Raw genomic sequence first — 52,843 nt, forward strand, 5'->3', positions numbered from 1 at the left:
GGTCCTTTGGAGCTTCAATTCATTGATTCAAATATTGTACGCCTGTAATAAGTATTGATGGCATATATCTATATGGTAAATATAAAAGTATCTTAATTATTGCTACAGGCACTGATGGAAATGATCAGACATTTTCTCTTGCACTTGCTATTATAGAGAGCAATAATGCATCGAGTTGGGGTTGGTTTGTTTGTGTCATCTTGTTATAAATCAAAGACAAGAAATTTGTTTGATTTCAGATCGGTATGCTGGGATATTAGCAGCCGTGAATGACTCTAGCAATGGTTGGAAGGAGCTAATGGCTTATTACCGCAATTTTTTACATCATATAGATAGCAATTTTAATAAACATTTTTATAATACTACTTTAAAGAATTTTGCTAATCAAACTACTATGGAAAATTAAGTGCAAAAGTTTGACTTTTGAATATCACGGATTGAACGGTTGCATCCAAATGCAAGAAATGGGTTGATGACATCCTGATTGAAAAGTAGGCTCTAGGTCACGATGGTGGACGCATCACGGACTCATAACTGCTAATTTGTCTGAAGTTGTTAATAGTGTATTGCTTAATGCTTGATTGTTGCCAATAACAACTTTGGTATAAGTAACATTTTATCACTTAGTCTACTACTTCTATGAGAGGCACAAATAAAGATATGATTATTTAAAAACCAACCAACAATTCACGCCTAACATCACTTCTATTATGAGTGCAAAACTTGAGATAGCAAACTTACACACTATGCATGGATTTCATCACCGTTGAGGTATTATTGGTGTACATCTGATAGTCACATGTGAAGGACTAGAGCTCCCCTGATATGCTTTGATATTTGATGTGGTGGAGTGGCATTTTTCTAATCGTGTTATGTGACAGTTTAGTCATATACAGCAGATCCTAGTAACATATAATACAAAAGATGCACTTCATAAAGTCGATAAGCGTTGAAAGAGCAGTTATCACTGAAGAACGCATCATGCAGCACACATTCGTATGTGGGAGCAACGGATAGATATAATAGTGAATGAGGCCCCACATGTTGGACTGATGGGATTTGCTAACCCCTATATGGAGTGATATAGAATGATCGCCCGGTGACATATTTCTCCTTTATGTTATTAACCCCCATGCGATTTCAGTCATTTGGTAGCATCATCGAGATTATGGTATGCATAGTTTTTTACAACTAAATTTATACTTTGATGGATATTCATATTAGAGGTATTAATGCACTACAAATGTGGAGTAGTGATAGGGGGCATCTTACGATGACAACGATATAAGAGAAATGTGTGATAGCATTAAATAAGATTGATAAGTCACGATGTTTTGCACATCTAGCTCATGAGGACTTTATAGCTCTAGCTCATGAGGATTCTGTAGCTCCAACTCATAAGAATGTTGCACCTCTTGAGAATGAGGTCCTCACATCTTAGCATCACATCATCTGCACGAGGGAGAGAACGTGGCAAACAAGGGCGGAGACAGAAACGTAGAGGAAAAGGATGACAGGAGTCTTCTAGTCCAGTACATGAGGGATTGTAGATCTCTCCCGAGATTGAGGTACCTTGGGAGATAAAGACTCCTGAGATAGAGGTCCCCACATCCGAGCTGACGCAAGAGCCATTTATACAAGGAGTTATTGTTTACAACAGAAAGAAATCATTACACCTTTGTTTTATGTACTAGGAGGATAGTCGATGATACTTATTTTAATTTTAATTTTATTCTATTATTATAAAAAAATTTCTAGTTATGATGTATTCTAATTTTATTTAACTTTTTCGCTAAATATTATTTTGGTTTTATAGCAAGTTCCATATATTGTTAAGTTCCCAATTTTTATTGGTAGGTCTGTTATTAGTTGACTCAGATTGTGAAGCTGTGTCAAGTTGACTCATTTTCTTTGAATCTAAATTTTATTTTACATGTTTCATTTCTAGTGTGACTCAATTTTTAGTACATTTGTTTCAGGTTAATGTTTCAGATTTTGTTGTAGGTTTCCGTGCACACATGTATCAAAAACACTTTCTGGGAAAACGATTATTAAGTCGCCTTCAGAGAAAGTGATTATTTAGTCGCTTTCCTCAAAAGCGATTTATGGCAGTATGACTGCATAATAAGATGATGGATAGTTTAAGTCTTCCCCAAAGTGATTTGTGAATCGCTTTCCCATAGAGCGATTTATGAATCGCTTTCATATAGAGCGATTTATTAATCGCTTTTGCTAATTACTTAGAAATGAGACTTAGATGATTAGAGGAACAATAGTCATTGTTTAGAAAAGCAATTTTTCTATAATACTAGTTTGAAAAATAGTTTAAACAGTGATTAGTCTAGTAAATATTTTATATTTTAGTAATATTTTGGTTAAAACTCTAAAATCTTTTAAGTATTTGACCACCTCGGCCTCGTCACAAATCTATTTACCTAAATGATCCACCTCTTAAAATTATTACCTAAAGGGGTAATATTGACTTATATTGTCAGATAAACTAGATAAAGATATTTGATTGAGATAGAGAATGAATATATATAAATTTTCTTGCCCTTCTTACGTATTCTTTATACTCTTTCGGCCTTTGGCCTGCATTAGATCAAGCCATGTCAAAAGCTTTACTGAAATAAAGTTTGATGATAAAGTCGGATAAAACTTAGACCTAGCCATCCGATTGATAAAGCTTGTGAATAGTGACGTAGTTGTCGACCTCGGATGAATGTCCAATTGAGAGTGAAGGATCAGATCGAGAAGAGGCAAAAGGCAGTTCACAAGAACTTTGGTGATGATCTCGAAGGAACAGTTAATGAGACTTCTCCAGTAAGTTGACTCCCCTCAAATTTGGGAACAAAAGTTGCCTTTGTCCCAGCCCGCATAGGATAATTTTGGATCACGGAAGCTATGGGACGCTCAGAATCGAGCACAGCCTTTATATATCTCAATTTCACTGAAAGGGGCTGGCTGTAAAGATGAAGCTCCATAGAACCTATCCTGTCCCAGTCAATGAGTAAATTGGGCAATCGAGACACAATTTCTTGAAATGGGCTTTGAAATGGCTAATAATAGACATTTGGCAAGTAATCTCCGCACCATTAACAAAGACCGACGAGATACAATTTCTCCTCCTGCTGCCATTAGCAAACCTGTGAAAAAACTTAGTGTTAATTTTTTTTATATTTTTTCCTTTTTTCAAGATCTTGTTTAAATTGTGACCCGAAGGGAAGTGTGTAGGGATAACTTAACTAATGAAAAATAGGGTATGAAGCGGAACTTTTCTTCTCATGGTATCCTAATTGAACTAATGTCACTAAAATTAAAATAACTCATATGAATGAGCCTTTTGAACTATCTAAGTCAACGTTGAGTCTTATTAGGCATTTGTCAAGTTGTCGCACTGTTAAAACATCTTTTTTCTTCACGAGGTTTGTTAAATCAAGAAAATGTTGGGAAATATAGCAGTTGATACAAATAATATATTGTGATTGTGAAAATTTAGCGATGTACACTTCTGTAATGAGACAATAACAAGATATCTTAACAAATGAGATCTCTTAAATAAGAAAAAGGTAGTATTAGATGAAAAGATAGAACAGAAACTCTGAATGATTTGCATTCTCCTATTAAAGATTTGTTTTGACCACATCTTTGTTTCCCTGTACATTCCCTAACGTAAATAAATATCTAAATCTTAATGAATCTGGATACCCTGCCGTCTATAACTTGTCCTCTTAATTTATCTGCAAGGTGTCTGATTTAACTTCTCTTCTAGAAGTACGAACGAATATATATGGGAGAATTTTAGTAGTTCCATTAGGTGCCACCTAAGGTATATAGAACACTCTTTCAAATGGCTGACAGCTCCTCAGCAGCTGCAATACCTAGTGGCAATGGGAAAGGAAATATTGGAAGAGAAGTCATAAACATGAATAAACTGTAACATTCGGAATATTACCAGCCTCAGTCGGTTACTGCCATAAACTTCCAGAAGGATGTAATTTCTACAATTGTCACATGTATCCCTTTGTGATTTCCTCTTGGAGTTCCTCAAAATTCCATGCATCATTAACCAGGAATTCACCTGTCAGAGGGCATGGCACATGAGGCAAATAAAGCTCGATAAAGTCTAACAAACATAGCATATATAAAGCTCAATACCAAGATTTAATTGAGCACATGCTAGAAGCAAGAATGTTATTGGTAAATTACATAGTTTTATCATAATGAAAATCAATAGCTAAGGAGATGATCCAGGACCATGTTTGGTTGTCTCAAAACTCGATGGGATGAATTGTGTGGATGAGACGAGGCAAGTAGGAGCTGATGCATGTAGAAATGATACACTGGTGTTGGGTTAGACTGAGTCATTGATGCTGAATGACGAACCCTAATATTTGATACGATGTGTTTGGAGAATTTAATCAGTAGGATCAGCTGTAATAGTGCATTAAATACTACAAAAAAATCTATATTGAACTATTAATGCATGATAATTAAACCATTGAGGGTATGTCTTCCCTCCATTTTCTTGCCTATTAACTTCCAAATCTCCACATCCTTTCCACAATCCATTTTCTACAAAATCATAGATTTAGATATACAAATTAACACTAGTACTACACTCTTAACCAAATGCCCCCTAAGAGAAATAGATACTTCCCAAGAACTGTTTGGACTCTTAAAAAGACATAAAAAAAGGAATACTTCTCTATATGAATCAGGTATATGGAACTACTACAATGGCAAGCATCAACATTTCTGCTATTGTAAGAATGAGATTTCCTGACCGCCTACGCCATGCAATGTCATCTCCAAGAGTATTAAAATGCTTCAAGAACACTGAGAAGTAGAATATTTGTGGTGCGGACACTACTTTCAGACATGTATAGTCACATAAACACAAGAGAGCAGCTCACCAAGTGATATTTTGGCTAAAAAGCAGGTCCTGAGGGAGACTTTGATATTGAGGGTATTTTAATCTTTTTCTGTTATGAGTATTTTAGTTTATTTGTCTTTTTAAAGGTAGGCCAATATAAAGCCTTGTTATCTTTTTATTTGAGATTAATGAATATTTTAAGACTTTGAGAATCATCTACTTCTTTTTCGTTGGTGGATTCCAACATCCTATTAGTAGATTTCACAAGTTTGTTCTTTTCTTCTACTTCACCTATGTCGTTCTGCATCAAATTTTAGTATCAACCAAAGATACTAGTATATGAACTATCCCCTCTTGAGTTCTGCCAGTCCACACTTATTCTTCGCACGATCACTTTTGTCACGAGTGCCAAATCATCACAATCTCCACCGCACGTCGAGTACAACAAGTTATGAATCACACGAGGAGATTGTTGTCGTCAAAGAATAAGAAGAACCCATCAACACTGTGAAACCACAAAAACTAGATGGTCGCCAAAAGTAAAATGTTTGTACATCATCCAATAGTCCAGCACTACAACAACAAAACAATCTTCTTATTTGCCATAAGTAGTTAAAAAAATTGAGAACAGAGGACATTTGTATTAAAATAAGAAAAAAAAGAAGATAACACAGGACATCTATTTGAAAGAAATTGAAATTTTGAATGTCGAACTTCTTATCTTTTCCCTCTATCTCAAAATTTTGAATTTCCAAATCTCCTAAATTCAAAGTGTGGAGTATTTTTTTTCTTAAATATCTCAACAATCTTTTTTTCTTCTTAATATTCTCATTAAATCCTACCTTACCAAAACTATCCAAGCTCATCCAAATTTTGAATTGCCCCCAAATCCACCAAAATTTACCTCCTATTCCAATAGCTTCCCCACATGTCTTGTCTAACCCAATCATTTCTCCACCCAACACACTCAACCTAACCCAAACCACCTAACTCATTAACCTACTAATCTTTAGTTTCCCTTTTCCCTCATGTTGTATAATAATAAAAAAAAAACTGACTCATGTGCACTGCACATGCAGCCTCTTCTCCTCTCGCCCATTGCGCAACGAGGACGTGCGAGAGTTTGGACGACACGTCGAAATCGCTGCTTCAATCCGAAACTCTTCCTATAATAATAAAAACCCTAACCTTAAATTACTTTTCTCCCCATGTGGAAACCACCTTTTTCCTCGTTCTCGTCTTCTTTCTTCCTTCCCTATCAGAGTTGTGTCATCAGAGCACCGCCGGAGCAATTGGAGATCACTACACGACTCACCGATTAGTCCTCTCACCCCACTAATTTTGCTATTCGCAACTTCACCGATGAAATATGCCATCCTACGACTTCGAGTCACCATTGGCCTCGTGCCAAGGGTGCCTTTAGTGGAAGCTCTCATGGCTCATAACACTGTGAAAGCAACCTCCATGGTCACCGGCCAAGGAGAGAGGAGATTCATCATCGGCGGCCACCCTCGGCGAACTTCCTCCACTCCATGAGGTCGCAAGGCCATGGCAGTGGCGACAAGCTTTCTGTTGCAGTCGTTGGATCTCTGACGACGGTGATCGCCGGTCCTCTCAAGGAAGAAGGCAAGGTCAGGTTCAGACTCAACCCAAGCCAACCCATTTTATTTTCAAGTTCGAGTTAAGGATTTCGGATCCAAAGGACTCGACCCGAATTAATAATTTATCCGCGGATATCAAATAAATAATTTGTGGGCTGGGTCCTAAAATTAATGCATGAGATTAGTGGGTTTGGGCCTTAAGCCCAAACCATTTTTCTTTTGGGTTTTGTGGCTGCGGGCTAATCATAGCCCAACCCGCAAGTTAATGGATTTTAAGCCTAAGACCACCCATTAGTTGGTTTGAGTGGATTGCAAGCCAGTTGCAGTCCAAGCCAAGTTCGTGGGCTAAATTTGGCCCTTTCAATAATTAAATTAGATTTTTATTTCAGAAATCATGTTAATTAGTTAAATTAAAATATGTTATTTATTTAATATTAAAGGTGATAAATATCCTTTGCATGAGGACTACGAATTTCAATTAATTCACCTAGACTCAGGTTTTTATTTGGTCACATATTTTTCTGCGTGCAAATTAAATATGATACTTTTACGTGCAAATTAAATATCATGTTTTGTGTGCATAATATGACTTAGTGAATTGTTATACTTCATGCAAATAGCAAATTTATTAGCCATGAATATTAGTGAAAAATATAATTGATATCTAGTATGACTTTTAAAAAAATCTCGACATAAATCGTCTGTGACTACATGGTGACTCAAGTCTACTTAAAAGACCAGAGGAGAAAGACTTTCTTATGTGACTAGCAAGGTTAGATTAAAAGACTTCCTATAAAACTCTAATCTCTCTCAACGGTTAGTGAAAAAGACAAAATAAATTTATCACATAGTAACACCTCTTAGTGACCCTTAAAGAAAGAAACATAATGCACTTATCACATAGTGACACTTCCTATTAACCCTATCTGAATCACCTATAAGGAAAAAGACCCAAACGTCATCTCAATGTGATTTTTAGTCAATATAAATCTATAGGGCATTAACCTAATTGAGACATGACATTATTAAAATTGAGAAAACTTAGTATATTGATACTAAGCATGTTAAGAGATATAACTTACATTATTGTTACTTGTGTTATTCTTATTACTATTGTTATAAGCATGCTTAGTGAAATTGTTATTTTATATCACTACACTTGAATCTATTTAAAGTTATGTCTATGGATTCAAGTATCGACCGATCTCGATCCGTATTACTAAAACGGATCGGCCGATACGACCAATTTAGTTCATCCCCGCTCTAAATTGTCCGAAACAGAAGACCGATACAACCGATACGTATTGTTCTTATAAGCACCCGATCCCAAGTAATAACAAAGTAACCCGCATACTGCTTGCAATTGATCCCTTGTGCCCTATCTGACACACCCAAAATAGTGGAACATCTTCTCAAGGGCAATCTAGTTCTAGTGTAGAGTAGGGTTAAAGCTCGTGACATCCTCTATCAACCTTGATTGTTGGATCTCCTCCAAATAGGGGTGAAAACAGGTCGGATTAACTTCGACCCGACCCGCTATCCAACCAGATTTGGATCGGATTCAGATAAAAAACTTATATTCGATTAGGATATGGATTCGGATATGGATAGAGTTTATGAAAAAAATTCAGATACGAGTCAAATATAATTTTAGGATTCGGATACGGATATCGGATATCTATTTACCCGTATTTTCTTTTGAATGAATTACCAGTTTTAGTTTGTTTATTTAAATAGTGAATATTGATATTATTACTAATGATGTGTTAATTTGTAGAGATTAATTTTTCTAATTTTATATGTATTTGACTTAAAAAATCTATTTTTTGTGAAACTCTTAATATTTTTGTGTTAATTATGTCTAAATAAAAAATTATAATTCGTTTAAAATTCAATCAATATCCGTTTAAGATTCGATCTTCTATCTGAAAATTATCCGTATTCGTTTAACTAGGAATATAGTTTTAAATTTTACTATCAGTCTAATATCCGTATTTGTAAGAATTGAAAAAAAAAAATTGAAAGAAGAGGGTGCACATGCGTTGCACGTGCAACCCCCTCCCCTCTCCCTCTTCGGCACGCGACGATGCGGCCTTAGAGATCTCGCCGAATCCAAATCTAATTTAGATTTGGATTTTTACCCTATAAATTAAACCCTAAGTCTTTCTCTCTCTCTCTTCTTTACCCGTCCTCCTTTACCTCTTCATCTTCTTCTTCTCCTTCGTTTTCTTCTTTCTTGCCATCGGAGTCACGACGTGGGTTCGGACCACCGGAGCATCGCCAAAGTAATAAGGGATCGTCACGCTCCTCCTCGGTAAGGCCTCTCCCATCCCTCGAGTTTAGTTTCAGTTTAATAAATTAAAATAGAAAAACCTAATTTGTGAGATTTTGGCTTCGTCGACGAATCACGTCGACTGACGGCTTTGGTCGCTACCGCTCCACCACTGGAAGCCTTCTGTCATTGGCCCTGTGCCGTGCACGTTCACCTTTAGAGCTCTCATGACTCCGGTTGCTGTCGGCCATTGAATCAATCATCTTCTGTGGTTTCTCCTCCACCTCGTGAGGACGGTGGCGTCGCGAGGGTGTCGGGGAGCTTAGAGCGCAGCCGACAAACCGTTGCCGATAGTGGCCACCAGCGTCTCTCTCTCCTCTTTTTCTTTCTCGCCTTCATTGATCCCCCTTCGAGTTGAAGAAGGCTAGATTCTTCCCTTAAGTGTGGACTCGGGTTGGGTTGGATCCAAATCCAAAGGACCTGACCCGGTTCCATTAACTTAATTGAATTGGGCCTTTGGCCCAATCCATTTAAGGGTATGGTTGGGTCGGCTACGAGCCAACTATAGCCCAACACAATCGATTGGACTTGTTTTGGCCCAAATTGATTTTTTTGAGTTAAATTATAGAAAATATTAATATTATTTAATTTAAAATTATTATTATTATTAATCATTAAATGTGGTGAATTTTAGCAAGTGAGCTAGAGATTAGAGATTTCAGTTATCTTACCTAGACTCAGGTGAGTAGGTTTACTTGTGATAACCAAAAAAAAAATGAGAGAAGAGTGCACCCCTCTCCTTCTCCGACACGTCGAATCCGAATCAAATTAGATTTGAATTTTTAATCTATAAATTAAACCCTAATTCTCTCTCTCTCCTTAACCCCCACTCCCAGCCTCATTGTTCCTTTTCTTCTTCTCCTTCATTTTCTCCTTTCTCACCGTTAGAGTCACGCCGTGGAATCAGCCTGTCGGAGTGCCGTCGGAGCCATCGGAGACCACGTGACTCCTTGGTAAACTCTCTCCCACCCCTCAGTTTTAATTTCAGTTTAATAGGGTAAAATAGAACTACCTAATTCGTGACATTTCGGCTTTGTCGGCGAGTCACGCCGACCGGTGGCTTTGGGTCGTTGCCGCTCCATCACTGGAAGCCTCTTGCTGTTGGCCTCGTGCCATGGGTGTTCACCTTTGGAGCCCTCGTGGCTGCGGCCACTGTCGGCCATAGAGTAGATTGCCATGTGCAGCTTCTCCACCTCGTGAGGACGGCGATGTCATGAGAATGTCGGGGAACTTGAGGTGGCCGCTAAACCATCGCCGGCGGTGACCACCGGCCTCTCTCTCTCTCTCTCTCGCCCTTTGGTTCCCCTTCGAATTGGAGAAGGTTAACTCGGGCCCTTTAAGTTTCGGATTCGAGTCGGGTTGGATCCAAATCCAAGGGACCCGACCCGGTTCCATTAACTTAATTGGATTGGGCCTTCCATTTAAGTATTTGGTTGAGTGGCCTGCGGGCCAACTATAGCCCAGCCCAACCGATTGGGCTTGTTTTAGCCCAAATTATTAATTTTTGAGTTAAATTATAAAAAAACTTAATATTATTTAATTTAAAAATATTATTGTTATTTATTATTAAAGATGATGATTTTTAGCACATGAGCTATAGATTTGAGATTCAGTTGTCTTGCCTAGACTCAGATGAGTGGGCTCACTCATATATTTATTTTTATTATAGTTCGTATCTTTGTCAGACCATGTAAATTGCTGTGCGCATTTAATCATTACACTCAATGTATTGTCATACCTTGAGCAAATTATAAATTTTGGTGAAAAGAAAAATAAAATAAAATAAAATTAGTATTTGTATGACTTGGAGAACAGTCCCGATATAGATCGCTTGCGGCTTTCCGTGGTAACTCAAGTCTATCTAGAAGTCTAAGAGAAAGTCTTATATCAGATCACTGCGGTGACTTTCTTAGGTTACTCTGGCGGGGTTAGGGAACAGTCTAAGAATGAATGAGAAATTTTTTAAGTGACTCTAACCTCTCAATGGTTAGTGAAAAAGACTAGGTGTGTTGATCACATAGTGACACCACCTGATGACCCTAACCGAATTAGCTATGAGGAAAAGTCCCGAGCGTTATCTCGAGGTGACTTTTAGTTGATGTGGATCCATAGGGTATAAACCCATTGAGACAAATAACAGTATAAACATTGGAAAAATGTTAATATGTTGAAACTATGCAAGGCTACAAGTTATGACTCTCTATTGTTATTATTGTCATTATTTAAGAGTATGCCTATTGCAAATTGTTATGTATATTATTGAACTTAAGTTTTATTTAACACTATAAAATTTTAGAATTTATTTGGTTTTCAAGTAGATTTGACTCATTGAGCTATAGGTGTTGGCTCACGAATGTCTTTTTTTTCTTTTTTTTTTATTATCTTAGGTAACTGTCAGCATAGCGACTGAGCGAGACACATCTGGACCCCGCCTCCACTTAGGACTTACCTATTTACTTTTCCGTTCTTTTGGATTTATGCTTTAGAATAATTGTTAATTTTATTTCGTTTAAAAACTCAAACAATAACATTATTTTATGTTCATTGCAATTAGTTTAAATTTAATGAAACAAATCTTCTTTGTTTATTTATTCTTGCCATTGTACACTTAAGAAGTGTTAGTAAGGCTTCGTATATTTCAAGCATATTGAGGTGGCCAGTCATGATTCCGATTTCGGGTCGTGACATTACTCACATATTTATTTTTATTATACTTTGTACCTTAATCAGACCATGTAAATTGTTGTGTAAATTTATTTCATTCTTACGTGCAAATTTAATTATTATATTTTTCTGTGTGCATTTAATCGTTATACTCAGTGCATTGCCATACCTTATGCAAATTATAAATTATAGCAAAAAATAAAATAAAACTAGTACTAGTATAACTTAGAGAACAGTCCCGGTATAGATCATTTGCGACTTTCCATAGTGACTAGTCTATCTGGAAGTCCTATACCAGATCACTGCGGTGACTTTCTTAAGTGACTCTGGTGGGGTTAGGGAACAGTCTCAAGATGAATAAGAAATTTCCTAAGGTGACTCTAACCTCTCTCAATAGTTAGTGGAAAAGATAGTGTGTTGATCACATAGTGACACCATCTGATGACCCTAACCGAATCAGCTATGAGAAAAAGTCTCGAATATCATCTCGAGGTGATTTCTAGTTGATGTGGATCCACAGAGTATAAACTCATTGAGACAAATGATATTATAAACATTAGAAAGATGTTAATATGTTGAAACTGGGCAAAACTACAAATTATAACTCTCTATTATTATCATTGTCATTATTCAGCCCCTCCCTTCTCCCTCTCCGGCACGCGACGGAGCCCAGATAAGGATGGATTTCATCTAATCCGAATCGGATTAGATTTGATTCTTTTCTAATCTATAAATTAAAACCATAATTTCTTCTCTCTCTCTGCTTAACCATCTCAGCCCTCTCCTCTCTCTTCTTCCTCCTTTCTTTCGCTTTCTTCCTCCTTTACCGACGGAGTCACGCCGTGAAATCGACCTGCCGAAGCGTCGTCGGAGTCATCGGAGACCACTACGTGACTCCTTCGTAAGCCTTCTCCCACCTCTCAAAGTTAATTAAAGAATAATAGGGTTTAGTGAAAATACCTAATTTGGGGGTTCTTCGGCTTCATCGGCAAGTCTGGCCGGCCGGCGGCTTCGGGTCGCAGCAGCTACGTCTGGAAGCATCTTGCCATTGGCCTCGTGCCGTGGACATTCACCGTTGGAGCCCTCATGGCTTCGGTCGCCATCAGTCATGGGATCGACCGCCGTTCGCGGGTTCTCCCCCACCTCGCGAGGACGGCGGCACCGTATGGGTGTTGGGAAGCTAAGGGTGCGGCCGGCGAACCGTCGCCGCGGTGGCTGCCGGTGTCTTCCTCTTTCTCTTTTCCTTTCTCTCTCTTTTCCTCTCTTTTTCTCTCTCTCTCTCTCTCTCTCTCTCTCCGGCTTGGAGAAGACAGACTCGAGCAACCTGAGTCTGATCTTCTCCCTTTTAGTGTTTGGATTCGGGTCGGGTTGGATCCGAATCCAAGGAACCCGACCTGGTTTCATTAGCTAATTGGATTGGGCCTTGGCCCAATCCATTTAGGTGATAGTTGGGTGGGCTACAGGCCAACTGCAGCCCAGCCCAACTGATTTGGGCTTATTTTAGCCCAAATTAATTATTTTTGGGTTAAATTATAGAAAGATTTTAATATTTGTTTTAATTAAAAATATCATTGTTATTTATTATTTAAAGTGGTGATTTTTAGTACGTGAGCTAGAGATTTGAGATTTCGGTTGTCTTGCCTAGACTCAGGTGAGTGGGTTCACTCACATGTTTATTTTATTATATTTTGTATCTTAGTCATACCATATAAATTTTCTGTATGCAAATTATTTATTTCACCCTTACGTGTAAAAATTAAATTGTTGTAATTTCTGTGTGCAAATCAATTTATTTCATCCATACGTGCGAAAATTTAATTGTTTTATTTTCTGTGTGCATTTAATTATTATATTCAGTGCATCACCATACTTCGTACAAATATTGAAATTTGTGAAAAGAAAAATGAGACTAGTATTGGTACGACTTAGAGAATAGTCCCGGTATAAATCGTTTGCGATTTTCCGTGGTAACTCAAGTCTATCTGGAAGTCCAGGGGAAAGTCTTAAATTAGATTACTGCGGTGACTTTCTTAGGTAACTCTGGCAGGGTTAGGGAACAGTCCTAGGATGAATGAGAATTTCTTAAGTGACTCTAACTTCTCTCAACGGTTAGAGAAAAAGATAGAATATGTTTATCACAGAGATGACTTCTAGTTGATGTGGATCCACAGGGTTTAGACCCATTGAGACACATGACAGTATAAATATCAAAAGATGTTAATATGTTGAAAACGTGCAAGATTACAAATTGTGACATCTCTCTATCATTATCATTGTTATTATTTAGAGAGCATGCATATTGCATATTGTTATGAATATTGTTGCTTTTAGTTTAATTTATTCAGCATTAATATGAATTAAAATTTATTTGGTTTTCGAGTGGATTCCACTCACTGAACTATAGTTGTTGGCTCATGGGTTCTATTATTTTTTTTTTGTATTTGTTTATTTATTTCAGGTAATAGTCAGCGGGGCGACTGAGCGAGGTGTACCCGGACTTCACCTCCACTTAGGATTCACCTATTTACCTTTCCGCTTTTTTGATTTTATGCTATAGATTAGAAGTTTTCTTCATTTAGTTTAGAGACTCAAAAACATTAACATTGTTTTATCTTTATTACAATTACTTATAAAATTTAATAAAGCACATTTTCATTTTATTTATTTATTTTGCCATTGTACACGTAGAGAGTATTAATAAGGCTTCATACATCTCAAGCATATTGAGATGCATGGCCGGTCATGATTCCTATTTTGGATCGTGACAATGCCTGTTAGAAAATTGTTATTTATATTGTTGAACTTGGGTTTAGTGAATTCTACTCATTGAGCTATAGTTGTTGGCTTATGGATTTCTTTTTCTCTATATTTTATTATCTCAGGTAATGATCAGCGTGGCGACTAAGCTAGATGCACCAGAACTCTACCTTCACTTAGGACCTACCTATTTATCTCCTTGCTCTTTTGATTTTATGTTTTAGATTAATTGTTAATTTTATTTCGCTTAGAGACAAACAATTAGTTTCCACTTAGGACCTACCTATTTATTGTTTTATGCTCATTGCAATTAGTTTAAATTTAATAAAATAGATCATCTTCGTTTATTTATTCTTGCCATTGTACACTTAGAAAGTATTAGTAAAACTTCGTATATCTCAAGCGTATTGAGATGCATAGCCGGTCATGATTCCGATTTCGGGTTATGACAGTATCCGTATCCGTATCCGAAGTAAAAATATAGATCCGGATGTGAGTTGAGCATTATCCGATCCGTATCCGATCCGTTTTCACCCTTACCTCCATAACTTCTCAGCTCATCAATAAGGAAGCTCTATGATATTGCTTTAATGTTATGTGGTACATTTGGAGAAGCCAGAATGAAGGCATCTTCAATGGGTTGCTTGCTGCGTTGGTTGAGGTGGTGAACCATGTGAATGGGTTCTCTTAGCTCCCTTAGCCCCAGCCTAATTCTCAGTTAACGCCACCCTTGCATTCTATGCATAGGCTATCTTTTAGTGATGTCAACATCAGTATTGGTGACTATGTGGGTTGGGTGGATGGCTCTTGGCTAGGAGGTTATGTGGATAGAGCAGGATTAATAATTGCTAAATATCCTTCTGACATTTGCCTTGGGAGAGGTGCGGTACGGTGTTAAAACAATGCCAAAATGCTTTGGTTGGTGAAGCTCAGGCGTTCTTGTTGATGATTAAAGAAGTGAAGTTAGCCAACGACAACCATTGATGGGACTTCAGTGATTGTAAAAAGCTAGTCATGGTTGTAAATGATTGTTGTGATGAAGTTGACTAGGTTATTTACGCATTGGTCCAAGAATGTAAGCATTAAATTTCTGTGCTACCCTCCTTAAGGGTTTGTTTCACAAACAGGTATAACAACACTATTGCTCACAACCTTATTTATTTTGCGGCAATATACCGCATCTGTAAAGATTGGATTAACCCTTGGTTCCAACTTGAATTTAAGTCTTCAGACAATCTTCAAAAGAAAATCACACTAATAATTCTAATGATAGAATATAGCATCTAATTCTATTCATTAAGGACAACAATGAACATCTATTCTAAATTAAGTTGGCTAAGCCAATTGGCTACTTGAAAAAAATTCTACATAGCATATTCTCATTAATTCCACAAATATTTTGGTTATTCTGAATTGCATGCTTTTTTTTAGATAAGCTATACCTCATTCCATTGTAATGATTGCTTTATTTCCTCTTCTGAGATCTGTATAGCTAATATCCAGTGGCACAACATCAAAGAAAAATACTACTTAACAATAGTCAAAAGACTACAGACCAAGGCAACACTAATAACTATTGATTTTCTAATTCCAAGAATCAGAATAGCCAGTATCCATATCTGATGCAGTCTAAAACTCAAAATGAAAACTTAACCTGATGGCTATGGCATTAATCATCTTTTCCCTGTATCGAAGTTATACTAATAATGCAATGAGATGACCTATGTATTCTTCTAACGCATGGTCAGCTTGCATAGTATGAAAAGCAGCACTAGATTTAGTGGTTGCAATTGGGTAGGAAGCTTGTTGAGTGGACTGGAGGAATGGCTCACTCAGAAGGAACACTAGACATATGCTTAACACATGCAAGTTGAACATTACTACTGGAAAGCTGGGAAGAAGGAAATAAGCCTTCTAGCTAAAGTTGTCTTGCTCTGCTTCAAAACTACAGGGCACATGCTACGGCTTTGACCTAGCAGCCTTCTTCTCTGGAATCAAATTAGTTGAGAACAAAGGGGTGAACAGGTGCATAACATTTGGGATTCTGATGAATAATTCAGGCCAAAACTTGAAGAAAACTCAAAAGGCACTATTTGATGAGCCTGTATAGTCGACAAGATAAATATATAAAGTAAAAAAATCATCATAATGATCACCTACTAAGATTTAATAACAAGTTGATACCCATATAGGGATTTTTTTTTTCCCGAGAAAGTATAAAGGGTTAACAGTAATGCACAAACACTACTAATTTACCACAATGGTTGTCAGTTGGTATCTCTTATACCTTTCAGGTGCATTAGTAGTTATCACTAAGTATTTCAAGGTCAATTTTGTTGCTTATGAGTATACAGCATATCCATTGTTTGTTCACGTGCATAAGCATACATCATATATCTAATGTTGACTCATATGATATTTTCTACTTTATGTAATTGGGGAAATACAGATGGAATAACTGCAGATATATGCAATATGAATTCCAATGCTTGTTATGCAAAAGTTGCATTAGTTATACAGAAAAAGAAATCATGATTAGTTAATATTATTAAAACTATGTAATATCACAGCTTACCAATCGAGTCTCTCTGCAAGGCAGTCAAATGAGCACAACTGCAAGCATACATAAATAACTAAAATTAGTCTAACATTTTTGGTGGCTTCTTACACTTTACTAGATGTCAGTAGATCAGATCAACATATCACTTACTAAAAGGAAAATATAAAGGACACATTGAATTTGTGATAAGAACCAACTAAACTGCATCACACTTGGTTGATACATATATGTGGAGAAGAAATGGCAGATAACTTTGTATATTCAAGAAACTTTACTGTAAGAAGAACAAGCTAAAACCGTACAGAATCACCAGTAAGAAATAGGGGAAAATCTAGATGCTAGAAACAATATGTACACAAACAAAAAGACATCAGATATATGAAGTAAATGAATGATAAAGGAAACCTTCTTTGTCCTAACAAAAGAGTAACAAGTATTAGCTACATGATTGAAGAAGCATAAAAATCTGTCATCCCAAAGGAGACCTTGTACTGCACTGTTAACTATATTGGCAACAGCAAACCACCAAATATTGGTGATGTAGTCATAAAGAGTGCTAAATCATCCATGGAAAGGCTCATCAGGCAGATTACAAGTACAGTTATATACTGCAGCAGTTGTCATATTGGCATATGCAACCAAGAATTTATTTTACCTATTTTAATCTAGGCCATGATATCTAATATTTCCAACTCATGTAAATTTTAGCACAGATTTAACAGAAGACATACTACAACCTCCCTTTCTTAGGCATCTGAGTTACTTGTCCAGTTTCAGCTAGATACTGCACCAGTAGAATAGTCTACTGTCATAGTTGTCATACATGCAACCAAAAAATATTTCCCTATTTTAATCTGGACCAAAAATATCTAATCTATCCGACTCACATAGAATTACCATTGATTTAACAGAAGAAACTTTACATACCTTCCCTTCTTCTCAGTTGACACTCGTTGTTTTGTAAAGGGATGTGCCAGTGGAAATTGAAGGATTAACTCAAAGTCTCACAAGTTAAGAATGCATACCTTCCAAGAGCTTTTCCAAAATCTGCACACAGAGAACGAATATATGTTCCTTTCGAGCAAGTGACTCGGAAAATTAAATTCTGTCTGCAAGATATTCAAATGACATAACAGTCAAGCAGAGGAAAACATGTTAACAACTTGTACACAAATAAAAACTTAAACCATTTCATCAGAATATTGCAATCATACCCCAAGTGAGCATTACCCTTCTATAAATTGCAAACCGTGAAGACTTTTTATGAGATACCATGGCTTCATATAAGTATTACTTTTCTTTATTAAGTCATGAATTCAGTGGTGCAAGGACATTAGAGAGAGTTGCAATTCTTCTAGGATAAAAATGCAAAGCTAACAGAATGTTCTACCAGCTATTCATCAATGAAGAAGCCAGAAAGACAGTTTTTTGACAAACATGGGAGAGATGTGCTAAATAACATAGTGAGATAATAAAAAACAAAGTACCTTTACAATTTACAATAGCATGCAGCTGAGCAATACAAAAGCATAAAAGAGCAGATGGTAGGGAAAAGAAAACTGTTACTCATCGAAAGAACTAACATAATTTCCAATATTTAAAAGGTACACATTAACAAAAAAAATGCAGTTTCATGAAACTTAATAAAATACAAAACAATAAGATGTTTTATGCTTTTTGCACTTGGCAAAGTGATAGTAAGAATGTTGCAGATGTTTCTCATATAACATGTTCTTTTTAGCCAAACTTAATTAGTTTTAAGCAAGTTACTATCTCATAATAGGTCACGTCTTTTTGCACTGTTGCATTCTCTTTCCCTAATTCTTCTCTCTGTTGACTGCCTTACCACAGAAGACGGAAGTTTTGCTCTCATATTCTCTTGCTACTGGGCTCTGGGCCACACATATTTACTGATTTCAACATTTGTAAATTCATAATATTTTCAGCTACTTAAACTACATAAACATTTAGATATTCTGGAGCTCAAGATATACAAGTTACTAATTTGAAGTTATGAAGTTATGAAGTTGTTCCAAAGGGTCAAACTGGAACTTACTCTAACAGTGAAACTAAAATAAATTTATTGGTCTAGCATTTAATGGGGAGGTGGAATCAAAGACAAGAATGTAAGCCAGAAGAATCCAAGATATCAGTTTAAATTTTCCGATAACTAATATTGCTCATAGTCTAGTCTTCACTGATTTCAATAGGTTCATTACTACTGAATTAGCAATAACCTATAATTATTGCACTTGCCAAACTACATGGCAAAAGAGAAGTATCTATATAGTCCTATATGGGTGTATATATTGAGCATTACTACTGAATTAGCATAAAGCATACTTCCCTGAACAGATCAACATAGTAGGTGTTAGGACCAGAAAAAAAAAAAAAAAAATATATATATATATATATATATATTTGGTGGATTCGGGTCTAGCTTTCTCCCATTAAGTTTTTGGATTCGGGTCGGGTTGAATCCGAATCCAAGGGACCCGACCCGAACCATTAATCTGGTGGGCTGCGGGTTAACCCGACCCGAACCAATATCAAAGGCACCCTACAATATTTGGGTTGAGAGAGGAGGGTGCACGTGCTCTGCACGTGCAGCCCCTCCCCTCTCCCACTCCGGTACGCAGCGGGAAAGAAAGGATTTCATCTAATCCGAATCAGATTAGATTTAATCCTCTTCTAATCTATAAATTAAAAATCCTAATCTCTGCTTAACCATCTTAGCCCTCTTCTCTCTCTCTTCTTCCTCCCTTCTTTCGCTTCTTCCTCACCGTCGAAGTCACGCCGTGGAATCGGCCTGCCGGAGCGTCGCCAACGTAAATTGGGACCACCACACTCCTCCCCGGTGAGCCCTCTCTCATCCCTCTAGTTTAATTTAAATTCAAAGAGATAGATTAGAAATACCTAATTTTGGGGTTTTTCGGCCTCATCGGCAAATCTGGCCGGCCGGCGGCTTCGAGTCGCAGCCGCTACCTCTGGATTCCATCAGAAGCTGAGGGTGCGCTGGCGAACGTTCGCCGCGGCGGCCGCCGGCGTCTTCTTCTTCTTCTTCTTTCTCTTTCTCTCTCTTTCTCTCTCTCTCTCTCTCTCTCTCTTCGGTTTGGAGAAGACAGACTTGGGCAACCCGAGTCTAGCTTTCTCCCATTAAGTTTTTGGATTCGGGTCGGGTTGGATCCGAATCCAAGGGACCCGACCCGAACCATTAATCTGGGGGGCTGCGGGTTAGCCCGAGCCCAATTCAATTAATTCGGCTGGGCCTCGACCCAATCCGATTTAGTTGATTTCTTTTGGATTGGGCCGGGCCAGCAGCCCAGCCCAATCCAATGGGTAATTTTAAACTCATTTTAGTTCTTTTTGGTTTTTTTAAATTTTAAAAATATTGTTATTATTCAAATTAAAATTTTGAATATTATTTATTATTTAAGGTGGTGAATTCTAGTACGTGAGCTAGAGAATTGAGGTTTCGGTTGTCTTGCCTAGACTCAGGTGAGTGGGTTCACTCACATGTTTATTTTATTGTATTTCGTATTTTTGTCAGAACATGTAAATTTTCTGTGTGCAAATCTATTTATTTCATCAGAACGTACGAAAATTTAATTGTTTTATTTTCTGTGTGCATTTAATTATTATATTCAGTACATCACCATACTTCGTGCAAATATTGAAATTTGTGAAAACAAAAATGAGACTAGTATTGATACGACCTAGAGAACAGCCCCAGTATAAATCGTTTGCGATTTTCCGTGGTGACTCAAGTCTATCTGGAAGTCCAGGGGAAAGTCCTAAATTAGATCACTGCGGTGACTTTTTTAGGTGACTCTGGCGGGGTTAGGGAACAATCCTAGGAAGTATGAGAAAATTTCCTATGTGACTCTAACTTCTCTCAACGGTTAGAGAAAAAGACAGAGTGTGTTGATCACAGGGTGATACCCTCTGATGACCCTAACCGGATCAGCTATGAAGAAAAGTCCCGAGCGTCATCTCGATGTGACTTCTAGTTGATGTGGATCCACAGGGTTTAGACCCATTGAGACATATGACAGTATAAATATCAAAAAGATGTTAATATGTTAAAAACGTGCAAGGTTACAAGTTGTGACATTTCTTTATTGTTATCATTGTTATTATGTAGAGAGCATGCCTATTGCATATTATGACGGATATTGTTGTTTTTAGTTTAATTTATTCAGCATTAATATGTTTTAAAATTTATTTGGTTCGAGTGGATTCCACTCACTGAGCTATACTTGTTGGCTCACGAGTTCTATTGTTTTTGTATTTGTTTATTTATTTCAGGTAATAGTCAGCGGGGCGACTGAGCGTGATGTACCCGGATTCCACCTCCTCTTAGGATTCACCTATTTACCTTTCCGCTCTTTTAGATTTTGTGCTTTAGATTAGAAGATTTTATTTTATTTTATTTTAGTTTAGAGACTCAAAAACATTAACATTGTTTTTATTTTAATTGCATTTAGTAATAAAATTTTAATAAAACACATTCTTATTTTATTTATTTATCTTGTCATCGTATACGTAGAGAGTATTATTAAGGCTTCGTGCATCTCAAGCATATTGAGATGCATGGCCGGTCATGATTCCTATTTTGGGTCGTGACAGTAGGCACCAGTACTATTATTAATTCCAGCCATAAGGGCAGATATTTTTTTAAAATCTCAATTATCTAGTATCTTTCATGGCATTTACTGTTTTCAATGTTATTAGGCATGCCACCTATGAGAACCAGAAAAAAAAAAAAAAAGAAGGGCTCACGTACAGTCGCACTGCACATATGATCCCTTCTCCTTCTCTCACCCATGTTGAGACGAGGAAGAGGAGGCCGCAAAATCCTCAGCTAAATCCAAATTGAAATTGCAATTTACCCTATAAAAACAAACCTTAACCCTAAATTGACGAGGATTCACGCCGAACCCCCCTCCTCTTACCGTTTCTCTAATCTTCTTCTATTTCTCGATAGAGTCGCATCCTCGGATAGACGCACCGGAGCATCTCCGAAGCAATTGGATATCGCAACTCCACTCATCTGTGAGTGCTCTCCCACCCCTCAAAGTTAATTAAAAATTAAATAGGCTAAAAAAGAATTACCTAATTATTTGGGCGTTTGCGAGTCGGTGAAGCTCGCAGGCTAACGCCTTTGGGCTACTGCCGCTCCTATTCCGAAGGCTTCATGTCGTCAATCTTGTGCTATGGATGCTTCCTTTGGAGCCCTCGTGGCTAGGATTGCGATCGGCCATGAAGTTGACTCTGACCGTCGACAATCGATCCGACCTCCTCCCTTTTCGAGCATGTGGTTATGGTGGTGAGGAGCCATCGGGTACCGTCGATGGACTTCTGGCAACGGTGGGTCTCTCTCTCTCTCTCTCTCTCTCCCCCCTCTCTCTTTCTCTCTCTCTTTTTTTTTTCTCTGGTTGTCGATCCCCTCGAGGAAGAAAGCAGAGGGTGTATCTCGGATCTCAAAGACCCGACCCGATTCATTTAAATTAATAGGTTTGGGCCTTAAGCCCAAACTATTTAGTAGTTTTGGTGGGCTGTGCGGGTCAGCCACAACCCAACCCAATCATTTGGGCTTAAGCAAGCCCATTAAATAATTTAATTAGTTTTAAATTTTAGAAATCATGATATTAGTTAAATTGAAATATGTTATTAAATGTCATGATTTTTTCTTAACCCATGGACTAGAGGTTTCAGTCGTTTCACCTAGACATAGGTGAGTGGGTTTACTTACGTATTTATTTTATTTATTCGTCTTAGATTTTATACTTTTTATTAGATCACGTATAAATTCAGTGTGTAATACATTATTATATTTTTTGTGCATTATTATGTTTTATGTGCAAAATATAAGACCTACTATATTGTTATACTTGGTGCATATAGTCATTTATATAATTGATAATATTAGTGAAAAAACATAAATAATATGTGATAGGACTTTAAGAACAGACACATGCTAAATATTCCTCATGCATCTCCCTGTGGTGGCTCAAGATTACCTTAAAGTCTAGGGGACAAACCTATTCCTGATAACCATATGATCGTTTAAGTGACCCTGGTATGATTAGAGATCATTCCAGGGAACAGACCTATACCTGATCAGCATATAATCCGTTTAGGTAACTCTAGCGTGCTCAGATAACAGTCCCAGGTTAGATTAGAAATCTCCCTATGGTGACTCTAATTTTTTTCTATAGTTAGTGGAAAAGACAGTATGAGTTTATTATATAGTGACACCTCTTAGTGATCCTAACTAGATTAATTATAAAGAAAAGACTCGAGGACATATCGAGATGACTTGTAGTTGATATGGATCCTCAGACAAAATCTCAATTGAAACATATGACATTATTATAATACTAAAAGAAATTTAGCATATTAACACAAACCATGTTATAAGATATGATTTACTCTATTATTACTTGAACTGTTATTATTATCGTTGTTATAAGCAAGCTTAGTACAATTCTCATTTTATATTATTGGACTCATAATTATTTAAAGTTATGTTATGGATTCGGATTTATTTGGCTTTTGAGTGGATTTCACTCACTGAGCTATAGTTGTTAGCTTATGAGAACGAGATACACCGGGACCCCACCTCCACTAAGGATTTTACTACTTTGCCTATCAGTTGTAATAGACATTTTATTCTAAACCATCTGTTATTTTAGTTTGATTAGTGACACATTATCGAGCATATTGGTATTTCTTTATTATTGGATTATATTTATTGGAGTTAGTTATTCAAAATTAACTTCTTATTATTTTGGGATTCAGAAAAATACTAGTTAAGACTTCGTGTATCTCAAGTGCATTGAGGTACATGGTCGATCATGATTCTAATTTTGGATCGTGACACTTATATTGAGATATTTAATAAGTATTAAAATGAATTTAGTTGTATAGTGATATATGATAGGTGGATTACACAGAATAGGAGAAATATAATTAATTTCTTAGTATACTCGAGTATGGAGATAATATTTTTAAAGTTTGTAATGCTACTGTTTATTTCAAAAGTGTAAATTATATTTTTTAGTTGATGAATGTGGTAGTACAAAAAATAAGTAAAGAAGAGATAGTCCAAGTGGTTATTGGTAATAAGATAAATTATAAGACTGCTAGACAATTACTTATGATAAAAAGACAATATTTATATTAGACGTTATGTGCTACACATTGGCTTGATCTCATATTGAAGGATATTGTCAAAGGTCCTAAAATTAATATATGATTATATATAAAAATCTGATGTTGACAAACTTTATATATAATCACGATTGGGTTCTTAATTTACGTAGGCAAATGACTGATAGTAGAAAGATCATTAAATCCAGCACAACTAAGTTTGCTACTCATTTTCTAACATTAGAGAGCATTATGCATATAAAAATAAGATTATGCAGATATTTACATCAAAAGAGTAATCTATAAGAATTAAGAACATGAATCCTAAATATCAAAGTTTAGATGAAACTTGAAGAGCATAACTTTTAAAATTATATTTTGAAATAGTATTACAATTGTCATCGCAGTATTTGAGATTATGACTTATAGACAATGACAACAAGTTTGATATAAGTTGCTATTATGATGTTGTGTATATTGTAAATGAGTCAACAAAAAAGGTATGGGCAAAAGTTATAGATATTGACTAACTCTCGATAGAACAAACAACTATGTAGATATATGCATGTTGCTTGTAGATATTCTTTTAATTTTTACATGATATTTTCTTAATCCAAAATTTTAATTCTCTACAAATATGACTAATGATGCTAAAATCTTGCTGAGAGTAAATGTCAGAATCAAAAAAAAAAAAAAAAAAATTTGGGGTTGAGAGAGGAGGGTGCACGTGCTCTGCACGTGCAGCCCCTCCCCTCTCCCTCTCCAGCACGCGACGAGGCACAGGGCAGAGTCGCGCCTAATCCGGATCTGAGTAGATTAGGATTTTTTTTTATCCCTAATCTATAAATTAAAAACCCTAATCCCCTCTCTCTCTGTTTTAACCATCTCAGCCCCCTCCCCTTCTCTCTTCTTCTCCTCCTTCGTTTTCTTATCTTTTACTCACCGTCTGAGTCACGTTATGGGTTCGGATCGCCGGAGCATCGCCGGAGGAAATTGGGACCACCATACTCCTCCCCGATGAGCCCTCTCTCATCCCTCTAGTTTAATTTAAATTCAAAGAGATAGATTAGAAATACCTAATTCGTGGATTTCAGCCTCGTCGGCAAATCGGGCCGGCCGGCGGCTTCGGGTCATAATCGAATCGTCACCGGAAGCTTCGTGCTCCAGGCCAATGTCGGTGATGTCTTCTAGGGCACCCTCGTGGCTCCAATCGACGCCGGCCTCGGCGTCGGCCATCGGCAGTGAGTCCTCCACCTCGTGAGGATGGGGAGAGAGAGAGAGAGATAGAGAGAGAGAGAGAGAGGGAGGGAGCCGATCGTGATCCGCCGCTGGCAAAGTCACCGGCGGCCACTCTCTCTCTCGATCCTTCCCTCCCTCGCGTCGGACGCGAGAAGGGAGTCGGACGCGAGAAGGGAGAAAAGAAAAATTTTGGGGATTGGTTGGCTCGGGTTACCCCTCTCTCTTTTAAATGCAGGTTCGGGTTCAGGTTTGGATTTCGGATCCACAAACCCAACCCGAACCAATTAAATTGGATAGGCTGCGGGCTAAACCGCAGCCCAATCCATTTCCTATCTGGCTGGGCCTTGGCCCAGCACGATTAGTTTCTTTTTTTTATTTGGGCCGGGCCAGCATTAGCCCAACCCAATCAAATGGGTAAATTTAAACCCATTTTTAGTTCTTTTGGTTTTTAAATTTTAAAAATACTGTTATTATTCAAATTAAAATTTTGATTATTATTTATTATTTAAGATGGTGATTTTTAGTACGTGAGCTAGAGATTTGAGATTTCGGTAGTCTTGCCTAGACTTAGATGAGTGGATTCACTCACATGTTTATTTTATTGTATTTCGTATTTTTATCGGACCATATAAATTTTCTGTGTGCAAATTATTTATTTCACCCTTATGTGTAAAAATTAAATTGTTTTATTTTCTGTGTGTATTTAATTATGATATTCAGTGCATCACCATACCTCGTACAAATATTAAAATTTGTGAAAAGAAAAATAAGACTAATATTGATACGACTTAGAGAACAGTCCCGGTATAAATCGTTTGCGATTTTCCGTGGTAACTCAAGTCTATCTGGAAGTCTAGGTGAAAGTCCTAAATTAGATTACTGCAGTGACTTTCTTAGGTGACTCTGGCAGGGTTAGGGAACAGTCCTAGGATGAATGAGAATTTCCTATATGACTCTAACTTCTCTCAACGGTTAGAAAAAAAGACAGAATGTGTTTATCACAGGGTGATACCCTCTGATGACCCTAACCGGATCAGCTATGAAGAAAAGTCCCGAGCGTCATCTCGAGATGACTTCTAGTTGATGTGGATCTATAAGGTTTAGACCCATTGAGACACATGACAGTATAAATATCAAAAGATGTTAATATGTTGAAAACGTGCAAGGTTACAAATTGTGACATCTCTCTATCATTATCATTGTTATTATTTAGAGAGCATGCATATTGCATATTGTTATGAATATTGTTGCTTTTAGTTTAATTTATTCAGCATTAATATGAATTAAAATTTATTTGGTTTTCGAGTGGATTCCACTCACTGAGCTATAGTTGTTGGCTTATGGGTTCTATTGTTTTTCTTTTGTATTTGTTTATTTATTTCAGGTAAACGTCAGCGGGGCAACTAAGCGAGATGTACCCGGACTCCACCTCCACTTAGGATTCACCTATTTACCTTTCCGCTTTTTTAGATTTTATGCTTTAGATCAGAAATTTTATTTATTTAGTTTAGAGACTCAAAAATATTAACATTGTTTTATTTTTATTGCAATTAGTAATAAAATTTAATAAAACACATTCTCATTTTATTTATTTATTTTGTCATCGTACACATAGAGAGTATTAATAAGGCTTCGTGCATCTCAAGCATATTGAGATGCATGGCCGGTCATGATTCCTGTTTTGGGTCGTGACAGTAAAGAAGATAATCAATAGACTAGAACTTGACGTTTATAGACAATTTTTTTACGATAGAGATGTGAGTTATAATTCAATTAAATAAGTTTATTATTATTTGTTTCAAGTTTCAATCTAATCAGCTTTTTATAAAATATATGCAATATTCAGATTGAGAGATATAGATCAAGAGTTGAGCATTGTCAAGATCTGGATAAGAAAATTAATCTATCTCTCTCTAATCTGTTCTGTAGTGATTTTTAGTGACGAGAAGAGACAGAGTGGAAGAATTGAAGAATCGAAAAGAGAAAAAAAAAAAAATTGCTGCTTATGCTTGTTAGAACCAGAAAAAAAAAATTTGGGGTTGAGAGAGGAGGGTGCACGTGCAGCCCCTCCCCTCTCCCTCATCTAATCCGAATCGGATTAGGTTTGATCCTCTCCTAATCTATAAATTTAATTCTAATCCTCTCTCTCTCTCCTAAACACCCCTTCCCAGCCTTCTTCTCCTCCACCGTTTTCTTTCTTTTCTCGCCGACAGAGTCACGCCGTGGAATCGACCTGCCGGAGCGTCGTCGGAGCCATCGGAGGCCACCTCGTGACTCATTCGTAAGCCTTCTCCCACCCCTCAAATTTAATTAAAGTTTAATAGAGTAAAACGAAAATACCTAATTTGGGATTTCGGCTTCACCAGCGACTCACGCCGGTCGGCGACTTCGGGTCACTGTTGCTCGTATGCCAAAGTCTTGCGTCGTCGACCTCGTGTCGTAGGCGCACTCCCCTGAAGTCTTCGTGGCTTGAGGTGTGGAGGAGACGGCTCCAAGGCCGCCGGCCATGGAGTCGAGCTGTCGACCGCCATTTACGGTTCCTCATCCACCTCTCATGGTATGTTGGGTCGCGAGAGTGTAGAAGAGGTTAGGGTGCGACCGGTGGTTCATCGCCGGCGGTGACCGCCGGCACCTTTTCTCGCTTTCTCTCTCTTTTTCCTTTCTCTTTTTCTCCCTCTCTCTCTCTCTCTCTCTCTCTTCGATTTGGAGAAGACAGACTCGGGCAACCCGAGTCTGCCTTTCTCCCATTAAGTGTTTGGATTCGGGTCGGGTTGAATCCGAATCCAAGGGACCCGACCCAAACCATTAATTTGGTGGGCTGCGGGTTAGCCCGAGCCCAATTCAATTAATTTGGTGAGCTGCGGGTTAGCTCGAGCCCAATTCAATTAATTCGGCTGGACCTCGGCCCAATCCGATTTAGTTGATTTCTTTTTGGATTGGGCCGGGCCAGCAGCAGCCCAGCCCAATCCAATGGGAAATTTTAAACCCATTTTTTTTAGTTCTTTTGTTTTTTTTAAATTTTAATAAATATTATTATTATTCAAATTAAAAATTTGAATATTATTTATTATTGAGGTGGTGAATTCTAGTACGTGAGCTAGAGATTTGAGGTTTCGGTTGTCTTGCCCAGACTCAGGTGAGTGGGTTCACTCACATATTTATTTTATTGTAATTCGTATCTTTGTCAGACCATGTAAATTTTCTGTGTGCAATTTATTTATTTCACCCTTATGTGTAAAAATTAAACTGTTGCAATTTCTGTATGCAAATCTATTTATTTCATCAGTACGTGCGAAAATTTAATTGTTTTATTTTCTGTATGCATTTAAGTATTATATTCAGTGCATCACCATACTTCGTGCCAATATTGAAATTTGTGAAAAGAAAAATGAGACTAGTATTGATACAACTTAGAAAACAGTCCCGGAAAAGAAAAAATGTGTTTATCACAGGGTGATACCCTCTGATGACCCTAACCGGATCAGCTATAAAGAAAAGTCTCGAGCGTCATCTCAAGGTGACTTCTAGTTGATGTGGATCCACAGGGTTTAGACCCATTGAGACATATGACATTATAAATATAAAAAAGATGTTAATATGTTGAAAACGTGCAAAGTTACAAGTTGTGACATCTCTCTATTGTTATCATTGTTATTATTTAGAGAGCATGCCTATTGCATATTGTTATGAATATTGTTGCTTTTAGTTTAATTTATTCAGCATTAATATGATTTAAAATTTATTTGGTTTTCGAGTGGATTCCACTCACTGAGCTATAGTTGGCTCATGGGTTCTATTGTTTTTGTATTTGTTTATTTATTTCAGGTAATAGTCAGCGGGGCGACTGAGCGAGATGTATCCGGATTCCACCTCCACTTAGGATTCACCTATTTACCTTTCCGCTCTTTTAGATTTTGTGCTTTAGATTAGAAGTTTTTATTTATTTAGTTTAGAGACTCAAAAACATTAACATTGTTTTTATTTTAATTGCAATTAGTAATAAAATTTAATAAAGCACATTCTCATTTTATTTATTTATTTTGTCATCATACACGTAGAGAGTATTATTAAGGCTTCGTGCATCTCAAGTATATTGAGATGCATAGCCGATCATGATTCCTATTTTGGGTCGTAATAATGCTGGGAAGAAAAAGAAGATAAAAAGAGATAAAGTGGAAGGAACAAAAAAAAAAAGAAACAATCTGCCACAATGAGAAGAAAAAGAAAACGAAGAGAGAAATAGAGAGTGGAATAACTGAAAAGATGAAAAATTCTACTGCAGTAAAAAAAAAAGAGAAAAAAGAGAAGAAGAGAGAGAAATAAAATAAAATCACATAACCGAATTCGTCGAATTTCACTAGAACTAGGTCTCTACATTAGAGAACCAATGGATATAATAAGGAGAGAGAGAGAGAGAGAGAAGGGAGAAAGACAATAGGTTGGATTCGGATCAGATCCATAAAGATTAATGTCACTAGGTTGGATTCGGGTCAGACCCGTTATGGATTTGACCCGATTGACCCAAACCGGTTGATCCCGTTCTGACTCAGGATTGGCCAATCCCACATAACCCCCACCTTGGATTGAGATTGGCTGATTTTTATCCAAGGTTAGAAGCCATTTCGAAGCAGCCTAAATTGGTTTTTGGTGCCGACTTATCCTCGGCACAGCCATCCCTAGATATAAGTACTCAAGGCAAGTAGATTGTTTTAGCTAAATCCACCATCAGGTTTTTTTCAGTAGTTTGTTTCTTCGTTAACCTAAAAAAAGATCAAATACATTCTACCCCGCTAGAGTTTGGATAAGAATCTCTTTACCCCTTTGAACCTTTATTTTAGTATTGCTAGGTTCCCCAAACTTTTGGCCGGGGTGCAACTGTTAGGTTTTCCATCCAAAGTTAAAGTGCACGTGCCTTTTCATCCTTAAAAGCATTACCAATAATCTGAACAACAATCACTTTACCACCCTAACATTTTTTTTATATCACTAAACCACTCTGAACTTTCTTTACAAATATATATCTATTTAAAACAAAGGTTTATTTAAATCATTTTACTATCTCCATTAATGACAATTGCAATTGAAGCTCAGTTAAAACTTTAAAGGGGCATCCGATAATAAAAATAAAATTAGGTTATGTAATTTCCATCCAAACTAGAAGGGGCTAAAATTTAAGCCAAAAATAATATATTTTGCACCACAAAGCGGTAAAAATATACCTTAAACATCACAGAAGTGATTATGAAGCCATCCTTAGTTGAAAATCAAGAGTCAAAAGTGGCGATAAATTTTTAATGAATTGTTTGTGATAGTGAGAGTACTAATCAATGAGTTACAAGTTGCAGAATATGATGTCAACTAAAGCAATTAACTCACAAAAATTAAATGTGATTCACAAAATATAGGATATCACAAACAGCAAATGAAATGAACCAGAATATTTTCAAGTATCTCAGTAAGGAAATGTAGACCTGTCCTCTAGGCTGCGCTCAATATCAAACTGGTATATTGATATACGTCTCGGTGACAACTCAATCATCTCACCCCTCCTTGCTTTCTCATACATCTTTTCACCGCCAACCTTCAAATAGTCACAATATACCATTAGGAATTAACACTATTTGTCATATTCTACTCGTAGAATACTGAAAAACATATATATATAATTAAGAATAAATAAAGTTCTATAATCTATTCTGATATTTTAGTGAGCGTTCATGGATTAGATTCTAAAGCATTAATGGATTACTTCTTCACAGTTGTAGCAATTATCTAAAATTATATGATGATTTATGCAACTTCTACTGAAGAAGTAATAGTGAATCTATGCTTTATAGTGGACAATCAGAATTAATTAGTAATATTTATCATGTTTTTTCAACACAAGCATCTGTTTGGTGCAGCCTCTTAGTTAATCAAATAAATTATCAGTTTCTAGTATTGTCTTTCCTAATATCTGAAAGTATATGATCATTTACACAACTATTGAAGAAGTAATAGTGGATCTACGCACTATATTGGAGAACTGAAACCTGAGAGAATGTAATCGTTGTTAGCAATTAAAGAATTAATTTGTAACGCATTTCATGTCAATTCAACACAAGCATTTGTTTGATGCAGCCTCTGAGTTAATCTAACAAGTTACCAGTTTCTAGACTTCTAGTATTATATTTCCTATTCAATGTTGTATGTCCATCATCTGTGCTTATTTAGAATCTCAGATTGTCTTACTCATGGAAATTATCATGCAAATTGCAAAGAGGACTTACCTTAATAGCAGAAAACATTGGTGGAACTTGCCATATCTCACCCAAAAAAGATGCAGCTCTCTTCTTAATATCTTCATCTTTGATGTGTTCCCATGGTTCTCTTTGGATGACCTGGTCAATCATGGCAATATCATTCCACAATAAAGAAAAAGAAAATACTGTTAATCCAAAAAGATCAGACTATCATGACTAACAACTCAAATCATAGTATAAACCAAAAGGTAGCTAATTCATTAGTCAAAAATAAATTGCAATCATCAGAATCAACAAGGTAGTGAAAATGATTCATATTTAGTCATTTTTTTCCTGTACAAGAACCATTCACTTGTAAAATAGAGGAAGCTAATTCCATATAATCACGTGATTTCCTAAAGTGCGCACTTTTTGTTTTAGTAAGCAAGCTACCATAAGATAAAGACTTCACAGCGTCAGATACTAATGTTATTGCTATTTGGATAAATAATTCAGTTATGAATCTTAATTATCACTAGCTCAAAGTTTGAAATAATTTCGTGTAAATTATATCTGACCCTGCATCACTTAAACCCCGTAAAAGAAAAAAAAATAGTTGACAATAACACGCCCTAAACTATTTAAATGCTTCAAAATAGCCCTTATGTTAGTATATTGTATGTTTTTCTGTCTGAAGTAGGTATGTGATTTCATGTGCCACACTTTTTTCTCATTTGTACCAAAACTTCCATCATGTTCTTCCTCACATTTTCCTCTCCTTTCTACCAAAATTGCTCTTCCACAGACATTTCCCTCTCCCAATAACAACATCTACCGTGTGTGGCCTCTCTCTCTCCCCCTGCAGTCCAAATGTACTTAAGTACAAAGTACAAACAACAATTTTCTAAAATCAATTTTTCTGTCAACAGTGTATACTGATTACAATAGCTCAACAGGACTTAATGTTAAGTTTTTTTTTCCTCAGCCCCCTAAGCGATACAGGGTCATAGTTTAGGGAGTCTAGTTGCAATTTAGCCTAATTTTTGTTATAACATATGCTAGTTATAGCTGACATACAGACCGGTGAATCAGCATCCCAAGTTGATGTGGCTTCCCCTAGCCGAAAAACACCACTATAACCTTTTAGCATGCCTTGATACCTGCAAAAGCAAATCCAACACAGTTAAATTTTCTTCTAATTACAAAACCAATTTTAATATCCATGAAAGAATAAACACAACAATGCACTTCTCTTGGCTTCCTTTTGGTTTTGGTACACAATTAAATGTACACACGTGCATGTTGAGTTCCTATGTTGGTAAAAAAAATTGTTTATTCAAGACAATAGAACCCTTCGGTCTGCATTTGCTAAATCACTTAATAATTTCATAGTTGGAGTACTGAGAGGGAAAATCACATCTAGTTGAGTTATGTTTGGTCATCGTTGTCTCTACTGTTCTTAAAGAAAAGTCATAGATTTAAGTGTGGAAGTTTTAAACACTCCCCCCCCTATGCTATATGCTTTGGCTGCCTTGAATGATGTCCAAGCTCAAATAGTATGCCATACTAACCAAAAATCAGGTATGATTGTAGTGTGTTAATTCTCAAAATAGATATGATTGTAGCCACCCAAAGTTAGATATTTCGGTGGGTCAGCCGAGCTCATCACTTGGAATAAGCTCAAAAAAAACATTCGCAGCAAGCTTGATCAGTGGTTGGCTCATTCAAGTAGACTCAGTAAGGCTAAAAATAAATGCTAGTAGTAGCAAACATTAGATACCTACCCAGCTGTGATAAATAAATCGACAATTTCTAGGATTTTCCATCTTAACAAGCGCGTGAGATAGATGGAAAAGTGGTAGAATATTACAAACAGAGATAGAGGAGAATGGAACTCAGTTAGCAAAAAATAAGAGGACAACCAAGTTTGCTTGAATTAGCAAGAGTAACAAAAACATGGTTAATCATTTACAATATTACCTAAGAATAAAAGACTCTAACATAGGCTTTAATACATATATTTAAACCACAAACATGTATAAAGATCCTAAAAAATATATTAGAGTTGTGTCAGTACCCCATGCCGACTGGGTTTTGGCAAGACACGTGGCTTTAGCACAACCATCTTTGATACCAAGTATTGTCATGATAGTGGCATGCCGAGTGTCAATTAGCCATCAACGTGATACGTACCAATGACATAGTTGGCACAGAGAGAGACCTCCTCATACCAAATAATGTGCCATTTTGCCACATGTTTGGTCAAGGTTGACACAAGTGAACACGAGTTAGCACATGTGGGCACGAGCAAGTCAATATCTATGGGCAATGATTATACATCAACCACACAACCAAAGGAAGCAAGTCTCCTAAATTTTGAAAAACATTTTGATGATGTCATGTTAGATTATTAATTGTTTATGATACTCTTTTGATACATATTACTAAATTTCATTTCTCTTTCATGACACTGTTCATTAAATTTTTGTGCTTGATTGGGCCCGGTATGATGCATTCCTAATTATATAATTATGAGTCAGTTCCATCTGATACAAAAAATTTCAGGAAATTAAATTAGAAAAATTGCTTGAAACCCGTGCTTTTGATCAATGGTGCTTACTCTAGCGCTCACCACTTGTGGAATACCAAAATCCTCACACCATGCCAAATTATTCTTAGAGCATTGCACAATACTACAAAATCTTCCTAAGCCTGAAAGCCAAGTTTATTCAGAAGCAATACATTTCTTGTTTAAAGAATCAAGAATTTGCCCACATGCAGGATAAATCTGATTGCAAGTCAGCTTTGCACAAAGATTTGTATGAGCAGGAAAGAAAATTTTACGAGTTCAGTTTGGGAGTACCAAGATTAAAGAAAAATACAAAACTCAAAAGACCATATAGAGTGAATATCCAAATGTTCATTAGATTATTATGTAGATTTATTTTTATAAAAACTTAACTACATTTAGTGACATAAGAGCATGCAAAGTATAAAGCTATTTTAAAGAACAAAGGGAGAACTACCTTCTACTGCTAATTAAAAAGCAGTAGTGTACCTATCGACCAATTTGGTTGCTTTCCCAACACAAACAATTAATAAGCCAGTTGCCATAGGATCTAGAGTACCAGCATGCCCAACCTGTAAACTAAAAGATATAGAATGAGCATTGGCATATTAGTCATACATAGACATACCAATGCAAAAATCAAACTACCTTTTGCACTTTGACTAAGCGCCGCAATTTCCCACAGACAGTAAATGAAGTCCATCCTGTCTTACATAAAAAAGTTGTTAAATCCACTCCACTGACAAGCAGGGTAAAGAAAAGAGAACATAGCTTTTAATAATCTAATACCAATGGCACATGAACAGTAGAGAAACTAGGAAACCAATTACTGAGTGAATGAATCATCACAAAAGGCAGAATGAAGGCACATACATCCAGATAAGTGCATAACTAGCTCAAAGACAAAATCTAAAAGGAAATGCCACAATCCCTTTAGATCGTGAAACATTAGAGGAAATAACCACTCCAATGGATGAATGCAGGCACATATTGTTATTGGAAAGTGGAAACAACATCCAGTAGCATCTTACTGCATTGAACCTAGCTTTATCCTGAAAGTCAGTTGTACATAACATCTTGTTCTAGATTAGAGAGCTCAACAGGTTCAGATCATGCACATTACCCTTGACTCTTGTTAGATTTCTCACTCCTAACTCTAGTTAAAGTTCTTATTTTTTTCTTTGAAGCCAAGCAGGTTATATGGTCCAAGGCAGTCTATTCTAATGTTAATCCAGCTCAGAAAAGTTCTGCAGAAAGTTACAGTTATATAGAATGGCAATAAGTTATTCCAAGGAAAAAAAAGATTTTTTTAACATAGTTGCCATTGAAAACTTTCCAAATATCATAATAACCACTACATTTTATTTAAATATCATAGTTGCCATCGATATCATTGGGCTCTTCCAGAAATTCCATTATTGTTATTTTGAAGGAATATTCACGGAAATATTCCTAATTGGTGGCTATTAAAGTTAACATATACAAATAAATGAAGAAATTACCCTTCTTTATCAAACTTTAGAATGTTGAATATGTAGCACTAATTTCATAAAAAATAACAGATAGTTGGATCCTAATCAACATCCTCTTGTACTATAATACCGCATAATATTAGATAGTTTCCAATCATTTCAAAAAATTTATATGATGGATAAATTGTCTTTTCACAATCTAGGTTAAGTTTTTAACCATGATTAGTTAGATTTAAGTATTTAACAATAGAAAAATATTTTTGAAAGTCAATAGCAATTATGTTATTTTGAAGAATATAGTGACAATTTTGGTATTTGAAAAGTTTTCAGTGGAAATCATGTAAAAAGGGCCCATTAAAAAAACAATACATGCCATTTCCAATAAAATCATGTTATAAATGAACAAAAACCAGAGTCATCTCACATTCCCCTTTAGTTGTGGTTAGGGATTAATTCCAGTATCAATGGAAGTTCTGCCATGCTCTTAAAAAAAAATGGAAGTTCTGCCATGTTACATTACGGGAGACACTATCCAAACCACATATATATACTTGAATCCTCCAATCACAAGGCATTCCCTCTCTGCATTAAGATCACAAGAAACTCTCAACAAAAAAGACTCCCACTTGTATACTCATTCCATGATGTTCCCTAACCATTTCCACAGTTGTCCTCCTCAATGAATCAAGAGGTTAAAATGCAACAGGCATGTAAGAGAAAAACACCAACAAGGTTACCTACCTTTGGGTTTGTCCACGAGCACGACAGTACCCGATGGGCCATCCCATCTTGGTGGAAGCCCAGACCTCCTGGTCGCCAGGTACGGCTCCACCACCTCCACCGCAGAAGCCACCACTTTCCTTTCCCCGGCACAGGGGACTTTCTTCAAACACTTGAAGAACTCCTCCACCTTCCTCTCTGTCACATCCCCCAAGGGCCTCTCTTTCTTCTTCTCCGTCGCCCCCTCATCAAAAAATACCAAAGCCTTCTCATCCCTCTCGCCACCCCCACCAACACGATCATCCTCCTCCTTCTTCTTCTTAGTAGCCTTCCTCTTCCCTTCTCTCTGCGCCACCTCCGGCTCCGCCGCAGCAGGGTCGACGAAGGCCTTATCAAGCGAATGCTCAGGAAAATACTTTTTCTCGAGCTGGTAGACCATCCGGTAGTGCTTCTCCTTCTCCCATGGGAGCGCGAAAGCGTCGTAGAAGTAGAGCTCCTCCTCGCGGGCGTGGAGGCGGGGAAATTCGACCACCTCCGGCTTCAGCTCGACGAACTCGGCATCGGCGGAAGCCGAGGAAGAGTCCGGGTCGTCGGAGCCGAGCATGCGCTGCCGGCGCTTCCGGTAGTAGCGACGCTTGGAGCGGTCTATCGGTTCTTCGTCGGAAGGAGGGCCATCGGAGGAGGAGGGTAGGGCTTGATCGTCTTTGGAGGAAGGAGAGGGAGGAGGGCGTGGAGGACGGACGGGGCGATGGTGGACGAGCTCATAGTAGAGGGGATAAGGGGTGGCGGTGGTGGAGAAGGGCCGGAGAGGGAGACGGAGGAGAAAAGGTGGGAGCTTGGAGATTGAGGAGGAGGGGAGGAGGAGGAGGGAGGAGAGGGCTCTGGATGTTAGTAGCATTTTGGGAGGACAGGGAGTAGAGGACTCTAGCCTCAAGGTGTAAGTAGCATTTTGGGAGGAGGGTAGTAGTGCTAGAAGAACTGAAGAAAGATGGATTAGATAGTGGAAACGGCGAAAAGTAGATTTTCTAACGTTCTTTTTCTTTTAACACCAAGTTTGGAAATCCCAAATAGTTTAATGGGGTCGTGAACCGGGCAAAAAAACATTTTTAAATTTTTTTTCTTATTTTTTTAATTAAATATATTTTACCTTTTGTACTTATGCCCAATTCCTATGCGAATATAACTAAAAATTGAAACAGTTAATTTTTTTGTTAAACTTAACTGATGTCAAAATAAGTAAAATACATCTATTGTATTTATTAGAAAAGACAAATTTTAATATAATATAACAAAATTAATAAAATAGTTATATTATTTGGTTAAATTTAATAAAATATTTAATACTCTTTTAGTTATAAGTACAGGGACTAGTTTAAAACCTTTTAAAATATCAAAGGTAAAATAATTTTAGGCATAGGTGGAACCATTTTTTTTTCTAATCAAATTCATCCACGATAAATAAATAAATAAATAATAATTTTTATTTTTTAATTTTTTAAATTGATTCTAATTTTACCATTAACATACTTAAATTTATCAATTGCAAATCTTTGTAATCTTCTCTCCTCTCTCTCTTCCAAAAAAATAAATAACTTTTTACTAGCAAAGAGTTCCTCTTTCATCGTGGCTCAAAAAAAATACTAGAAAAAAAAAATATTGGTACACAAGTAAATATATTTAAAAATTATTATTTAATATAAATTCTTGATATGTTTAATCAACTAATGAGGTCGTTATGCTTTTTATTTTAACATTGTTTTTAAAAATGTATCAACTATGTTAGTTCAAAAACATGCGCAAAGTAAGGTATGCTTCTATGTTTATATAAAAAAAAACATATGCTTCTATCCGGTTCTTGGATAATCTTTTGTTATATATTTTGCACATCTATAAAATACTTACAAATATGTTACACGAAGAATACAGTACATTTCAACTCTTTCTACAAAGTAACGATGAGTATTCTATCTATTATGCTGATTTGCAATATCTTTAAAATATTATTAAAAGTGACTAATTTTATAGATATGCAAGTTAGCTTTAAGGACATAATATTTTACAATATCACTAACTACTCTTTTTTTTCTTCATCTTCTTTCTGTTCTCTCTTTCTTGTAGTTCTTCAAGTAGATATGACCAACTATTTATAAAAGATTCCGGCCAATGTTTGATTTGACAATGAAAATATTATCATCAGCCAAGTAACTTATATACAAAGTTTGTAAATTAAAGCGTTTATATAGATGGATGTTTAAATATTAAAAAATCTTTACTATATTACCATAATATTATTACATAGTGATATTCAACATGAAGCTAACATGTGAAATGACTAGTTTTGTAATTTAATTATGAAGCCAAATGTAATAATAACAAAAGTAGTACATAAATTGAGACGTCTCTTTAGTTGTGTCTCATCCACTCCGAGATCCCCACATTTTCTCAGAGTTTCTCTAACAGGATCGCCATATCTATTTCGTACTTATTTTTATGATATGTACGAAATTCATCAATTTTTCATCTCAATACTATCTTTGCCGCTCCCAAAGGTATCTTGAGAAGATATATCCCTATTAGTTGTGTCTTTACGATAAACTCATCATCATATGATAGTTTTAAATATAATTAATTATCATTATATGGTTGTGAAACTATTAACCGGTCTCATTGAGGTTTCTCATCTACTCCTGAGAAATCTCCACATCTCCTTATCCTTATTAACTTATGTAATTCGTTCACATCTTTTTGTTTCCAATTGCTCTCTTTCAGCACTTGTTTATTCTTTTGAGCTTATCGTAGCATATTGTTCATTCTCTCAAATCAACACCTACTATAGAAATAAAATAGGAAGAACTAGTTCCTAATAGGCCCTCCACTTCTTTTGTGTATCTGTCAAATAATCTTGAAACAAAAGAGTAGTAAGTAGATTTCTTCGATTAATCAGTACGCCCTCTCTTCCTATTGCCAGAAATAACCTTCTATCATCGCTCTACCATTAGATGGACATCTCCGACACTAGTTGGAAGCAAAATGCAACTCTTCTAAAAAATCATGTCTATCTCATTGAATTTTTTTTTTCGAAGGAGATGTGGGATGCTGCCATAAAGGGTTGCTATTGGGCAATTGGAGGCTCTTAAATTTAAAGTTTTGGTATTTTGAGAGTGATAATGCAGTGGAATCTAAATGGGAATATTGCATTTAGATCTATCTAACAAATATTCCTTTTTTGTTGCAATAAGAGATCTATTAGGAAAATCATTAGCCCCTTCGGCTATGTGGAAGTCTTTGACTCTCATCCATTAGTAGAATTATATCTTGTTCATCTGGTCAAGATATGCCTGAAAAGGTATTAGTGAAACACCACCACCACTATACATAGCTAATCATGTGCTAAATGCCCACGTGATATCCACATGACTCAATAATCAGTATTAAATAATAAAAACTAATTTACTAAAAAGAAACATAAATTCAACAAGACAAGAACTACAAGTCACGGACCACAACAAATCTCCAAAACCATATGTCCATAAAAACTCATACTAACCAGCTCATGTAAGAGCTATAACATACTCTACATAATAAAAGGAAAATGTCTAAGTTTGTTTAGCAGCTACTCCATCGAGAAATAGAAAACTCGGCATTGATATGGCCGCCAACTTCATTGGTGCCTGCTATTGGGATAGTGTATCCGCTGCCTTATTCTCCGTCCCCTTCTTGTATTGCAGCTCATAATCATACCCCAATAGTTTAGTGACCCATCTCTGTTGTGCTAGAGTATGTATTTACTGACTCGTGAAATAGGGAAGACTCCACTGATCTGTCCAAATCATAAATCGTCGTCTAATCAGATAGGGCCGCCATTTAGTTAGTGCATATAAAATGGTGAGCATCTCGCGCTCGTAAGTGGACAACTGTTGTGACCTCCCAAATAAAGCCTTGTTGAGATAAGCTATATGCCTTGCAATGCTAGCACAAGGGCAATGGTCATGGTGGCCTTTAGCTCCTCAAAGGCCTGGGTTGCCTCTTTAGTCCTATTCAAAAGCATCCTTCCTTAGCAAGGATATGAGCAGGGCTACTATCTTGTCGTATCTTGCCATGAACTGATAGTAGTAGCCCGTTAGGCCAAGGAAGCCACGTAGCTCTCAGACTGTCTTCGGCCACAGCCAACCGACCATGCAAGAAACCTTGCTTAAATCGGCTGTCACCCCCTTGGCTAAAATGATATGCTTGAGGTATTCCATTGCGCACTCTCCCTAAAGACACTCGCTTTGCTTCACCTTTATTGAATGCTTAGCTAATAGGTTCAGTACGTCTCGCAAGTGCTCCATATGGTCCGACCAAATTGTTCTATACACAAGAATGTCATCAAAAAATATCAACACGTACGCCAACTCCCATCCTTCTTCCTCACCAGTAGGACCGACGAAAAATATGCACTCTGGCCTGGTTGGATAATACCTTGCTCCAACATCTCGGTAACTAGCCTCAAGATTTTCTTCTTTTGTAAATGTGGGTATCAGTAGGGCCGAATATTGACCGACTCGATCCGTGGCACAATCTTAATCCTGTGGTTGGCATGTCTAGTAGGGGGTAGCCCCATAGGGGCCTCAAACAATCCATCAAAGTTAGCAACTAGACTAAACTAGTAGGTTTACTTGAGCTTGGAGTGAGCTTAGGTATAATCGGGGCCAGCTATAGAAAATAGGAAAGCTCTCTAGTGCCTGACACACCAATCAGTGACTACAGCGTGGGGTGCGATTGAGTCCAGACCCCATATAATCTCACCACACATTTATCTCTTGAAAAAGTGAGCCACATGTGTGAGAAGTCAAATGTAATCGGGCCAAGGCTTTGGAGCCACTGGGTGCCCAAGACCATGTTTGCCCCATAGAGTGCCAAGGGGTACAAGTCCACTATGAAGCTGTGACCCTACACCCTCAAGGAGACCCTAAGGCATACACTCTCTGCTCGGAGCTTTGTGCCGTCCCCAATGGTCACCTCAGAGTAGATGGTAGGCTCGGCCTCTAATCTAATCCTCCACACGAGCTGCTTGTTCGAAAAGTTATGTACTTTTGGTGTCGATGAGTATGTGTACGCTATACTTTTTGACTACCCCGTCTACCCGTAGGGTCTTCGGGGCGCTCATCCCCGAGTAAGCATACATGGAAATCTTAGTGAGTATCCTCCTCTAGACCCTTGTCCATGACCTCTATCAATTCCTCAATGGCCATGTCATCCTCCATCACCTCCTCACCTTTATCCTCATGGCTGTTAATTAATATCGCACTCCTAGTGGCTTTGGCGCAACGATGGCCTAGAGTGAACTGCTCGTCACACTGGAAACAACAACCCCTTAGCCTGTCGCTCCTCCACCTATATAGGTGTGGGAGGGCGGACTACGGCTCGTGCCCTTTCTCCTCCGGGTCCAACCGTTGGTCTCTGTGCTATCCTCACACCAAAGGGGGGCAAGGGTAGCCCTCAGAGTAGTTGTCAGCCCTTCGCCCATATCTGGTGGTGCACATGTGGTAATTCAACTGTCCTGACTACCCTATGAGGTCCTTAGGGCACTCCTCAGGATCGTGTGCTTCTGCTCTATCCGCATGGCTAGTACGATCTCCCTTTTTGGCTGAGGTTCGATCTCTTCCAATTCTTTGATCTGGACTAGATCTGACATAGAACTTTGTAATAATATCCCGAAAGATGCTGCCGCTGGATCGACATAAAATTTTGATATGTGGTAGCCCCCAGAAAAGAGCTTTCTAACAAATTAAGTTCTAGACGAATCGGATGTGAAGATCTAGAGATATCGTCCGATTAGTGGACGAACGTTAGGGGGTTTGATTAAGATCCATGGATGGAGGCACGAGATCCTAGATGATGGTGGTTGGTGGAGGACCTGCGTTAAGGGGGTGGCACTAGTGAAAAGTGGTGATGGAAGGGTTATGGTTGATGGAAGGGTTAGGGCAAGTGTTGGATAGATTGGAGAAGGGGGAGGAGAGGGCCGCCCCTAAGGGTCAAAGGTGATTGGCCGGTCGAGGGAGGTTAAAAGCGGCGTCGCCGAGGATTGAGAGAATGAGAGTGAAGAAGACGAAGGAGGAAAGGCAAAACTCAATTCTTCAATAATTACTCTCTGGTTGCCATCCACATCCTTTAGAGACTAACCAAACAATTCAAAATTAACCCTCAACAATATATTTTCGCTGACTGCGTTCAAACACGCCCGATCACGTTCGAACGCACCGAGTTCGCTCTTCTCTGGATTTGCGAACGCAATGCAGGCATTCGAACGCGCGACCGAACGTGCCTATTTCCCACTTCTCTGGATTTGCGGACGTGATGCAGGCGTTCAAACGTGCGATCGAACGTGCTTGTTTCCCACTTCTCTAGATTTGCGAACGCGATGCAGGCGTTCGTAGTGCGTTCGAATGCACAATGCACACTCTCACAACAACGTTCACAACCGCGTTCGAACGCACTCCACCCGCATTCGAACACGACTTACAGAAACTTATTTTCTTAAGAATTAAATATTAAAGCAAGAAACAAAGACACTCCTAAAGTGTATTCATGCTCGATACGACATCGGTGAAGTCCGAATTGTATCAATCCACCATGCTTTCATAACCTTGTCCTTAAGGTTTGAAATTTGGGAAGCGATCCATGATATCTGACTCTAGCTCCCATATAGACTCGTCAATAGGTTTGCCCAGCCACTCGATCAGCACTTCAGTCTCAAATCTAGATCCATTGCATCTTCTCCTGCGACCTAAGACTCGGCCCGATTTAGTGGGCCTTCAATGCCGATACATGGAAAACCGGATGTATCCTAGTTCCTTTAGGTAGGTCCAACCGATAAGCTACTGGACCGATTCGTTGTAGCACTTGGTATGGACCATAGTACTTGTAACCCAACTTTTGGTTCAAAACTAGCCTTAATGTGGATTCCCGCTCACGTCGACCTTTGTCATGAGTTTGCTTCATACGGTTTTGGGCTGTTGCTATGTGAATCTTGAGCCGTCTCAATGTTTCATCTCGATCGGTAAGTTCCAAGTCGAGCTCGGTTCTATCTCCCGCCGCAAGTCTATCGTAGGTAAGCAAGACCGGGGGAGTGCGCCCATAAACCGCCTCAAAGGGAGTCATGCCGATGCTAGAGTGATGAGCGGTATTGTACGACCACTCGGCTCATGGAAGGAATTTGACCCAATCCTTTGGTCCATCCGCCACAAAGCATCGCAAGTATTGTTTCAGTTCATGATTCACCACCTCAGTTTGTCCAGCTGACTTTGGGTAATAAGCTGAACTAATGTTGATTCGAGTCCCTTACAATCTGAAGAACTTGAACCAAAACTCGTTTATGAAGATGCGATCCCATCTGACACGATCGTCTTAGGCATCCCATGCAAGCGCGCCACTTCCCGAACAAAAATTTCAGCAACCTTTTTCGCTGAAAACGGATAAGACAATGCTATGAAATTAGCATATTTGCTCAGCCTATCCACCATAACAAACACCATCGATTATCCTCGGACCTCTGGCAGCCCTTCGATGAAATCCATGGAGATGTCCTTCCAAATATACTCCGATATAAGCAGTGGTTGCAACAGCCCGCTGGGTTTAAGCGACTCCGATTTGACTCGTTGACAGGTTTGGCATTCATGCACATATTTCTTCACATTTGACTTCATCGTTGTCCATGTACAGTTTTGGGCCAGCCGCTTGTAGATACGTAAGACCCTTTCATGGCCTGCTATAGAAGTATCATAGAAGTAGGCCATTAATAATCTCCGTAGCTCCTCGTCCGCGGGTACCTTGATCCGCCCGCGCTCGAGTACCAACCCGCCGCGCTCCTCGTGCTTGGGGTAGCTTGATGGGTTCTCTCTCAGCTCCTCCCTGAGACGGACCAGTCCACTATCTCCTGTGCTAGCTCTCCGCAGATCTGAGAAAAAAAAGAAAAGTGGGTGTTGAGAAAGAGACGAGCTCACTTGCATCCCCTACGCTTGGAAGTTTATTCAGCTGTTGATTTGCATCCAGTAGCACTCTCTGGTCATTCCTCCAAAATGTCATGGAGAGGTTTGTAAAGTCAAATGTCACGGGTCTAAGCTTCGAAGCCATTAGGTCCCCAAAATAATATCGGCACCTCACGAGGCCAACAGATAAATATCCAATGTGAAAGTTTGGCCTTGCACCTTCAATTCTACACCTCCACAAATAAAATTCGCTCGCAAGGTGGTGCCATCTCCAGTCGTCACATTGAAACCTTCCGTGGGTTTCGACTCGAGCCCAATCTTCCTAAGGAGCCTCTTGTCAATGAAGTTGTGGGTGGACCCGGTGTCAATCAAGATTCTCACGGTGGTTTTCTTGACTACTCCGTTCACCCACAAAGTATTTGGCACGGCTGTCCTTGAATAGGCGTGGAGAGAGATTTTGGCTATCATGTCCTCCACGGGTTGCTCCTCAGCTACTTCTCCTTGATGTCCAGCCACACCTTCATCTTCATCTATCATCTCATCCTCAGCCTCCTCCAATTCATCGATTAGCATCATTGATCCCATTGGTTTAGCACAGCGATGCTCGGGTACAAACTTCTTATCACAACGGAAACATAGGCCTTTGGCTCTTTATTCCTCCACTTGAGCAGGTGTGAGTGCTCGTCCTGGACCTCTAGGTGCATACTTCATATCTTGGGATGGCTTCAAGGGTGCTCGAGGAGGCACCATCGTAGCAGCGGTTCTTGGTACTCTAGTAATATTTCTCGTCGCTATAGTTGGTTGAGCTTGATTGCGGCTTCCTTGGCTCGTCCAACTCTGTTTCAAGTGTAACTTCATGGCCCTATATTTGTCTTCCATAAGCACCGCATCTTCGAAGGCCTCATTTAAGGCTCTAGGCCTTAAAGCTCTCACGTCGGCTTGCTTGCCTCTGCCCATAGGGTGGTGGTAGCTGCGACTCTTGTGGTTGCAAATTCTAAACCGGCAGCAGTGGATTCATAGAAGTGGACTCGCGTCGTGGGGTCGATGGTGCGTTTTCATTCACCATGGCTCCCTCATCGCCCATAATTCCCACATCATCTGGTTGTCGATGGCCATTTGTTCGGAAAAAGACCCCAACATGGCTTGAACACTAGGTTCTTTCGTATTCCGATTAGATCGGGCGGTTCCGTGGGTGGAAGTCCCCGCAACCGTTTCCCCCTCCTCTATTGGGAGGATCTCTTCTTCCTCGTCTCGCTGTGCAGCCATGGCTCTGGTTGTCGTCATAGGAAGCACGTGTCCGAGGAACGGTGGCTTTGATACCAGCTTGATACGATCTCCCCTTTTAGCTAAGGTTCGATCTCTTCCAATTCTTTGATCTGGACTAGATCTGGCATAGAACTTTGTAATAAGATCCCAAAAGATGTCGCCGTTGGATCGACATAAAATTTTCATATGTGGTAGCCCCAGAAAATAGCTTTCCAACAAATCAAGTTTTAGGCAAATCGGATGTGGCGATCTCGAGATATCATTCGATTAGTGGATGAACATCAGGGGGTTTGATCAGGATCCGTGGATGGAGGCACAAGATCCTAGAAGTGGCGTCACCAGGGATTGAGAGAACGAGAGCGAAGAAGACGAAGGAGGCAAGGCAAAACTAAATTCTTCAATAATGACTCTCTGGTTGCCATCCACATCCTTTAGAGGCTAACCAAACAATTCAAAATTAACCCTAAACAATACATTTTCGCCGACCACGTTCGAACGCACCGAGTTCGCTCTTCTCTGGATTTGCAAACGCGATGCAGGTATTCGAACGCGCGACTGAACGTGCCTGTTTCCCACTCTGGATTTGCGAACGCGATGCAGGCGTTCACAATGCGTTCGAACGCACAATGCACACTCTCACAACCACGTTCACAACCGCGTTCACAACTACGTTTGAATGCACTCCACCCGTATTCGAACGCGACATACATAAAACTTATTTTCTTAGGAATTAAATATTAAAATAAAAAATAAAGACACTCCTAAAGTGTATTTATGCTCAAGACGACATCGGTGAAGTCCGAATTGTATCAGTGGCATCCTCAAAGGCCTAGCTCAAGGTTCGAGGTCATAAGGAGAGGACGTCAGCTGATTAATAGCTACTGAGGCCATAAAGGTTGGCACTTGCTATTCACGCGCTCAAACTCCTCTTGGTATGCAGCCACAAATGTCTATTGAACCAGTTTGGAGAGCATAGCGTGGTAGTCCTCAAAACCAGAGGTCCCAAGCCGTCTCGCGAGCCCCTCGTTGAACTTGGTCCACGTCTTAAACAACTAGTGTGCGCTAACTGACTTGTACCAATGTAGAGTTGCCCCCTCTAAATGGAAGCTCGCCAATAACACCTTGGCGTCTTCTGTTTGCCCTAGTACTAAAAGAATTGCTCAGCTCAAAAAATCCAATATAATGGGTTACCTCCTTGGAACTTTGGAAAGTTGAGCTGTGTCGTGCGCCCACAAATGCCATTATCGTTGTAGGGGTCATACGCCATCTTCGGTCTGATCATCGGTGGGTGAAGGATCTATACCTTTGGGTTACGCCGCCTCCAATCATGCCCATCATGACATACTCTGAGGCTCTCTTGATTCAACCAAGGAGCAGCAGCAACATCATCACATTCTCGATTCCAGCCTACTTTGAGATCCATTCCCTCCCTACTTGGTCCATAGGGAGCTTAAAGATGGACCCTCAGTTCTAGTGAGGGTGGTGGAGGACCCTTCAGTCGCATAGTTGCAGCCTAGGTGAAGGTGGAAGGTGGCAATAGATTGAAGAACACTTGTGTCTCAGCTGCATGCCCTTGCTCGTGAGGGGAGCCATAGGTTGGCCCTTCATCTTCTTGCCCAACAAAGACCATGAAGGGTGGTCTCATTCCTATGGGCTACGGAAGAAGCGATTCACCATGATTGACTACTACCCAAGCTTGGGTCCGTTTTAGCAAGACGCTGTTTGGGCTGAAGGGTGATACGATTCGGATTTTACCGATGTCGTCTTGAGCATGAATACATTTTATGAGTATCTTTTCTTAATTATTTTAGTGTTTATTTCAAAGAAAAAAATAAATTTTCTATACGTCGCGTTCAAATACGGGTGGGAGCGTTCGAACGCGCTTGCGAACGCCTGCATCAGGTTCGCAAAAACAAAGAACGTAAAATATGCGTTCGAACGCGATCGGGCGCATTCGAATGCCTGGATCAGGTTTGCATCGACAGAGAACACGTTCGACCCTGTTCGAATGCGATCGACAAAAATCTACTGTTTCTAGGGTTAATAATTATCATTTTTGAATTGTTTGGTTAGTCTCTAAAGGTGTGGATGGTAATCAAAGAAAGATTATTGAATGAATTTAGTTTTTTTCCCTAATCTTCTTCTTCTTCTTTTTCTTCTCCTTCTCTCTTGTTCCCTTATTCCCCGACTCCACCGCTTCTAGCCTCCCTTAATCGGCCACTCACCCTAGTCATTTAGGGACGGCCCACTCCTCCCCCTTCTTCAAATCTCTCTACCTTTGCCCTAACCCTTTTATTATCCATAATCCCTCCATCACCTCCTTACCCACCAGTGTCACCCTATTACCGTCGGCCTATTACCTCCATAATCACCTCGGATCTCATGCCTCCATCCACGGATCCATAGACAAACTCCCTGACGTTCGTCTATTTATCTGACAATATCTCGAGCTCCCGCTGTTCGATTTTTCTAAAATTAGATTCGTTAGAAAGCTCTTTTCTAAAGCTACAACATATCAAAATTTTATGTTGATTTGACGGCTATAACTTCCACAATTCTTTTCCAAAGTTCCATGCCAGATCATGTCTAGATCTAAAAACGGGGTAGATCAAACCTTAGCCCAAAGGGAGATTGTATCAAGATTGGTATCAGAGCCATCATTTCTCAGACACATGCTTCCGATGACGACAACCAGAGCTATGGCTGCATGGCAAAATAAGGAAAACGAGATTTCCCCAATTGAGGAGGGGGAGATGGCTGCGGAACTGCTCGACGGAACCTAAATACAGAAGAGCCTAGCGTTCAAACCATGATTGGGTCTCTTTTCGAACAAATGGCTATCAATAATCAGATGATGATGGAGATGATGCGGGAAATATAGGCAATAAGAGAAGCTATGGTGATAAAAAAAAAGCACCAATAACCCCCCGACGCGAGTCCACCACCATGAACCCGCCACCATCGGTTCAGAATCTTCACCAGCAAGAACCTCGGCTGCCACAACCCTATGGGTAGAGACAAGCAAGGAGGGTTCCACCAAGCCAAGTTGTCGGTGAGCCCGTCCAACGAGCAAACCTAAATGGAGATCATTTTAGAGATCTAGATCCTTGGGTGGGGCAATACAAATCGAAACCGCGTCGAGTTAATATAAACCGAAGGAGGGATCAACCATTCATGGTGCATCCTCCTCAGGTTAGACGAGGGCTTAGATATGATCTAGACTGAGACAATGGTATACATGGGCGAGCCGTGCATCTTGAATTTCCTAAGTTCAAAGGTGGTGACCCGATTGATTGGTTGTATAGGGCGAAAGAATTCTTCGCGTACCAAGGTACAACGGAAGAATATAAGGTGACACTTGCGAGCTTCCACCTTGAAGATGCGGCACTTCATTTATTTTGGGCAACCAATGCCCATAATACGATTAAAAGTTGGGCCGATTTCTGCACCGATATCACACGGCAATTTAGAGTGTCGGGGTATGAAGACTTCGATGCTCTCCTCTCAAAGACTGTCCAAAGGACCACAGTCGGAGCATACCAAGAAGAATTTGAGAGGATAAGTAGTCGTTGCCAACCTCCATAGACTAATCAACAACTTTTAAAGCAGCTTCATCTCCGGGCTCCGGGGAGACATACAAGCTGACTTGAGGGCTTTAAGGCCTAGAATCTTAAAGGAGGCCTTCGAGGATGCAATACTAATGGAAGATAAGCATCGAGCTATGAAGATACACTTTAAATAGAACTGGACAGACCAAGAAAGTCACAATCCGATTTGGCCTACCATAGCAGCAGGAAATGTGGTCGGCGTACCAAGAGCTGCTGCTGCAATGATGCCTTCTTGAGTAGGGGTGGCAAAACTTGACTTGACTTGATAACCCGACATGATAATCTAGCTGTTAATCGAGTTTGGGTTTAGGTTAATCGGGTTTGGGTCATAAACAGGTCAACCTGTAACGCCCTCGCCCGGCACGGGCACGTGCACGCACACGCGCCCACACGGCACGTGCGGCGCACGCGACAGGTCGGGCGGGGCCCGTCACGCACAGATACACTCCTGTGCACATACAGTCATGATATCATCAAATAACACCTGCTAACATATCCATGATTACATAATCCATCACCAAATAAATCATACTCTTAACCAAATAAACCTGTTAATATATGAATATCAAAGTCCACAATAATATACACTAGACCGTCACATAATCTGGCAGGACCCACACAGGCCACAACAAACCATCAAGATACAACTAAAATAACTAATACAAGGTTACTCTATGATTCGACCTGTATTATACAAATCATTGTCTAATACAAAAGAGTACAAATATCAAATATTGGTACAACTCGATTTCTATATAAACTATCATCTATACCATCTCGCATCTATAGCTCACCTCATCATCGCTCTAAAATATCTTCTCAAGTCGCTATCACGTACCACATATCTGAGGGGGTTAGAAAAGAAATAAAGAGAGTCATGAGCAAAAGGCTCAGTGAATAGACCTTACCCCGAATCAGTGATGCCAAACAGAGAGTAAATCATGTACTGGATAATATGAATCAGAAAGAGTATCATGACATGAATGAGTATATGAATGTATCCTCAATAATACATAAATGAAAAGTAGATAACATGTCATAACTGATAAGAATACATAATCCTCGACAATGAATAAATAGGACACCACGTCATATAATCATCATAACTTTCTCTCTCAAATATGACACATGATGCATGCCGACCATGACAATACTATGAAATCAAATGCAATCATATATGATTAATATTGACTACTCGATAATCAGGTAACCGAATGATAATGAAATCATATGCATTTCTCAACATCATAATCATCACCGACATCTCGGTATAATATCATCATACTAGACCATTGTGCACAGTCAACACCCGGTACCCAGTCTCAACATCATGCCCGAAGGCTCAGAGCATACTCTGCCATCCGCAAGGAGTATCTCAAATATAACCATACCCTGTCATCCGCTAGGGTATCAACATCCATCCAGACCGGGCACCCTTCTAGCTGATAGAAATCTTGTGAGGATAACTCGCCACATATGCCCTGGCGAACGGCATGTGTCCGAATGTCTGCTGCGCACACAGACTAACGACCTCGGACGTAAGGCCAATAGGATCGCGACCATGTCGAGCGATCAATCATCCACCAAGCGCGTCCTAACCCTCGCGCCCACTCGGGTATCCTCACGCTTTCTATCAACTATCCTATCAATCACATTTCATGCTTTCCTTTTTAAATGACAAATCATATGCATATATCCAGTACAATAACAAGTCAATGCATAACAGGAATTTAGGTGGAATAGGAATCAAGAGCAAAATGATGTAATGCAAACTCCAACCATGTATCTAACACATGCATACTCATGCTAATCTACCACATGCATACTCATGATAGAAATCATCCCGACATAAAACCATAACAGCATAATTATCTCCAATCATCTCTATATATCACCAATGTACTCATATCCCAGATCAGTCTAATCCAGTGCATGATAAAATATGCTCGACTGAAATCATCTCTATATAAAGTCATATAATCATGCTGGAGGCCAAAACATGCATGTACATAATATACAATATATCCTAATTTGAGAAAGGGATCTAGGGGATAAGACTACTCACCCTGATCAGAAGATACAAACCACGCATCCCTTACATCCGCCCATCAACCGTGTGACACTTCTCGCTAGCAAGGACAACGGGGTCTCAAATAAGGGGTTCGGGATCTGAAAATGTTTAAGTAATATAAAGTTAGTTGTTTATCCCATTATAATCCGTTCGAGTAAAATATGATGATTTATTAGATTTTAGAATTTCTACTTAATTTTATAATTGGCTAGATTTTTATTATAAATAAAATATAAATATAGATAAAAACATAATTATAATTAAATTATATCTTGATTAATTGGGGATTATGTAGTCATTATCTTATTTGTTACAAACTAATAATGTATAACAAATTAATAGAATTACTAAAAATGTAGATCATAAGAATATTAGAATATAAATCTAATAATTATAATTTACAAATCTATCTATTAATCTAATAGATATGTAAATAAATAAATAACTATAAGAATTACATATATTCATACCTAATTAATCATTAATTATAAAAATTATCATTAATAAAATTATATTGAAGGATATATAATATTATTAAAATAGTTAATGTCTAAATAATCTATTTGCATTAATTAAGAAGAAAAATACCTAAATAAATAACATAAATAAACTAATTAATTAATAAATTAATCACATCTGCCATCAGTGCTGGGCCGAGCCCAACACTGCGCAGAAAGAAAGAGAAGGAGCTGAGGAAGGAGGAGAAAAAGAAAGAAAGAAAGAAAGAAGGAAAGAAAGAAGAAGAAGAAGAAGAAGAGGAAGAAGAAGAAGAAGAAGAAGAAGAAGAACAGAAGAGAAAGAGAAGAAAGAGGGGAGGTGAGAGAGGCGGTTGCGGACCCGGGCCGGCGGGGAGGGCACCGGCCGCTGCTGGCCAGCCAGCGGCCGGCCTCTCGCCGGTGGCTCGGCTCCGACGAGCCCACCCTCGGGCAAGAAAGAGAGAGAGAGAGAGAGAGAGAGAGAGAGAGAGAGAGAGAGAGAAAGAGATAGGAGCTCGCCGGCGCTCGTGGAGGTGGCGACGGCGACGACCGGCCTCGGCGAGAGAGAGAGAGATAGAGAGAGAGCCTCGAGAGAGAGATAGAGAGAGATTTAAAGAGAGAGAGAGGGAAGGCGGTGGAGGAGGAGTAGTGGTGGCGCTGGGGCCCGCCGGGGCCCACCGCGGCCAGCTGGCCGCAGCCAGTTGGCTGCGGCAGCGGCCGCAGGCGCGTGGCGCCCCACCAAGCTGCATGAGCAGCTGGCATGGCCACGAGGCCGGCCACAGTGTGGCCGGTCGCGTCGTGCCCATGATTTTTTTTTTTTTTTTTGGGATTGGGTTGTTACACAACCCGTCTAACCCAATTATTAATTAGGTCGTGTTTGGATTTATATCTCTGACCCGCTTGACCCGTTTAACCCGTTTAAGTAAACGGGTCGGGCAGGTCGGATCGACCCGCCACACACACACATATATATATATATATTCTAATTTGACCCTAATACCCTAATATCCTAAGACCCAAACTCATTTCCTCAATCCTCACACCAGCGCCGTACCCCTTCCCTTACCTCCTTCCCTTACCCATGCCGCCTAAGGACTGAGGTCCTCACACCGGATCTCCCCCCTTACTCACGCTTCCTCATGCCACCCGAGCTCACCGATCCCCTTCACTCACACCGTCGATCCCCCTCATTCACGCTTCCTCACGCCACCCAAGCTCACCGATCCCCTTCCCTCACGCCATCAATCTCCTTCACTCACGTCGTCAGGTCCTCACGTCGTCGAGCC

The 52,843-nt window shown here is 38.7% G+C and overlaps 1 protein-coding gene across 9 annotated transcripts; it reads right to left on the reverse strand.

Annotated features, from left to right (window-relative positions):
* Positions 1-2,513: 2,513 nt before the first annotated feature.
* LOC140771812 (uncharacterized) lies at positions 2,514-37,177 on the reverse strand. 9 transcript variants are annotated; one of them, XM_073113524.1, is made up of 12 exons: positions 36,188-37,177; positions 34,623-34,678; positions 34,464-34,546; positions 32,487-32,565; positions 31,454-31,564; positions 30,656-30,765; positions 17,816-17,899; positions 16,806-16,843; positions 3,956-4,081; positions 3,825-3,881; positions 3,094-3,146; positions 2,514-2,989 (listed from the first exon to the last, which is right to left on the reverse strand). In XM_073113524.1, the coding sequence occupies exons 1-9, from the start codon at positions 37,062-37,064 to the stop codon at positions 4,011-4,013; spliced, it is 1,509 nt and encodes a 502-aa protein (XP_072969625.1). In that variant the 5' UTR covers positions 37,065-37,177; the 3' UTR covers positions 2,514-2,989; positions 3,094-3,146; positions 3,825-3,881; positions 3,956-4,010. The 9 variants fall into 9 exon arrangements, with proteins under 9 accessions (XP_072969625.1, XP_072969624.1, XP_072969623.1 ...); XM_073113523.1 differs by having other exon boundaries at positions 2,514-2,994; XM_073113522.1 differs by having other exon boundaries at positions 2,514-3,146; positions 3,960-4,081.
* Between the last annotated feature and the right edge of the window lie 15,666 nt (positions 37,178-52,843).

This window comes from Typha angustifolia, chromosome 12 (genome assembly GCF_048772165.1).
Source record: "Typha angustifolia cultivar Huaian chromosome 12, ASM4877216v1, whole genome shotgun sequence".
Taxonomy (NCBI): domain Eukaryota; kingdom Viridiplantae; phylum Streptophyta; class Magnoliopsida; order Poales; family Typhaceae; genus Typha; species Typha angustifolia.

Bases quoted from the DNA above. Each gene is read 5' to 3' on its own strand.
- LOC140771812 (XM_073113522.1), bottom strand. From the start codon at position 37,064: ATGCTACTAACATCCAGAGCCCTCTCCTCCCTCCTCCTCCTCCCCTCC. The intron at 32,566-34,463 runs GTACACTACTGC...TTGCTTTTGCAG, and splicing joins GCAACCAAATTGGTCGATAG to GTATCAAGGCATGCTAAAAG. The intron at 31,565-32,486 runs GTCTGTATGTCA...ATGATTGACCAG, and splicing joins CTTGGGATGCTGATTCACCG to GTCATCCAAAGAGAACCATG.